General features: G+C 54.9%; 2 long non-coding RNA genes across 4 annotated transcripts; both read left to right on the forward strand.

The window, feature by feature from the left end:
* Positions 1-35,727: 35,727 nt before the first annotated feature.
* LOC142051336 (uncharacterized) lies at positions 35,728-38,540 on the forward strand. 2 transcript variants are annotated; one of them, XR_012658421.1, is made up of 3 exons: positions 35,728-35,845; positions 36,118-36,501; positions 38,349-38,540. It is a non-coding gene; the product is annotated as an uncharacterized LOC142051336 (long non-coding RNA). The 2 variants fall into 2 exon arrangements; XR_012658420.1 differs by having other exon boundaries at positions 36,118-36,458; positions 38,349-38,538.
* Positions 38,541-41,757: 3,217 nt separating this feature from the next.
* On the forward strand, positions 41,758-47,177 carry LOC142051337 (uncharacterized). Of its 2 annotated transcripts, none has more exons than XR_012658422.1 (3): positions 41,758-41,823; positions 45,967-46,026; positions 46,812-47,177. It is a non-coding gene; the product is annotated as an uncharacterized LOC142051337 (long non-coding RNA). The 2 variants fall into 2 exon arrangements; XR_012658423.1 differs by having other exon boundaries at positions 47,023-47,177.
* Positions 47,178-55,000: the final 7,823 nt, after the last annotated feature.

Genomic DNA, 55,000 nt, shown 5'->3' on the forward strand with positions numbered 1-55,000 from the left:
TGTACTGGGCTGCACTGGTAGGGAACTGAGATGTACTGGGAGGAAACTGGAATGTCCCAGTTGACACCCACTTCCCTCCCAATGCCTCCCAGTATATCCCAGTTTCCTCCCAGTATATCCCAGTTTCCTCCCAGTACATCCCAGTAAATCCCAGCTCGCTGCCAGTACATGCCAATACATTGCTGTACATTCCAGTTCTGTTCCTGTACATCCCAATACATCCCCGTTCCATGCCAGTACATCCCAGTTTCCTACCAGTTCATCCCCGTACATCCCAATTCCCTCCCGGTTCACTACCACTTCTTTCCCAGTGCCTCCCAATACATCCCAGTTCCGTCCCATTACATCCCAGTACATCCCAGTTCCCTCCCAGTACGTCCCAGGTCCCTCCCAGTACATCCCAGGTCCCTCCCAGTACTGGGAGGGAACTGGGATGTACTGGGAGGCACTACAATGTGCGGGGATGCCCTGGGATGTACCGTGGAGGAACTAGGATGTACAGGCTTGTACTGGGTTGTACCGGGTGGAACTGGCAGGGATTTGAAATGTCCTAGGATCTACTAGGATGTACTGGGAGGGAACTGGGATGTACTGGGAGGGAACTGGGACGTACTGTGAGGACACTGGGATGTACTGGTATGTACTGGGAGGGAAGTGTTATATACTGAGGGGAACTGGGACGTACTGGGATGTACTGGGAGGGAACTGGGAGGGAACTGGTATGTAGTAGGATGTACTGGGTGGGAACTGGGATGTACCGGGAGGGAACTGGGATGTACTGGGAGGGAACTGGGACGTACTGTGAGGACACTGGGATGTACTGGTATGTACTGGGAGGGAAGTGTTATGTACTGAGGGGAACTGGGACGTACTGGGATGTACTGGGAGGGAACTGTGAAGTACTGGGATGTACTGGGAGTGAACTGGGAGGGAACTGGTATGTAGTAGGATGTACTGGGTGGGAACTGGGATGTACCAGGATGTACTGGGAGGGAACTGGGATTTACTGGGAGGGAACTGGGATGTACTGGGACATACTGGCAGGGAACTGGGATGTACTGGGAGGGGATTGGGACGGACTGGGAGGGAACTGGGATGTACTGGGAGGGATCTGGGATGTACTGGGCTGCACTGGTAGGGAACTGGGATGTACTGGGAGGAAACTGGAATGTCCCAGTTGACACCCACTTCCCTCCCAGTGCCTCCCAGTATATCCCAGTTTCCTCCCAGTACATCCCAGTAAATCCCAGTTTGCTCCCAGTACATCCCAGTACATCGCAGTACATTCCAGTTCCGTTCCTGTACATCCCAATACATCCCCATTCCATGCCAGTACATCCCAGTTCCCTACCAGTTCATCCCCGTACATCCCAATTCCCTCCCGGTTCACTACCACTTCTTTCCCAGTTCCGTCCCATTACATCCCAGTTCCGTCCCATTACATCCCAGTACATCCCAGTTCCCTCCCAGTACATCCCAGGTCCCTCCCAGTACATCCCAGTTCCCTCCCAGTACTGGGAGGGAACTGAGAAGTACTGGGAGGCACTACAATGTGCGGGGATGCCCTGGGATGTACTGTGGAGGAACTAGGATGTACAGGCTTGTACTGGGTTGTACCGGTCGGAACTGGCAGGGATTTGGGATGTACCAGGATCTACTGGGATGTACTGGGAGGTAACTGTTATGTACTGGGAAGGAACAGGGAGGGAACTGGGATGTACTGGTAGGGAACTGGGATGTACTGTGAGGGAACTGGGACGTACTGTGAGGACACTGGGATGTACTGGTATGTACTGGGAGGGAAGTGTTATGTACTGAGGGGAACTGGGACGTACTGGGATGTACTGGGAGGGAACTGTGAAGTACTGGGATGTACTGGGAGTGAACTGGGAGGGAACTGGTATGTAGTAGGATGTACTGGGTGGGAACTGGGATGTACCAGGATGTACTGGGATGTACTGGGAGGTACTGGTATGTACTGGGAGGGAACTGGGATGTACTGGGATGTAGTGGGAGGGAACTGGGAGGGAACTGGGATGTACTGGGAGGGAACTGGTATGTACTGGGAGGGAACTGGGATGTACTGGGACATACTGGCAGGGAACTGGGATGTACTGGGAGGGGATTGGGACGGACTGGGAGGGAACTGGGATGTACTGGGCTGCACTGGTAGGGAACTGAGATGTACTGGGAGGAAACTGGAATGTCCCAGTTGACACCCACTTCCCTCCCAATGCCTCCCAGTATATCCCAGTTTCCTCCCAGTATATCCCAGTTTCCTCCCAGTACATCCCAGTAAATCCCAGCTCGCTGCCAGTACATGCCAATACATTGCTGTACATTCCAGTTCTGTTCCTGTACATCCCAATACATCCCCGTTCCATGCCAGTACATCCCAGTTCCCTACCACTTCATCCCCGTACATCCCAATTCCCTCCCGGTTCACTACCACTTCTTTCCCTGTTCGGTCCATTACATCCCAGTTCCGTCCCATTACATCCCAGTACATCCCAGTTCCCTCCCAGTACATCCCAGGTCCCTCCCAGTACATCCCAGGTCCCTCCCAGTACTGGGAGGGAACTGGGATGTACTGGGAGGCACTACAATGTGCGGGGATGCCCTGGGATGTACTGTGGAGGAACTAGGATGTACAGGCTTGTACTGGGTTGTACCGGGTGGAACTGGCAGGGATTTGGGATGTACCAGGATCTACTGGGATGTACTGGGAGGTAACTGTTATGTACTGGGAAGGAACAGGGAGGTAACTGGGAGGGAACTGGGATGTACTGGGAGGGAACTGGGACGTACTGTGAGGACACTGGGATGTACTGGTATGTACTGGGAGGGAAGTGTTATGTACTGAGGGGAACTGGGACGTACTGGGATGTACTGGGAGGGAACTGTGAAGTACTGGGATGTACTGGGAGTGAACTGGGAGGGAACTGGTATGTAGTAGGATGTACTGGGTGGGAACTGGGATGTACTGGGAGGGAACTGGGATGTACTGGGACATACTGGCAGGGAACTGGGATGTACTGGGAGGGGATTGGGACGGACTGGGAGGGAACTGGGATGTACTGGGCTGCACTGGTAGGGAACTGGGATGTACTGGGAGGAAACTGGAATGTCCCAGTTGACACCCACTTCCCTCCCAATGCCTCCCAGTATATCCCAGTTTCCTCCCAGTATATCCCAGTTTCCTCCCAGTACATCCCAGTAAATCCCAGTTTGCTCCCAGTACATCGCAGTACATTCCAGTTCCGTTCCTGTACATCCCAATACATCCCCGTTCCATGCCAGTACATCCCAGTTCCCTACCACTTCATCCCCGTACATCCCAATTCCCTCCCGGTTCACTACCACTTCTTTCCCAGTTCGGTCCATTACATCCCAGTTCCGTCCCATTACATCCCAGTACATCCCAGTTCCCTCCCAGTACATCCCAGGTCCCTCCCAGTACATCCCAGGTCCCTCCCAGTACTGGGAGGGAACTGGGATGTACTGGGAGGCACTACAATGTGCGGGGATGCCCTGGGATGTACTGTGGAGGAACTAGGATGTACAGGCTTGTACTGGGTTGTACCGGGTGGAACTGGCAGGGATTTGGGATGTACCAGGATCTACTGGGATGTACTGGGAGGTAACTGTTATGTACTGGGAGTGAACTGGGAGGGAACTGGGACGTACTGGGAGGGAACTGGGATGTACTGTGAGGGAACTGGGACGTACTGTGAGGACACTGGGATGTACTGGTATGTACTGGGAGGGAAGTGTTATGTACTGAGGGGAACTGGTGCGTACTGGGATGTACTGGGATGGAACTGTGAAGTACTGGGATGTACTGGGAGTGAACTGGGAGGGAACTGGTATGTAGTAGGATGTACTGGGTGGGAACTGGGATGTACCAGGATGTACTGGGATGTACTGGGAGGGAACTGGTATGTACTGGGAGGGAACTGGGATGTAGTGGGAGGGAACTGGGAGGGAACTGGGATGTACTGGGAGGGAACTGGTATGTACTGGGAGGGAACTGGGATGTACTGGGACATACTGGCAGGGAACTGGGATGTACTGGGAGGGGATTGGGATGTACTGGGAGGGAACTTGGATGTATTGGGAGGGAAGTGTTACGTACCAAGGGGGAACTGGGACGTACTGGGATGTAGTGGGAGTGAACTGTGAAGTGCTGGGATGTACTGGGAGGGAACTGGGATGTACTGGGAGGGAACTTTAAAGTACTGGGATGTACTTAGAGGAAACTGGGAGGCAACTGGCATGTACTGGGATGTACTGGAATAGAACTGGGAGTGAACTGTGTGTGAACTGGGAGGGAACTGGGATGTACTGTGAGGGAACTGGGATGTACTGGGATGTACTGGGAGGGACTGGGAGGGATCTGGGATGTACTGGGCTGCACTGGTAGGGAACTGGGATGTACTGGGAGGAAACTGGAATGTCCCAGTTGACACCCACTTCCCTCCCAGGTTCCTCCCAGTATATCCCAGTTTCCTCCCAGTATATCCCAGTTTCCTCCCAGTACATCCCAGTAAATCCCAGTTCGCTCCCAGTACATCCCAGTACATCACAGTACATTCCAGTTCCGTTCCTGTACATCCCAATACATCCCCATTCCATGCCAGTACATCCCAGTTCCCTACCAGTTCATCCCCGTACATCCCAATTCCCTCCCGGTTCACTACCACTTCTTTCCCAGTTCCGTCCCATTACATCCCAGTTCCGTCCCAGTACATCCCAGTTCCCTCCCAGTACATCCCAGGTCCCTCCCAGTTCACACCAGTACTGGGAGGGACCTGGGATGTACTGGGAGGCACTACAGTGTGTGGGGATGCCCTGGGATGTACTGTGGAGGAACTAGGATGTACAGGCTTGTACTGGGTTGTACCGGGTGGAACTGGCAGGGATTTGGGATGTACCAGGATCTACTGGGATGTACTGGGATGTACTGGGAGGTAACTGTTGTGTACTGGGAGTGAACTGGGAGAGAACTGGGATGTACTGGGAGGGAACTGGGATGTACTGTGAGGACACTGGGATGTACTGGTATGTACTGGGAGGGAAGTGTTATGTACTGAGGGGAACTGGGACGTACTGGGACGTGCTGGGAGGGAACTATGAAGTATTGGGATGTACTTAGAGGGAACTGGGATGTACTGGGTGGGAACTGGGAGTGAACTGGGAGGGAACTGTGAAGTACTGGGATGTACTTAGAGGGAACTGGGATGTACTGGGAGGGAACTGGGATGTACTGGGTGGAAAGTGTTGGGAATTGGGATTTACTGGGAGGGAACTGGGATGGACTGGGAGGGAACTGGGATGTAGTGGGACATACTGGGAGGGAACTGGGATGTACTGGGGTGTACTGGGAGGGAACTGTTATGTACCGAGGGGGAACTGGGATGTACTGGGAGTGAACTGTGAAGTACTGGGATGTACTTAGAGGGAAGTGGGAGGGAACTTGGATGTAGTGGGAGGGAACTGGGATTTACTTGGAGGAAAGTGGCATGTACTGGGATGTACTGGAATGGAACTGGGAGTGAACTGTGTGTGAACTGTGAGGGAACTGGGATGTACTGTGAGGGAACTGGGATGTACTGGGATGTACTGGGACGGACTGGGAGGGAACTGGGATGTACTGGGAGGGATCTGGGATGTACTGGGCTGCACTGGTAGGGAACTGGGATGTACTGGGAGGAAACTGGAATGTCCCAGTTGACACCCACTTCCCTCCCAGTGCCTCCCAGTATATCCCAGTTTCCTCCCAGTACATCCCAGTAAATCCCAGCTCGCTGCCAGTACATCCCAGTACATCGCAGTACATTCCAGTTCCGTTCCTGTACATCCCAATACATCCCCGTTCCATGCCAGTACATCCCAGTTCCCTACCAGTTCATCCCCGTACATCCCAATTCCCTCCCGGTTCACTACCACTTCTTTCCCAGTGCCTCCCAATACATCCCAGTTCCGTCCCATTACATCCCAGTACATCCCAGTTCCCTCCCAGTACATCCCAGTTCCCTCCCAGTACGTCCCAGTTCCCTCCCACTACTGGGAGGGAACTGGGATGTACTGGGAGGCACTACAATGTGCGGGGATGCCCTGGGATGTACCGTGGAGGAACTAGGATGTACAGGCTTGTACTGGGTTGTACCGGGTGGAACTGGCAGGGATTTGAAATGTCCTAGGATCTACTAGGATGTACTGGGATGTACTGGGAGGTAACTGTTGTGTACTGGGAGTGAACTGGGAGGTAACTGGGATGTACTGGGAGGGAACTGGGATGTACTGTGAGGACACTGGGATGTACTGGTATGTACTGGGAGGGAAGTGTTATGTACTGAGGGGAACTGGGACGTACTGGGACGTGCTGGGAGGGAACTATGAAGTATTGGGATGTACTTAGAGGGAACTGGGATGTACTGGGAGGGAACTGGGAGGGAACTGGGAGGGAACTGTGAAGTACTGGGATGTACTGGGAGGGAACTGGTATGTACTGGGTGGGAACTGGGATGTACTGGGTGGAAAGTGTTGGGAATTGGGATTTACTGGGAGGGAACTGGGATGGACTGGGAGGGAACTGGGATGTAGTGGGACATACTGGGAGGGAACTGGGATGTACTGGGGTGTACTGGGAGGGAACTGTTATGTACCGAGGGGGAACTGGGATGTACTGGGAGTGAACTGTGAAGTACTGGGATGTACTTAGAGGGAAGTGGGAGGGAACTTGGATGTAGTGGGAGGGAACTGGGGTTTACTTGGAGGAAAGTGGCATGTACTGGGCTGTACTGGAATGGAACTGGGAGTGAACTGTGTGTGAACTGTGTGTGAACTGGGATGTACTGTGAGGGAACTGGGATGTACTGGGATGTACTGGGACGGACTGGGAGGGAACTGGGATGTACTGGGAGGGATCTGGGATGTACTGGGCTGCACTGGTAGGGAGCTGGGATGTACTGGGAGGAAACTGGAATGTCCCAGTTGACACCCACTTCCCTCCCAGTGCCTCCCAGTATATCCCAGTTTCCTCCCAGTACATCCCAGTAAATCCCAGTTTGCTCCCAGTACATCCCAGTACATCGCAGTACATTCCAGTTCCGTTCCTGTACATCCCAATACATCCCCGTTCCATGCCAGTACATCCCAGTTCCCTACCAGTTCATCCCCGTACATCCCAATTCCCTCCCAGTTCACTACCACTTCTTTCCCAGTTCCGTCCCATTACATCCCAGTTCCGTCCCATTACATCCCAGCACATCCCAGTTCCCTCCCAGTACATCCCAGGTCCCTCCCAGTACATCCCAGGTCCCTCCCAGTACTGGGAGGGAACTGGGATGTACTGGGAGGAACTACAATGTGCGGGGATGCCCTGGGATGTACTGTGGAGGAACTAGGATGTACAGGCTTGTACTGGGTTGTACCGGGTGGAACTGGCAGGGATTTGGGATGTACCAGGATCTACTGGGATGTACTGGGAGGTAACTGTTATGTACTGGGAAGGAACAGGGAGGGAACTGGGATGTACTGGTAGGGAACTGGGATGTACTGGGAGGGAACTGGGACGTACTGTGAGGACACCGGGATGTACTGGTATGTACTGGGAGGGAAGTGTTATGTACTGAGGGGAACTGGGACGTACTGGGATGTACTGGGAGGGAACTGTGAAGTACTGGGATGTACTGGGAGTGAACTGGGAGGGAACTGGTATGTAGTAGGATGTACTGGGTGGGAACTGGGATGTACCGGGAGGGAACTGGTATGTACTGGGAGGGAACTGGTATGTACTGGGAGGGAACTGGGATGTACTGGGATGTAGTGGGAGGGAACTGGGAGGGAACTGGGATGTACTGGGAGGGAACTAGTATGTACTGGGAGGGAACTGGGATGTACTGGGAGGCACTACAATGTGCGGGGATGCCCTGGGATGTACTGTGGAGGAACTAGGATGTACAGGCTTGTACTGGGTTGTACCGGGTGGAACTGGCAGGGATTTGGGATGTACCAGGATCTACTAGGATGTACTGGGAGGTAACTGTTATGTACTGGGAAGGAACAGGGAGGGAACTGCGATGTACTGGGAGGGAACTGGGACGTACTGTGAGGACACTGGGATGTACTGGTATGTACTGGGAGGGAAGTGTTATGTACTGAGGGGAACTGGGACGTACTGGGATGTACTGGGAGGGAACTGTGAAGTACTGGGATGTACTGGGAGTGAACTGGGAGGGAACTGGTATGTAGTAGGATGTACTGGGTGGGAACTGGGATGTACCAGGATGTACTGGGAGGGAACTGGGATTTACTGGGAGGGAACTGGGATGTACTGGGACATACTGGCAGGGAACTGGGATGTACTGGGAGGGGATTGGGACGGACTGGGAGGGAACTGGGATGTACTGGGCTGCACTGGTAGGGAACTGGGATGTACTGGGAGGAAACTGGAATGTCCCAGTTGACACCCACTTCCCTCCCAATGCCTCCCAGTATATCCCAGTTTCCTCCCAGTATATCCCAGTTTCCTCCCAGTACATCCCAGTAAATCCCAGCTCGCTGCCAGTACATGCCAATACATTGCTGTACATTCCAGTTCTGTTCCTGTACATCCCAATACATCCCCGTTCCATGCCAGTACATCCCAGTTCCCTACCACTTCATCCCCGTACATCCCAATTCCCTCCCGGTTCACTACCACTTCTTTCCCTGTTCGGTCCATTACATCCCAGTTCCGTCCCATTACATCCCAGTACATCCCAGTTCCCTCCCAGTACATCCCAGGTCCCTCCCAGTACATCCCAGGTCCCTCCCAGTACTGGGAGGGAACTGGGATGTACTGGGAGGCACTACAATGTGCGGGGATGCCCTGGGATGTACTGTGGAGGAACTAGGATGTACAGGCTTGTACTGGGTTGTACCGGGTGGAACTGGCAGGGATTTGGGATGTACCAGGATCTACTGGGATGTACTGGGAGGTAACTGTTATGTACTGGGAGTGAACTGGGAGGGAACTGGGACGTACTGGTAGGGAACTGGGATGTACTGTGAGGGAACTGGGACGTACTGTGAGGACACTGGGATGTACTGTTATGTACTGGGAGGGAAGTGTTATGTACTGAGGGGAACTGGTGCGTACTGGGATGTACTGGGATGGAACTGTGAAGTACTGGGATGTACTGGGAGTGAACTGGGAGGGAACTGGTATGTAGTAGGATGTACTGGGTGGGAACTGGGATGTACCAGGATGTACTGGGATGTACTGGGAGGGAACTGGTATGTACTGGGAGGGAACTGGGATGTAGTGGGAGGGAACTGGGAGGGAACTGGGATGTACTGGGAGGGAACTGGTATGTACTGGGAGGGAACTGGGATGTACTGGGATGTAATGGGACGGAACTGGGATGTAATGGGACGGAACTGGGAAAGAAGTGGTAGTGAACCGGGAGGGAATTGGGATGTACGGGGATGAACTGGTAGGGAACTGGGATGTACTGGCATGGAATGGGGATGTATTGGGATGTACAGGAACAGAACTGGAATGTATAGCAATGTATTGGGATGTACTGGCAGCGAGCTGGGATTTACTGGGATGTACTGGGAGGGAACTGTGAAGTACTGGGATGTACTGGGAGTGAACTGGGAGGGAACTGGTATGTAGTAGGATGTACTGGGTGGGAACTGGGATGTACCGGGAGGGAACTGGGATGTACTGGGAGGGAACTGGTATGTACTGGGAGGGAACTGGGATGTACTGGGATGTAGTGGGAGGGAACTGGGAGGAAACTGGGATGTACTGGGAGGGAACTGGTATGTACTGGGAGGGAACTGGGATGTACTGGGACATACTGGCAGGGAACTGGGATGTACTGGGAGGGGATTGGGACGGACTGGGAGGGAACTGGGATGTACTGGGCTGCACTGGTAGGGAACTGGGATGTACTGGGAGGAAACTGGAATGTCCCAGTTGACACCCACTTCCCTCCCAATGCCTCCCAGTATATCCCAGTTTCCTCCCAGTATATCCCAGTTTCCTCCCAGTACATCCCAGTAAATCCCAGCTCGCTGCCAGTACATGCCAATACATTGCTGTACATTCCAGTTCTGTTCCTGTACATCCCAATACATCCCCGTTCCATGCCAGTACATCCCAGTTTCCTACCAGTTCATCCCCGTACATCCCAATTCCCTCCCGGTTCACTACCACTTCTTTCCCAGTGCCTCCCAATACATCCCAGTTCCGTCCCATTACATCCCAGTACATCCCAGTTCCCTCCCAGTACGTCCCAGGTCCCTCCCAGTACATCCCAGGTCCCTCCCAGTACTGGGAGGGAACTGGGATGTACTGGGAGGCACTACAATGTGCGGGGATGCCCTGGGATGTACCGTGGAGGAACTAGGATGTACAGGCTTGTACTGGGTTGTACCGGGTGGAACTGGCAGGGATTTGAAATGTCCTAGGATCTACTAGGATGTACTGGGAGGTAACTGTTATGTACTGGGAAGGAACAGGGAGGGAACTGGGATGTACTGGGAGGGAACTGGGATGTACTGGGAGGGAACTGGGACGTACTGTGAGGACACTGGGATGTACTGTTATGTACTGGGAGGGAAGTGTTATATACTGAGGGGAACTGGGACGTACTGGGATGTACTGGGAGGGAACTGTGAAGTACTGGGATGTACTGGGAGTGAACTGGGAGGGAACTGGTATGTAGTAGGATGTACTGGGTGGGAACTGGGATGTACCGGGAGGGAACTGGGATGTACTGGGAGGGAACTGGGACGTACTGTGAGGACACTGGGATGTACTGGTATGTACTGGGAGGGAAGTGTTATGTACTGAGGGGAACTGGGACGTACTGGGATGTACTGGGAGGGAACTGTGAAGTACTGGGATGTACTGGGAGTGAACTGGGAGGGAACTGGTATGTAGTAGGATGTACTGGGTGGGAACTGGGATGTACCAGGATGTACTGGGAGGGAACTGGTATGTACTGGGAGGGAACTGGGATGTACTGGGACATACTGGCAGGGAACTGGGATGTACTGGGAGGGGATTGGGACGGACTGGGAGGGAACTGGGATGTACTGGGAGGGATCTGGGATGTACTGGGCTGCACTGGTAGGGAACTGGGATGTATTGGGAGGAAACTGGAATGTCCCAGTTGACACCCACTTCCCTCCCAGTGCCTCCCAGTATATCCCAGTTTCCTCCCAGTACATCCCAGTAAATCCCAGTTTGCTCCCAGTACATCCCAGTACATCGCAGTACATTCCAGTTCCGTTCCTGTACATCCCAATACATCCCCATTCCATGCCAGTACATCCCAGTTCCCTACCAGTTCATCCCCGTACATCCCAATTCCCTCCCGGTTCACTACCACTTCTTTCCCAGTTCCGTCCCATTACATCCCAGTTCCGTCCCATTACATCCCAGTACATCCCAGTTCCCTCCCAGTACATCCCAGGTCCCTCCCAGTACATCCCAGTTCCCTCCCAGTACTGGGAGGGAACTGAGAAGTACTGGGAGGCACTACAATGTGCGGGGATGCCCTGGGATGTACTGTGGAGGAACTAGGATGTACAGGCTTGTACTGGGTTGTACCGGTCGGAACTGGCAGGGATTTGGGATGTACCAGGATCTACTGGGATGTACTGGGAGGTAACTGTTATGTACTGGGAAGGAACAGGGAGGGAACTGGGATGTACTGGTAGGGAACTGGGATGTACTGTGAGGGAACTGGGACGTACTGTGAGGACACTGGGATGTACTGGTATGTACTGGGAGGGAAGTGTTATGTACTGAGGGGAACTGGGACGTACTGGGATGTACTGGGAGGGAACTGTGAAGTACTGGGATGTACTGGGAGTGAACTGGGAGTGAACTGGTATGTAGTAGGATGTACTGGGTGGGAACTGGGATGTACCAGGATGTACTGGGATGTACTGGGAGGGAACTGGTATGTACTGGGAGGGAACTGGGATGTACTGGGATGTAGTGGGAGGGAACTGGGAGGGAACTGGTATGTACTGGGAGGGAACTGGTATGTACTGGGAGGGAACTGGGATGTACTGGGACATACTGGCAGGGAACTGGGATGTACTGGGAGGGGATTGGGACGGACTGGGAGGGAACTGGGATGTACTGGGCTGCACTGGTAGGGAACTGGGATGTACTGGGAGGAAACTGGAATGTCCCAGTTGACACCCACTTCCCTCCCAATGCCTCCCAGTATATCCCAGTTTCCTCCCAGTATATCCCAGTTTCCTCCCAGTACATCCCAGTAAATCCCAGCTCGCTGCCAGTACATGCCAATACATTGCTGTACATTCCAGTTCTGTTCCTGTACATCCCAATACATCCCCGTTCCATGCCAGTACATCCCAGTTCCCTACCACTTCATCCCCGTACATCCCAATTCCCTCCCGGTTCACTACCACTTCTTTCCCTGTTCGGTCCATTACATCCCAGTTCCGTCCCATTACATCCCAGTACATCCCAGTTCCCTCCCAGTACATCCCAGGTCCCTCCCAGTACATCCCAGGTCCCTCCCAGTACTGGGAGGCACTACAATGTGCGGGGATGCCCTGGGATGTACTGTGGAGGAACTAGGATGTACAGGCTTGTACTGGGTTGTACCGGGTGGAACTGGCAGGGATTTGGGATGTACCAGGATCTACTGGGATGTACTGGGAGGTAACTGTTATGTACTGGGAAGGAACAGGGAGGTAACTGGGATGTACTGGGAGGGAACTGGGATGTACTGGGAGGGAACTGGGACGTACTGTGAGGACACTGGGATGTACTGGTATGTACTGGGAGGGAAGTGTTATGTACTGAGGGGAACTGGGACGTACTGGGATGTACTGGGAGGGAACTGTGAAGTACTGGGATGTACTGGGAGTGAACTGGGAGGGAACTGGTATGTAGTAGGATGTACTGGGTGGGAACTGGGATGTACTGGGAGGGAACTGGGATGTACTGGGAGGGAACTGGGATGTACTGGGACATACTGGCAGGGAACTGGGATGTACTGGGAGGGGATTGGGACGGACTGGGAGGGAACTGGGATGTACTGGGCTGCACTGGTAGGGAACTGGGATGTACTGGGAGGAAACTGGAATGTCCCAGTTGACACCCACTTCCCTCCCAATGCCTCCCAGTATATCCCAGTTTCCTCCCAGTATATCCCAGTTTCCTCCCAGTACATCCCAGTAAATCCCAGTTCGCTCCCAGTACATCGCAGTACATTCCAGTTCCGTTCCTGTACATCCCAATACATCCCCGTTCCATGCCAGTACATCCCAGTTTCCTACCAGTTCATCCCCGTACATCCCAATTCCCTCCCGGTTCACTACCACTTCTTTCCCAGTGCCTCCCAATACATCCCAGTTCCGTCCCATTACATCCTAGTACATCCCAGTTCCCTCCCAGTACATCCCAGGTCCCTCCCAGTACATCCCAGGTCCCTCCCAGTAGGAGGGAGCTGGGATGTACTGGGAGGCACTACAATGTGCGGGGATGCCCTGGGATGTACTGTGGAGGAACTAGGATGTACAGGCTTGTACTGGGTTGTACCGGGTGGAACTGGCATGGATTTGGGATGTACCAGGATCTACTGGGATGTACTGGGAGGTAACTGTTATGTACTGGGAGTGAACTGGGAGGGAACTGGGACGTACTGGTAGGGAACTGGGATGTACTGTGAGGGAACTGGGACGTACTGTGAGGACACTGGAATGTACTGTTATGTACTGGGAGGGAAGTGTTATGTACTGAGGGGAACTGGTGCGTACTGGGATGTACTGGGATGGAACTGTGAAGTACTGGGATGTACTGGGAGTGAACTGGGAGGGAACTGGTATGTAGTAGGATGTACTGGGTGGGAACTGGGATGTACCAGGATGTACTGGGATGTACTGGGAGGGAACTGGGATGTAGTGGGAGGGAACTGGGAGGGAACTGGGAGGGAACTGGGAGGGAACTGGTATGTACTGGGAGGGAACTGGTATGTACTGGGAGGGAACTGGGATGTACTGGGATGTAATGGGACGGAACTGGGATGTAATGGGACGGAACTGGGAAAGAAGTGGTAGTGAACCGGGAGGGAATTGGGATGTACGGGAATGAACTGGTAGGGAACTGGGATGTACTGGCATGGAATGGGGATGTATTGGGATGTACAGGAACGGAACTGGAATGTACTGCGATGTACTGGGATGTACTGGGAGCGAACTGGGATTTACTGGGATGTACTGGGAGGGAACTGTGAAGTACTGGGATGTACTGGGAGTGAACTGGGAGGGAACTGGTATGTAGTAGGATGTACTGGGTGGGAACTGGGATGTACCGGGAGGGAACTGGGATGTACTGGGAGGGAACTGGGATGTACTGGGAGGGAACTGGGATGTACTGGGATGTAGTGGGAGGGAACTGGGAGGAAACTGGGATGTACTGGGAGGGAACTGGTATGTACTGGGAGGGAACTGGGATGTACTGGGACATACTGGCAGGGAACTGGGATGTACTGGGAGGGGATTGGGACGGACTGGGAGGGAACTGGGATGTACTGGGCTGCACTGGTAGGGAACTGGGATGTACTGGGAGGAAACTGGGATGTACTGGGAGGTAACTGTTGTGTACTGGGAGTGAACTGGGAGAGAACTGGGATGTACTGGGAGGGAACTGGGATGTACTGTGAGGACACTGGGATGTACTGGTATGTACTGGGAGGGAAGTGTTATGTACTGAGGGGAACTGGGACGTACTGGGACGTGCTGGGAGGGAACTATGAAGTATTGGGATGTACTTAGAGGGAACTGGGATGTACTGGGAGGGAACTGGGAGGGAACTGGGAGGGAACTGTGAAGTACTGGGATGTACTGGGAGGGAACTGGTATGTACTGGGAGGGAACTGGGATGTACTGGGTGGAAAGTGTTGGGAATTGGGATTTACTGGGAGGGAACTGGGATGGACTGGGAGGGAACTGGGATGTAGTGGGACATACTGGGAGGGAACTGGGATGTACTGGGGTGTACTGGGAGGGAACTGTTATGTACCGAGGGGGAACTGGGATGTACTGGGAGTGAACTGTGAAGTACTGGGATGTACTTAGAGGGAAGTGGGAGGGAACTTGGATGTAGTGGGAGGGAGCTGGGGTTTACTTGGAGGAAAGTGGCATGTACTGGGATGTACTGGAATGGAACTGGGAGTGAACTGTGTGTGAACTGTGAGGGAACTGGGATGTACTGTGAGGGAACTGGGATGTACTGGGATGTACTGGGACGGACTGGGAGGGAACTGGGAGGGACTGGGAGGGATCTGGGATGTACTGGGCTGCACTGGTAGGGAACTGGGATGTACTGGGAGGAAACTGGAATGTCCCAGTTGACACCCACTTCCCTCCCAGTGCCTCCCAGTATATCCCAGTTTCCTCCCAGTACATCCCAGTAAATCCCAGCTCGCTGCCAGTACATCCCAGTACATCGCAGTACATTCCAGTTCCGTTCCTGTACATCCCAATACATCCCCGTTCCATGCCAGTACATCCCAGTTCCCTACCAGTTCATCCCCGTACATCCCAATTCCCTCCCGGTTCACTACCACTTCTTTCCCAGTTCCGTCCCATTACATCCCAGTTCCGTCCCATTACATCCCAGCACATCCCAGTTCCCTCCCAGTACATCCCAGGTCCCTCCCAGTACTGGGAGGGAACTGGGATGTACTGGGAGGCACTACAATGTGCGGGGATGCCCTGGGATGTACTGTGGAGGAACTAGGATGTACAGGCTTGTACTGGGTTGTACCGGGTGGAACTGGCAGGGATTTGGGATGTACCAGGATCTACTGGGATGTACTGGGAGGTAACTGTTATGTACTGGGAAGGAACAGGGAGGGAACTGGGATGTACTGGTAGGGAACTGGGATGTACTGGGAGGGAACTGGGACGTACTGTGAGGACACTGGGATGTACTGGTATGTACTGGGAGGGAAGTGTTATGTACTGAGGGGAACTGGGACGTACTGGGATGTACAGGGAGGGAACTGTGAAGTACTGGGATGTACTGGGAGTGAACTGGGAGGGAACTGGTATGTAGTAGGATGTACTGGGTGGGAACTGGGATGTACTGGGAGGGGATTGGGACGGACTGGGAGGGAACTGGGATGTACTGGGCTGCACTGGTAGGGAACTGGGATGTACTGGGAGGAAACTGGAATGTCCCAGTTGACACCCACTTCCCTCCCAATGCCTCCCAGTATATCCCAGTTTCCTCCCAGTATATCCCAGTTTCCTCCCAGTACATCCCAGTAAATCCCAGCTCGCTGCCAGTACATGCCAATACATCGCTGTACATTCCAGTTCTGTTCCTGTACATCCCAATACATCCCCGTTCCATGCCAGTACATCCCAGTTTCCTACCAGTTCATCCCCGTACATCCCAATTCCCTCCCGGTTCACTACCACTTCTTTCCCAGTGCCTCCCAATACATCCCAGTTCCGTCCCATTACATCCCAGTACATCCCAGTTCCCTCCCAGTACGTCCCAGGTCCCTCCCAGTACATCCCAGGTCCCTCCCAGTACTGGGAGGGAACTGAGATGTACTGGGAGGCACTACAATGTGCGGGGATGCCCTGGGATGTACTGTGGAGGAACTAGGATGTACAGGCTTGTACTGGGTTGTACCGGGTGGAACTGGCAGGGATTTGGGATGTACCAGGATCTACTGGGATGTACTGGGAGGTAACTGTTATGTACTGGGAGTGAACTGGGAGGGAACTGGGACGTACTGGTAGGGAACTGGGATGTACTGTGAGGGAACTGGGACGTACTGTGAGGACACTGGAATGTACTGTTATGTACTGGGAGGGAAGTGTTATGTACTGAGGGGAACTGGTGCGTACTGGGATGTACTGGGATGGAACTGTGAAGTACTGGGATGTACTGGGAGTGAACTGGGAGGGAACTGGTATGTAGTAGGATGTACTGGGTGGGAACTGGGATGTACCAGGATGTACTGGGATGTACTGGGAGGGAACTGGGATGTAGTGGGAGGGAACTGGGAGGGAACTGGGAGGGAACTGGGAGGGAACTGGTATGTACTGGGAGGGAACTGGGATGTACTGGGAGGGAACTGGGATGTACTGGGATGTAATGGGACGGAACTGGGATGTAATGGGACGGAACTGGGAAAGAAGTGGTAGTGAACCGGGAGGGAATTGGGATGTACGGGAATGAACTGGTAGGGAACTGGGATGTACTGGCATGGAATGGGGATGTATTGGGATGTACAGGAACGGAACTGGAATGTACTGCGATGTACTGGGATGTACTGGGAGCGAACTGGGATTTACTGGGATGTACTGGGAGGGAACTGTGAAGTACTGGGATGTACTGGGAGTGAACTGGGAGGGAACTGGTATGTAGTAGGATGTACTGGGTGGGAACTGGGATGTACCGGGAGGGAACAGGGATGTACTGGGAGGGAACTGGTATGTACTGGGAGGGAACTGGGATGTACTGGGATGTAGTGGGAGGGAACTGGGAGGAAACTGGGATGTACTGGGAGGGAACTGGTATGTACTGGGAGGGAACTGGGATGTACTGGGACATACTGGCAGGGAACTGGGATGTACTGGGAGGGGATTGGGACGGACTGGGAGGGAACTGGGATGTACTGGGCTGCACTGGTAGGGAACTGGGATGTACTGGGAGGAAACTGGGATGTACTGGGAGGTAACTGTTGTGTACTGGGAGTGAACTGGGAGAGAACTGGGATGTACTGGGAGGGAACTGGGATGTACTGTGAGGACACTGGGATGTACTGGTATGTACTGGGAGGGAAGTGTTATGTACTGAGGGGAACTGGGACGTACTGGGACGTGCTGGGAGGGAACTATGAAGTATTGGGATGTACTTAGAGGGAACTGGGATGTACTGGGAGGGAACTGGGAGGGAACTGGGAGGGAACTGTGAAGTACTGGGATGTACTGGGAGGGAACTGGTATGTACTGGGAGGGAACTGGGATGTACTGGGTGGAAAGTGTTGGGAATTGGGATTTACTGGGAGGGAACTGGGATGGACTGGGAGGGAACTGGGATGTAGTGGGACATACTGGGAGGGAACTGGGATGTACTGGGGTGTACTGGGAGGGAACTGTTATGTACCGAGGGGGAACTGGGATGTACTGGGAGTGAACTGTGAAGTACTGGGATGTACTTAGAGGGAAGTGGGAGGGAACTTGGATGTAGTGGGAGGGAGCTGGGGTTTACTTGGAGGAAAGTGGCATGTACTGGGATGTACTGGAATGGAACTGGGAGTGAACTGTGTGTGAACTGTGAGGGAACTGGGATGTACTGTGAGGGAACTGGGATGTACTGGGATGTACTGGGACGGACTGGGAGGGAACTGGGAGGGACTGGGAGGGATCTGGGATGTACTGGGCTGCACTGGTAGGGAACTGGGATGTACTGGGAGGAAACTGGAATGTCCCAGTTGACACCCACTTCCCTCCCAGTGCCTCCCAGTATATCCCAGTTTCCTCCCAGTACATCCCAGTAAATCCCAGCTCGCTGCCAGTACATCCCAGTACATCGCAGTACATTCCAGTTCCGTTCCTGTACATCCCAATACATCCCCGTTCCATGCCAGTACATCCCAGTTCCCTACCAGTTCATCCCCGTACATCCCAATTCCCTCCCGGTTCACTACCACTTCTTTCCCAGTTCCGTCCCATTACATCCCAGTTCCGTCCCATTACATCCCAGCACATCCCAGTTCCCTCCCAGTACATCCCAGGTCCCTCCCAGTACATCCCAGGTCCCTCCCAGTACTGGGAGGGAACTGGGATGTACTGGGAGGCACTACAATGTGCGGGGATGCCCTGGGATGTACTGTGGAGGAACTAGGATGTACAGGCTTGTACTGGGTTGTACCGGGTGGAACTGGCATGGATTTGGGATGTACCAGGATCTACTGGGATGTACTGGGAGGTAACTGTTATGTACTGGGAAGGAACAGGGAGGGAACTGGGATGTACTGGTAGGGAACTGGGATGTACTGTGAGGGAACTGGGACGTACTGTGAGGACACTGGGATGTACTGGTATGTACTGGGAGGGAAGTGTTATGTACTGAGGGGAACTGGGACGTACTGGGATGTACAGGGAGGGAACTGTGAAGTACTGGGATGTACTGGGAGTGAACTGGGAGGGAACTGGTATGTAGTAGGATGTACTGGGTGGGAACTGGGATGTACTGGGAGGGGATTGGGACGGACTGGGAGGGAACTGGGATGTACTGGGAGGAAACTGGAATGTCCCAGTTGACACCCACTTCCCTCCCAATGCCTCCCAGTATATCCCAGTTTCCTCCCAGTATATCCCAGTTTCCTCCCAGTACATCCCAGTAAATCCCAGCTCGCTGCCAGTACATGCCAATACATCGCTGTACATTCCAGTTCTGTTCCTGTACATCCCAATACATCCCCGTTCCATGCCAGTACATCCCAGTTTCCTACCAGTTCATCCCCGTACATCCCAATTCCCTCCCGGTTCACTACCACTTCTTTCCCAGTGCCTCCCAATACATCCCAGTTCCGTCCCATTACATCCCAGTACATCCCAGTTCCCTCCCAGTACGTCCCAGGTCCCTCCCAGTACATCCCAGGTCCCTCCCAGTACTGGGAGGGAACTGGGATGTACTGGGAGGCACTACAATGTGCGGGGATGCCCTGGGATGTACCGTGGAGGAACTAGGATGTACAGGCTTGTACTGGGTTGTACCGGGTGGAACTGGCAGGGATTTGAAATGTCCTAGGATCTACTAGGATGTACTGGGAGGTAACTGTTATGTAGTGGGAGTGAACTGGGAGGGAACTGGGATGTACTGGGAGGGAACTGGGACGTACCGTGAGGACACTGGGATGTACTGGTATGTACTGGGAGGGAAGTGTTATGTACTGAGGGGAACTGGGACGTACTGGGATGTACTGGGAGGGAACTGTGAAGTACTGGGATGTACTGGGAGTGAACTGGGAGGGAACTGGTATGTAGTAGGATGTACTGGGTGGGAACTGGGATGTACCAGGATGTACTGGGATGTACTGGGAGGGAACTGGTATGTACTGGGAGGGAACTGGGATGTACTGGGATGTAGTGGGAGGGAACTGGGAGGGAACTGGGATGTAGTGGGAGGGAACTGGTATGTACTGGGAGGGAACTGGGATGTACTGGGACATACTGGCAGGGAACTGGGATGTACTGGGAGGGGATTGGGACGGACTGGGAGGGAACTGGGATGTACTGGGCTGCACTGGTAGGGAACTGGGATGTACTGGGAGGAAACTGGAATGTCCCAGTTGACACCCACTTCCCTCCCAATGCCTCCCAGTATATCCCAGTTTCCTCCCAGTATATCCCAGTTTCCTCCCAGTACATCCCAGTAAATCCCAGCTCGCTGCCAGTACATGCCAATACATCGCTGTACATTCCAGTTCTGTTCCTGTACATCCCAATACATCCCCGTTCCATGCCAGTACATCCCAGTTCCCTACCAGTTCATCCCCGTACATCCCAATTCCCTCCCGGTTCACTACCACTTCTTTCCCAGTGCCTCCCAATACATCCCAGTTCCGTCCCATTACATCCCAGTTCCGTCCCATTACATCCCAGTACATCCCAGTTCCCTCCCAGTACATCCCAGTTCCCTCCCAGTACTGGGAGGGAACTGGGATGTACTGGGAGGCACTACAATGTGCGGGGATGCCCTGGGATGTACTGTGGAGGAACTAGGATGTACAGGCTTGTACTGGGTTGTACCGGGTGGAACTGGCAGGGATTTGGGATGTACCAGGATCTACTGGGATGTTCTGGGATGTACTGGGAGGTAACTGTTATGTACTGGGAGTGAACTGGGAGGGAACTGGGACGTACTGTGAGGGAACTGGGATGTACTGTGAGGGAACTGGGACGTACTGTGAGGACACTGGGATGTACTGTTATGTACTGGGAGGGAAGTGTTATGTACTGAGGGGAACTGGTGCGTACTGGGATGTACTGGGATGGAACTGTGAAGTACTGGGATGTACTGGGAGTGAACTGGGAGGGAACTGGTATGTAGTAGGATGTACTGGGTGGGAACTGGGATGTACCAGGATGTACTGGTATGTACTGGGAGGGAACTGGTATGTACTGGGAGGGAACTGGGATGTAGTGGGAGGGAACTGGGAGGGAACTGGGATGTACTGGGAGGGAACTGGTATGTACTGGGAGGGAACTGGGATGTACTGGGACATACTGGCAGGGAACTGGGATGTACTGGGAGGGGATTGGGATTTACTGGGAGGGAACTTGGATGTATTGGGAGGGAAGTGTTATGTACCAAGGGGGAACTGGGACGTACTGGGATGTAGTGGGAGTGAACTGTGAAGTACTGGGATGTACTGTGAGGGAACTGGGATGTACTGGGAGGGAACTTTAAAGTACTGGGATGTACTTAGAGGAAACTGGGAGGCAACTGGCATGTACTGGGATGTACTGGAATGGAACTGGGAGTGAACTGTGTGTGAACTGGGAGGGAACTGGGATGTACTGTGAGGGAACTGGGATGTACTGGGATGTACTGGGAGGGACTGGGAGGGATCTGGGATGTACTGGGCTGCACTGGTAGGGAACTGGGATGTACTGGGAGGAAACTGGAATGTCCCAGTTGACACCCACTTCCCTCCCAGTGCCTCCCAGTATATCCCAGTTTCCTCCCAGTACATCCCAGTAAATCCCAGTTTGCTCCCAGTACATCCCAGTACATCGCAGTACATTCCAGTTCCGTTCCTGTACATCCCAATACATCCCCATTCCATGCCAGTACATCCCAGTTCCCTACCAGTTCATCCCCGTACATCCCAATTCCCACCCGGTTCACTACCACTTCTTTCCCAGTGCCTCCCAATACATCCCAGTTCCGTCCCATTACATCCCAGCACATCCCAGTTCCCTCCCAGTACATCCCAGGTCCCTCCCAGTACATCCCAGGTCCCTCCCAGTACTGGGAGGGAACTGAGATGTACTGGGAGGCACTACAATGTGCGGGGATGCCCTGGGATGTACTGTGGAGGAACTAGGATGTACAGGCTTGTACTGGGTTGTACCAGGTGGAACTGGCAGGGATTTGGGATGTACCAGGATCTACTGGGATGTACTGGGAGGTAACTGTTATGTACTGGGAAGGAACAGGGAGGGAACTGGGATGTACTGGTAGGGAACTGGGATGTACTGTGAGGGAACTGGGACGTACTGTGAGGACACTGGGATGTACTGGTATGTACTGGGAGGGAAGTGTTATGTACTGAGGGGAACTGGGACGTACTGGGATGTACTGGGAGGGAACTATGAAGTACTGGGATGTACTGGGAGTGAACTGGGAGGGAACTGGTATGTAGTAGGATGTACTGGGTGGGAACTGGGATGTACCGGGAGGGAACTGGTATGTACTGGGAGGGAACTGGTATGTACTGGGAGGGAACTGGGATGTACTGGGATGTAGTGGGAGGGAACTGGGAGGAAACTGGGATGTACTGGGAGGGAACTGGTATGTACTGGGAGGGAACTGGGATGTACTGGGACATACTGGCAGGGAACTGGGATGTACTGGGAGGGGATTGGGACGGACTGGGAGGGAACTGGGATGTACTGGGCTGCACTGGTAGGGAACTGGGATGTACTGGGAGGAAACTGGAATGTCCCAGTTGACACCCACTTCCCTCCCAATGCCTCCCAGTATATCCCAGTTTCCTCCCAGTATATCCCAGTTTCCTCCCAGTACATCCCAGTAAATCCCAGCTCGCTGCCAGTACATGCCAATACATCGCTGTACATTCCAGTTCTGTTCCTGTACATCCCAATACATCCCCGTTCCATGCCAGTACATCCCAGTTTCCTACCAGTTCATCCCCGTACATCCCAATTCCCTCCCGGTTCACTACCACTTCTTTCCCAGTGCCTCCCAATACATCCCAGTTCCGTCCCATTACATCCCAGTACATCCCAGTTCCCTCCCAGTACATCTCAGGTCCCTCCCAGTACATCCCAGTTCCCTCCCAGTACTGGGAGGGAACTGGGATGTACTGGGAGGCACTACAATGTGCGGGGATGCCCTGGGATGTACCGTGGAGGAACTAGGATGTACAGGCTTGTACTGGGTTGTACCGGGTGGAACTGGCAGGGATTTGAAATGTCCTAGGATCTACTAGGATGTACTGGGATGTACTGGGAGGTAACTGTTGTGTACTGGGAGTGAACTGGGAGAGAACTGGGATGTACTGGGAGGGAACTGGGATGTACTGTGAGGACACTGGGATGTACTGGTATGTACTGGGAGGGAAGTGTTATGTACTGAGGGGAACTGGGACGTACTGGGACGTGCTGGGAGGGAAGTATGAAGTATTGGGATGTACTTAGAGGGAACTGGGATGTACTGGGAGGGAACTATGAAGTATTGGGATGTACTTAGAGGGAACTGGGATGTACTGGGAGGGAACTGGGAGGGAACTGGGAGGGAACTGTGAAGTACTGGGATGTACTGGGAGGGAACTGGTATGTACTGGGAGGGAACTGGGATGTACTGGGTGGAAAGTGTTGGGAATTGGGATTTACTGGGAGGGAACTGGGATGGACTGGGAGGGAACTGGGATGTAGTGGGACATACTGGGAGGGAACTGGGATGTACTGGGGTGTACTGGGAGGGAACTGTTATGTACCGAGGGGGAACTGGGATGTACTGGGAGTGAACTGTGAAGTACTGGGATGTACTTAGAGGGAAGTGGGAGGGAACTTGGATGTAGTGGGAGGGAACTGGGGTTTACTTGGAGGAAAGTGGCATGTACTGGGATGTACTGGAATGGAACTGGGAGTGAACTGTGTGTGAACTGTGAGGGAACTGGGATGTACTGTGAGGGAACTGGGAGGGAACTGGGATGTACTGGGACGGACTGGGAGGGAACTGGGATGTACTGGGAGGGATCTGGGATGTACTGGGCTGCACTGGTAGGGAGCTGGGATGTACTGGGAGGAAACTGGAATGTCCCAGTTGACACCCACTTCCCTCCCAGTGCCTCCCAGTATATCCCAGTTTCCTCCCAGTACATCCCAGTAAATCCCAGTTTGCTCCCAGTACATCCCAGTACATCGCAGTACATTCCAGTTCCGTTCCTGTACATCCCAATACATCCCCGTTCCATGCCAGTACATCCCAGTTCCCTACCAGTTCATCCCCGTACATCCCAATTCCCTCCCGGTTCACTACCACTTCTTTCCCAGTTCCGTCCCATTACATCCCAGTTCCGTCCCATTACATCCCAGCACATCCCAGTTCCCTCCCAGTACATCCCAGGTCCCTCCCAGTACATCCCAGGTCCCTCCCAGTACTGGGAGGGAACTGGGATGTACTGGGAGGCACTACAATGTGCGGGGATGCCCTGGGATGTACCGTGGAGGAACTAGGATGTACAGGCTTGTACTGGGTTGTACCGGGTGGAACTGGCAGGGATTTGGGATGTACCAGGATCTACTGGGATGTACTGGGAGGTAACTGTTATGTACTGGGAAGGAACAGGGAGGGAACTGGGATGTACTGGGAGGGAACTGGGACGTACTGTGAGGACACTGGGATGTACTGGTATGTACTGGGAGGGAAGTGTTATGTACTGAGGGGAACTGGGACGTACTGCGATGTACTGGGAGGGAACTGTGAAGTACTGGGATGTACTGGGAGTGAACTGGGAGGGAACTGGTATGTAGTAGGATGTACTGGGTGGGAACTGGGATGTACCGGGAGGGAACTGGTATGTACTTGGAGGGAACTGGTATGTACTGGGAGGGAACTGGGATGTACTGGGATGTAGTGGGAGGGAACTGGGAGGGAACTGGGATGTACTGGGAGGGAACTAGTATGTACTGGGAGGGAACTGGGATGTACTGGGAGGGGATTGGGACGGACTGGGAGGGAACTGGGATGTACTGGGCTGCACTGGTAGGGAACTGGGATGTACTGGGAGGAAACTGGAATGTCCCAGTTGACACCCACTTCCCTCCCAATGCCTCCCAGTATATCCCAGTTTCCTCCCAGTATATCCCAGTTTCCTCCCAGTACATCCCAGTAAATCCCAGCTCGCTGCCAGTACATCCCAGTACATTGCTGTACATTCCAGTTCTGTTCCTGTACATCCCAATACATCCCCGTTCCATGCCAGTACATCCCAGTTTCCTACCAGTTCATCCCCGTACATCCCAATTCCCTCCCGGTTCACTACCACTTCTTTCCCAGTGCCTCCCAATACATCCCAGTTCCGTCCCATTACATCCCAGTACATCCCAGTTCCCTCCCAGTACGTCCCAGGTCCCTCCCAGTACATCCCAGGTCCCTCCCAGTACTGGGAGGGAACTGGGATGTACTGGGAGGCACTACAATGTGCGGGGATGCCCTGGGATGTACCGTGGAGGAACTAGGATGTACAGGCTTGTACTGGGTTGTACCGGGTGGAACTGGCAGGGATTTGGGATGTACCAGGATCTACTGGGATGTACTGGGAGGTACTGGGAGGTAACTGTTGTGTACTGGGAGTGAACTGGGAGGGACATGGGATGTACTGGAAGGCACTACAATGTGCGGGGATGCACAGGGATGTACTGTGGAGGAACTAGGATGTACAGGCTTGTACTGGGTTGTACCGGGTGGAACTGGCAGGGATTTGAAATGTCCTAGTATCTACTAGGATGTACTGGGAGGTAACTGTTATGTACTGGGAAGGAACAGGGAGGGAACTGGGATGTACTGGTAGGGAACTGGGATGTACTGGGAGGGTACTGGGACGTACTGTGAGGACACTGGGATGTACTGGTATGTACTGGGAGGGAAGTGTTATGTACTGAGGGGAACTGGGACGTACTGGGATGTACTGGGAGGGAACTGTGAAGTACTGGGATGTACTGGGAGTGAACTGGGAGGGAACTGGTATGTAGTAGGATGTACTGGGTGGGAACTGGGATGTACCAGGATGTACTGGGAGGGAACTGGTATGTACTGGGAGGGAACTGGGATGTACTGGGACATACTGGCAGGGAACTGGGATGTACTGGGAGGGGATTGGGACGGACTGGGAGGGAACTGGGATGTACTGGGAGGGATCTGGGATGTACTGGGCTGCACTGGTAGGGAACTGGGATGTACTGGGAGGAAACTGGAATGTCCCAGTTGACACCCACTTCCCTCCCAGTGCCTCCCAGTATATCCCAGTTTCCTCCCAGTACATCCCAGTAAATCCCAGTTTGCTCCCAGTACATCCCAGTACATCGCAGTACATTCCAGTTCCGTTCCTGTACATCCCAATACATCCCCATTCCATGCCAGTACATCTCAGTTCCCTACCAGTTCATCCCCGTACATCCCAATTCCCTCCCGGTTCACTACCACTTCTTTCCCAGTTCCGTCCCATTACATCCCAGTTCCGTCCCATTACATCCCAGTACATCCCAGTTCCCTCCCAGTACATCCCAGGTCCCTCCCAGTACATCCCAGGTCCCTCCCAGTACTGGGAGGGAACTGAGATGTACTGGGAGGCACTACAATGTGCGGGGATGCCCTGGGATGTACTGTGGAGGAACTAGGAAGTACAGGCTTGTACTCGGTTGTACCGGGTGGAACTGGCAGGGATTTGGGATGTACCAGGATCTACTGGGATGTACTGGGAGGTAACTGTTATGTACTGGGAAGGAACAGGGAGGGAACTGGGATGTACTGGTAGGGAACTGGGATGTACTGTGAGGGAACTGGGACGTACTGTGAGGACACTGGGATGTACTGGTATGTACTGGGAGGGAAGTGTTATGTACTGAGGGGAACTGGGACGTACTGGGATGTACTGGGAGGGAACTGTGAAGTACTGGGATGTACTGGGAGTGAACTGGGAGGGAACTGGTATGTAGTAGGATGTACTGGGTGGGAACTGGGATGTACCGGGAGGGAACTGGGATGTACTGGGAGGGAACTGGGATGTACTGGGAGGCACTACAATGTGCGGGGATGTCCTGGGATGTACCGTGGAGGAACTAGGATGTACAGGCTTGTACTGGGTTGTACCGGGTGGAACTGGCAGGGATTTGGGATGTACCAGGATCTACTGGGATGTACTGGGATGTACTGGGAGGTAACTGTTGTGTACTGGGAGTGAACTGGGAGGGACCTGGGATGTACTGGAAGGCACTACAATGTGCGGGGATGCACAGGGATGTACTGTGGAGGAACTAGGATGTACAGGCTTGTACTGGGTTGTACCGGGTGGAACTGGCAGGGATTTGGGATGTACCAGGATCTACTGGGATGTACTGGGATGTACTGGGAGGTAACTGTTATGTACTGGGAAGGAACAGGGAGGGAACTGGGATGTACTGGGAGGAAACTGGGATGTACTGTGAGGGAACTGGGACGTACTGTGAGGACACTGGGATGTACTGTTATGTACTGGGAGGGAAGTGTTATGTACTGAGGGGAACTGGGACGTACTGGGATGTACTGGGAGGGAACTGTGAAGTACTGGGATGTACTGGGAGTGAACTGGGAGGGAACTGGTATGTAGTAGGATGTACTGGGTGGGAACTGGGATGTACTGGGATGTACTGGGAGGGAACTGGTATGTACTGGGAGGGAACTGGGATTTACTGGGAGGGAACTGGGATGTACTGGGACATACTGGCAGGGAACTGGGATGTACTGGGAGGGGATTGGGACGGACTGGGAGGGAACTGGGATGTACTGGGCTGCACTGGTAGGGAACTGGGATGTACTGGTAGGGAACTGGAATGTCCCAGTTGACACCCACTTCCCTCCCAATGCCTCCCAGTATATCCCAGTTTCCTCCCAGTATATCCCAGTTTCCTCCCAGTACATCCCAGTAAATCCCAGCTCGCTGCCAGTACATGCCAATACATCGCTGTACATTCCAGTTCTGTTCCTGTACATCCCAATACATCCCCGTTCCATGCCAGTACATCCCAGTTCCCTACCAGTTCATCCCCGTACATCCCAATTCCCTCCCGGTTCACTACCACTTCTTTCCCAGTGCCTCCCAATACATCCCAGTTCCGTCCCATTACATCCCAGTTCTGTCCCATTACATCCCAGTACATCCCAGTTCCCTCCCAGTACATCCCAGGTCCCTCCCAGTACATCCCAGTTCCCTCCCAGTACTGGGAGGGAACTGGGATGTACTGGGAGGCACTACAATGTGCGGGGATGCCCTGGGATGTACTGTGGAGGAACTAGGATGTACAGGCTTGTACTGGGTTGTACCGGGTGGAACTGGCAGGGATTTGGGATGTACCAGGATCTACTGGGATGTACTGGGATGTACTGGGAGGTAACTGTTATGTACTGGGAGTGAACTGGGAGGGAACTGGGACGTACTGGTAGGGAACTGGGATGTACTGTGAGGGAACTGGGACGTACTGTGAGGACACTGGGATGTACTGTTATGTACTGGGAGGGAAGTGTTATGTACTGAGGGGAACTGGTGCGTACTGGGATGTACTGGGATGGAACTGTGAAGTACTGGGATGTACTGGGAGTGAACTGGGAGGGAACTGGTATGTAGTAGGATGTACTGGGTGGGAACTGGGATGTACCAGGATGTACTGGGATGTACTGGGAGGGAACTGGTATGTACTGGGAGGGAACTGGGATGTAGTGGGAGGGAACTGGGAGGGAACTGGGATGTACTGGGAGGGAACTGGTATGTACTGGGAGGGAACTGGGACGTACTGTGAGGACACTGGGATGTACTGTTATGTACTGGGAGGGAAGTGTTATGTACTGAGGGGAACTGGTGCGTACTGGGATGTACTGGGATGGAACTGTGAAGTACTGGGATGTACTGGGAGTGAACTGGTAGGGAACTGGTATGTAGTAGGATGTACTGGGTGGGAACTGGGATGTACCAGGATGTACTGGTATGTACTGGGAGGGAACTGGTATGTACTGGGAGGGAACTGAGATGTAGTGGGAGGGAACTGGGAGGGAACTGGGATGTACTGGGAGGGAACTGGTATGTACTGGGAGGGAACTGGGATGTACTGGGACATACTGGCAGGGAACTGGGATGTACTGGGAGGGGATTGGGATGTACTGGGAGGGAACTTGGATGTATTGGGAGGGAAGTGTTATGTACCAAGGGGGAACTGGGACGTACTGGGATGTAGTGGGAGTGAACTGTGAAGTACTGGGATGTACTGTGAGGGAACTGGGATGTACTGGGAGGGAACTTTAAAGTACTGGGATGTACTTAGAGGAAACTGGGAGGCAACTGGCATGTACTGGGATGTACTGGAATGGAACTGGGAGTGAACTGTGTGTGAACTGGGAGGGAACTGGGATGTACTGTGAGGGAACTGGGATGTACTGGGATGTACCGGGAGGGACTGGGAGGGATCTGGGATGTACTGGGTTGCACTGGTAGGGAACTGGGATGTACTGGGATGTAGTGGGAGGGAACTGGGAGGGAACTGGGATGTACTGGGAGCGAACTGGTATGTACTGGGAGGGAACTGGGATGTACTGGGACATACTGGCAGGGAACTGGGATGTACTGGGAGGGGATTGGGACGGACTGGGAGGGAACTGGGATGTACTGGGCTGCACTGGTAGGGAACTGGGATGTACTGGGAGGAAACTGGAATGTCCCAGTTGACACCCACTTCCCTCCCAATGCCTCCCAGTATATCCCAGTTTCCTCCCAGTATATCCCAGTTTCCTCCCAGTACATCCCAGTAAATCCCAGCTCGCTGCCAGTACATGCCAATACATCGCTGTACATTCCAGTTCTGTTCCTGTACATCCCAATACATCCCCGTTCCATGCCAGTACATCCCAGTTTCCTACCAGTTCATCCCCGTACATCCCAGTTCCCTCCCGGTTCACTACCACTTCTTTCCCAGTGCCTCCCAATACATCCCAGTTCCGTCCCATTACATCCCAGTACATCCCAGTTCCCTCCCAGTACGTCCCAGTTCCCTCCCAGTACATCCCAGGTCCCTCCCAGTACTGGGAGGGAACTGGGATGTACTGGGAGGCACTACAATGTGCGGGGATGCCCTGGGATGTACTGTGGAGGAACTAGGATGTACAGGCTTGTACCGGGTTGTACCGGGTGGAACTGGCAGGGATTTGGGATGTACTGGGATGTACTGGGAAGTATCTGTTATGTACTGGGAGTGAACTGGGAGGGAACTGGGATGTACTGGGACGGACTGGGATGGAACTGGGACGGACTGGGATGCACTGGTAGGGAACTGGGATGTACTGGGAGGAAACTGGAATGTCCCAGTTGACACCCACTTTCCTCCCAGTTTCCTCCCAGTATATCCCAGTTTCCTCCCAGTACATCCCAGTAAATCCCAGTTTGCTCCCAGTACATCGCAGTACATTCCAGTTCCGTTCCTGTACATCCCAATACATCCCCGTTCCATGCCAGTACATCCCCGTTTCCTACCAGTTCATCCCCGTACATCCCAATTCCCTCCCGGTTCGCTACCACTTCTTTCCCAGTGCCTCCCAATACATCCCAGTTCCGTCCCATTACATCCCAGTACATCCCAGGTCCCTCCCAGTACGTCCCAGTTCCCTCCCAGTACATCCCAGGTCCCTCCCAGTACTGGGAGGGACCTGGGATGTACTGGGAGGCACTACAGTGTGCGGGGATGCCCTGGGATGTACCGTGGAGGAACTAGGATGTACAGGCTTGTACTGGGTTGTACCGTGTGGAACTGGCAGGGATTTGGGATGTACCAGGATCTACTGGGATGTACTGGGAGGTAACTGTTATGTACTGGGAAGGAACAGGGAGGGAACTGGGATGTACTGGTAGGGAACTGGGATGTACTGGGAGGGAACTGGGACGTACTGTGAGGACACTGGGATGTACTGGTATGTACTGGGAGGGAAGTGTTATGTACTGAGGGGAACTGGGACGTACTGGGATGTACTGGGAGGGAACTGTGAAGTACTGGGATGTACTGGGAGTGAACTGTGAGGGAACTGGTATGTAGTAGGATGTACTGGGTGGGAACTGGGATGTACCAGGATGTACCGGGATGTACTGGGAGGGAACTGGTATGTACTGGGAGGGAACTGGGATGTACTGGGATGTAGTGGGAGGGAACTGGGAGGGAACTGGGATGTACTGGGAGGGAACTGGTATGTACTGGGAGGGAACTGGGATGTACTGGGACATACTGGCAGGGAACTGGGATGTACTGGGAGGGGATTGGGACGGACTGGGAGGGAAGTGGGATGTTCTGGGCTGCACTGGTAGGCAACTGGGATGTACTGGGAGGAAACTGGAATGTCCCAGTTGACACCCACTTCCCTCCCAATGCCTCCCAGTATATCCCAGTTTCCTCCCAGTATATCCCAGTTTCCTCCCAGTACATCCCAGTAAATCCCAGTTCGCTCCCAGTACATCCCAGTACATCGCAGTACATTCCAGTTCCGTTCCTGTACATCCCAATACATCCCCGTTCCATGCCAGTACATCCCAGTTTCCTACCAGTTCATCCCCGTACATCCCAATTCCCTCCCGGTTCACTACCACTTCTTTCCCAGTGCCTCCCAATACATCCCAGTTCCGTCCCATTACATCCCAGTACATCCCAGTTCCCTCCCAGTACGTCCCAGTTCCCTCCCAGTACTGGGAGGGAGCTGGGATGTATTGGGAGGCACTACAATGTGCGGGGATGTCCTGGGATGTACCGTGGAGGAACTAGGATGTACAGGCTTGTACTGGGTTGTACCGGGTGGAACTGGCAGGGATTTGGGATGTACCAGGATCTACTGGGATGTACTGGGATGTACTGGGAGGTAACTGTTGTGTACTGGGAGTGAACTGGGAGGGACCTGGGATGTACTGGAAGGCACTACAATGTGCGGGGATGCACAGGGATGTACCGTGGAGGAACTAGGATGTACAGGCTTGTACTGGGTTGTACCGGGTGGAACTGGCAGGGATTTGAAATGTCCTAGTATCTACTAGGATGTACTGGGATGTACTGGGAGGTAACTGGGAATGAACTGGGAGGGAACTGTGAAGTACTGGGATGTACTTAGAGGGAACTGGGATGTACTGGGAGGGAACTGGGATGTACTGGGAGGCACTACAATGTGCGGGGATGCCCTGGGATGTACTGTGGAGGAACTAGGATGTACAGGCTTGTACTGGGTTGTACCGGGTGGAACTGGCATGGATTTGGGATGTACCAGGATCTACTGGGATGTACTGGGAGGTAACTGTTATGTACTGGGAGTGAACTGGGAGGGAACTGGGATGTACTGGGACGGACTGGGAGGGAACTGGGACGTACTGGTAGGGAACTGAGATGTACTGGGAGGGAACTGGGACGTACTGTGAGGACACTGGGATGTACTGTTATGTACTGGGAGGGAAGTGTTATGTACAGAGGGGAACCGGTGCGTACTGGGATGTACTGGGAGGGAACTGTGAAGTACTGGGATGTACTGGGAGTGAACTGGGAGGGAACTGGTATGTAGTAGGATGTACTGGGTGGGAACTGGGATGTACCAGGATGTACTGGGATGTACTGGGAGGGAACTGGTATGTACTGGGAGGGAACTGGGATGTCCTGGGATGTAGTGGGAGGGAACTGGGAGGGAACTGGGATGTACTGGGAGGGAACTGGTATGTACTGGGAGGGAACTGGGATGTACTGGGACATACTGGCAGGGAACTGGGATGTACTGGGAGGGGATTGGGACGGACTGTGAGGGAACTGGGATTTACTGGGAGGGAACTGGTATGTACTGGGAGGGAACTGGGATGTACTGGGACATACTGGCAGGGAACTGGGACGTACTGGGAGGGGATTGGGACGGACTGGGAGGGAACTGTTATGTACTGGGAGGGAACTGGGACGTACTGTGAGGACACTGGGATGTACTGGTATGTACTGGGAGGGAAGTGTTATATACTGAGGGGAACTGGGACGTACTGGGATGTGCTGGGAGGGAACTGTGAAGTCCTGGGATGTACTTAGCAGCAACTGGGAGGGAACTGGGATGTAGTGTGATGTACTGGGAGGGAACTGGCATGTACTGGGATGTACTGGAATGGAACTGGGAGTGAACTGTGTGTGAACTGGGAGTGAACTGTGTGTGAACTGTGAGGGAACTGGGATGTACTGGGAGGGAAATGGGAGAGAACTGAGATGTACTGGAGGGAACTGGGATGTAGTGGGATATACTGGAGGGAACTGGAATGGACTAAGAGGGAACTGGGACGTACTGGGAGGGAACTAGGACGCACTGGTAGGGAACTGGGACGGAACTGGGATGTACTGGGACGTACTGGGAGGGAACTGGGACGTACTGGGAGGTAACTGTTGTGTACTGGGAGTGAACTGGGAGGGAACTGGTATGTAGTAGGATGTACTGGGAGGGAACTGGGATGTACTGGGACGGACTGGGAGGGAACTGGGACGGACTGGTAGGGAACTGGGACGGACTGGGATGCACTGGTAGGGAACTGGGATGTACTGGGAGGAAACTGGAATGTCCCAGTTGACACCCACTTCCCTCCCAGTTTCCTCCCAGTATATCCCAGTTTCCTCCCAGTACATCCCAGTAAATCCCAGTTCGCTCCCAGTACATCGCAGTACATTCCAGTTCCGTTCCTGTACATCCCAATACATCCCAGTTCCATGCCAGTACATCCCAGTTCCCTACCAGTTCATCCCCGTACATCCCAATTCCCTCCCGGTTCGCTACCACTTCTTTCCCAGTGCCTCCCAATACATCCCAGTTCTGTCCCATTACATCCCAGTACATCCCAGGTCCCTCCCAGTACATCCCAGTTCCCTCCCAGTACATCCCAGGTCCCTCCCAGTACGTCCCAGTTCCCTCCCAGTACATCCCAGGTCCCTCCCAGTACTGGGAGGGATCTGGGATGTACTGGGAGGCACTACAATGTGCGGGGATGCCCTGGGATGTACCGTGGAGGAACTAGGATGTACAGGCTTGTACTGGGTTGTACCGGGTGGAACTGGCAGGGATTTGGGATGTACCAGGATCTACTGGGATGTACTGGGATGTACTGGGAGGTAACTGTTATGTACTGGGAAGGAACTGGGAGGGAACTGGGATGTACTGGTAGGGAACTGGGATGTACTGGGAGGGAACTGGGATGTAGTGTGAGGACACTGGGATGTACTGTTATGTACTGGGAGGGAAGTGTTATGTACTGAGGGGAACTGGGACGTACTGGGATGTGCTGGGAGGGAACTGTGAAGTACTGGGATGTACTTAGAGGGAACTGGGATGTACTGGGAGGGAACTGTGAAGTACTGGGATGTACTGGGATGGAACTGGGATGGAACTGGGATGGAACTGGGAGGGAACTGGTATGTAGTAGGATGTACTGGGTGGGAACTGGGATGTACCAGGATGTACTGGGATGTACTGGGAGGGAACTGGTATGTAGTGGGAGGGAACTGGGATGTACTGGGATGTACTGGGAGGGAACTGGGATGTACTGTGAGGGAACTGGGATGTACTGGGACATACTGGCAGGGAACTGGGATGTACTGGGAGGGAATCGGGATGTAATGGGAGGGAACTGGGATGTATTGGGAGGGAAGTGTTATGTACCAAGGGGGAACTGGGATGTACTGGGATGTAGTGGGAGTGAACTGTGAAGTACTGGGATGTACTGTGAGGGAACTGGGATGTACTGGGAGGGAACTTTGAAGTACTGGGATGTACTTAGAGGAAACTGGGAGGCAACTGGCATGTACTGGGATGTACTGGAATGGAACTGGGAGTGAACTGTGTGTGAACTGGTAGGGAACTGGGATGTACTGTGAGGGAACCGGGATGTACTGGGACGGACTTGGAAGGAACTGGGACGGACTGGGAGGGATCTGGGATGTACTGGGCTGCACTGGTAGTCAACTGGGATGTACTGGGAGGGAACTGGGATGTACTGGGCGTCGCTGGGAGGGAGCTGGGATGTACTGGGATCCATACTGTGTGGCATGTTGGTCATTACTGGGACGCACTGGTCTATACGCGCGGGCTGATATCTGACCCCTCTGGCCCCACCCACCTTTGCGACAGGCCCCGCCCCCTGGCGAGGGCCTGGTGGGGTGGGGCCGTGCTCGTGTGCTCCCCAGCATCCCCAGTTAGCAACAGGTCCCACCCCCTGGTGACAGCCTGGGGGTGTTGCTGGTGCTGCCTGGCCCCACCCTCCATAGCAACAGGCCCTGCCCTTGGTGATGGCTCCAGGGGCATTGCCAGCGTCCCTTTGGACACACCCCCTTAGTGACAGGCCCCACCCCCCGGCAACGGCCCGGGGGGCGGTGCCGGCTCTCTCCCCTTAGCGACAGGCCCCACCCCCCGGCAACGGCCCGGGGGGCGGTGCCGGCTCTCTCCCCTTAGCGACAGGCCCCGCCCCCCGGCAACAGCCCGAGCCTGTGTTTGCTCCGCTCGGGGGGCTCGGTTTGGGTGTTTTCTCTCCCCCCTCCCTCCCGTGCCGGGAACTCCAGGCGGCTCTCGTACGGCTCCCGGGGCCTTCACCCCCCGGGGGGCTCGGCCCGCCCCTTTCGCGGGGCGCTGTGGGAAGGGCGGGGGCGGGGCCCGGGGGTGGAAGAGCCCCGGCTCTGGCCCTGGGCTTCTCTGGCGTCGGTGCTCCCGTGTTCCCTCGGGCGGTCGCAGCTTTGGGGCTGTCTCAGCCCCCCGGGCAGGCGTGCTCTGGCGTTTAGAGAAGCGGAGGCGTTGCCTGAGGTAAGGATTCCAGAGCTTGGCACTCTTTGGCGGCATCTGTACTAGAAAGGTCCCTTGTGGCCTGCTTTGCTTTTTTTCTCCCAGGATGCTGTTTTGGGCGCTGAGGGGGCGGTGAGACGGGTTAGTGGTATGGTGTTCTGTTTGGGGTTTGGTTTTTGCTTTGCTGTTTTTTTTCCCCTCGTGAGATCATTTTATTGTGCTGCTGCAATTCCTGTCTTTACTGAACCCGGAACCTTGGGGGTTTTCACTAGTTGTGCCGTTCACTGTTTCAGGTGTTGCCTTGGCCTCTCAACAGCCGTGGCACAACCTACAGCGATGCTGCCTCTCCAGGCCCCCGCAGGCCCCGCTTTCTTGTCCAGCCAGGCGGGAAAGCGTGGTTGTTGCAGAAACAGCTACGCCCTGCGACTCCTCCTCAGGTTGTTGGCTCGGCCCCAACAGCGTACAGGCTGCTGAGGTCACCGCCTCCGCGCGGGACGCAGGCGGCCCGGAGAGCTTTACCCCGCGCCATTTCCGTCCCCTCTGGGCAGCAGCGGAGCTGCCGCCGCTTCAGGCGGCCGCTTTCTCGAGGGCGAGGAGCTGGGATGACAACGGGCCGCTGCAGACTCTGGTCAGGGTAAGAGGCTGTTCCCTGGGGAGCCGGCGCAGGGGGAGCGGAGGTACGCACGGGCACTTGTCGGTGCCCCTGACCAGTAAAGGGAAGGTTAAATTGTTAGAGTGCAAATAAATACATATTATTTAGGGAGGAGTCGTGACTAAATTTAATCACACCTATTACTGAACAAACCAGGCAGTCATTATTCCTAATCTGTAGTTAAAAAAAATAAAGGCAGTCCTTTTTTATGCCATAAATAGAGTTGCGAGTCATTAATAGCTCAATCTAAATACAGCCGTTACTAAATCAACTGCAGGCATTAATGACTCCTGATCAGAAACAAAATAAGGAAATTTTCGAATCTAGAATGAAAATCGACCCGGAAAGCTAAATTGGGAGCGGGTAGTACTGAAATTGTAACAGGGCTGTTAGAAAGTTCAGAGGCAGCGACAGCTCCTGCTTCCAACCCAAGCAGTAAACGAAGCTTTAGGTTCTTAAATGAAGAGAAATAAAGGTGAGCTGTTAAACAGTGGCTGGGGTCAAGCGTAGCTATTAAGAAAATTTGCAGGTACGGGTGATTCCTGAGCAGAACTAACAATTCCAGAAGATTTAGATTTAAAAACTACAGAGCTAATGGAGTGCCACAACCGCCCGGATGTAACTGCAGCCGCTTTGGGGGAATGCCCCAGCCCCCCCAGCCACCGCTATTAATTACTGCCAAGGAGAGCGAAAGTGAAAGTAGAAGCAGTGCAGGTGAAGTGTGAGCAGTACGCTTTTTCCTAAGTCATCTCTTCGTGTCAGGAGAGGAAAGAAAATGGAAAGAAGATGTTTGCAGGGGGTCTGTGCTGGGTTACCTGCGCGTCTCTTCCGTGCGTCCTTGAGGAGACATTTAGCTCCTGTTGGGCGCTCGCAGGTGGAGACAGGGCGAGCTGGAGGCAGGATCGGTGCCGGCACTGATAAAGGGATGGGCAACGAGCGGAGAGAAGAGGGGGCAAGGGCTGAAAAAGGGTCACCGGTTCTGCAGGGAAGGCAGCGGGATGTGACTCGGCAACCGCTCTGACGAGCGCAGGGTCATTCGCTGCGATGAAGTCAGGGTCTGCGGCTGGCCCGGAGAGGCAGCAGAAATCCCAAACTCTTTGCAGGGGTACCGGCCAGATTAGGGCAACACCTGAACAGTAAAACCATTTAGGGGAAGCAGAGCTGGGCTGCACCGCGTGGCCAACCTCCCTCTTCTCCGTGAGTCCCAAAGGGGCAGCTCCAAGAACGTGCTGAGAATTCATCCCTTGCGCTAAAAATGAGACGCAAGTAGCACCCACCCGTGAATTTTATTTTCTCTCTCGCTCTGCGGCTCCTGCCTGCTTGTCTCTCCTCAGTGCTCACCTGCACCTGTGCTCGGATGGGGCAGCTGAGGGAAGGTGCTGCCATCTCCCCAGCCCCGGCGGACCGCCCCTCAGCTGTGTCCTCTGTCAGGGAGCGTCGTCATCTCTCCTGCCTCCCAGAGCGTGTCCTGTAGTGGCAGACGCGCGGGCTTTTCCCTGCACGCGCATACGGGAAGGGAAGGGAAGGGAAGGGAAGCACAGTGAGAGCTGGGCTTGTCAAAGAGTAATGGGGGTGGTGGGAAGCGTAGCTAGAACCGGAGAGCTACAGCGCAAAAGCGAAGCGGACGGGACACAAAAGTAAAATGGTGCACAGGAATGCTGAGGAGAGAACTCCCGCAGCACACAGGAAATCAGTGTCAGAATCTATTGTCTTCTGACTGCCAAATTAAAAATAATGGCACGCTTTGCAACGCTAAGCTCGCTCTAATCGTCTGAACTGTTTCTTTCCAACCCCCACCGCCCCCAGCACACCGCTCAGCCTCCTCAGCCTGAAATGCCTTGTTTTCCTTCTTTTTTTTTTTTTTTATGACAGGGCAACTTCTGTTCCCGAGGTGGTGCCTACGGTACAGCTATCTCTTCGAAGACAGTTTGGTTTAGGTCAGAGAATGTTGAGCCTGGACTGAATCAGCCTCTGTTTCTATTTCTGGAAATCGTCGGTCCTGTGCATCAAGCCCGGAAAAAAGGAAATATGAACCAAAGGACGTGGGGCCTGCAAGGCTAGGAAATTATTTGAGAAGAGGTTCAGTGGGGAAATGACTCTTTGTCTGTGGGGCGTCCAGGCAAGCAACCCAGCTGCTAGAAAGCGGCGCTGTCCCCAGGATGGCCTCGGCGGTCCCGTTGGAGTCGGGGCAACAAGGACAAGGCAGGGTGAAGCATCTGGCCTGCCGTGTGGAACGTGACTGTACAAAGCACGTGTGATGCACTGCAAGTTTACTTGTTTAAACTGTGAGTTAAAGAAGGTGTGCGGTTGCTTTGTAAACAGCCGACGCTCTAAAGCTACACCCATCTAATTGCTAGCTGTATTAAATCTATCGTATTGCTGTTTCTGCATTAAAAAATAAAAAAGAAAAAAACCAACACACCTATGTAAGCACTTCTAAGTACAACGGAAAACCACTGTTTAACGCGTGGCATGTGTGGGTTGTTTTTTTGGGGTGGGAGGGTGGGGTGTATGACAAAAACCTGCGAGAGACACACGCACATATGCACATGTCATGTTTAGCGCTCACCTAAACCCAAAAAAGAAAATCCACTCTTTATTTTGCAGCATTAGCATTAGCTTCCAGCGCACAGCCTGAGCGCACACCTCTGCTCTCACCGTCTGCTCCCTCTTCAACCGTGTGTGGCTGTCATCAGCTTGCACAGGCTTTGCTCGTGCAAGTTTCCGCGACAGCTTACGAGAAGGCAGGGAAACGAACCCAGCAAGACACGTAGTGCCTTCCTCTATGGGCTCCGTCCAGCCTTTGTTAAAATGAGCAGAAAAGAAATCTGCTGCTGCCTTTACCCTGACTGACTCTTACAGAGAGCATCTGACTTGACCCGCAGCAAAGCGATGCCCCAGGCAGCAGCACGTATTGGCGCGGACCGCGGTTTCACCCACCTGTTTTACTGCGCCGGTCCTTTCCCACGGCCGATGCCGCAGATGTGGCGCGCCCCACCCCCAAACCTCTTTACGAGGGTTCCCTGGGCTCTGCAAGTCGCCTGCTGGACGTGTTGCTGATTCAGGCACGGGCAAAGTCAGCTTCTTCGCTGGCCTCGGGCTAGGGCAGCCCCGTACTTGAGGGAAACTCAGAATATCTCCAGCGAGATCTCACCGGGAGGCTGGGACCTCGTCAGTAGGGGAGAAAGCCAAGCGACTGACACTGAAAGGGAGCTCTTTGCTAGGCTGTAGATCGTAAAGTTAACAAAGAAAACAAACCTGCCTTTTTAAAAATGCCCTCTTTTGAGTCTGCCACATTTGATACGGATTTTTTAAATTGCAGGGTATATCTCCTACAGGCCTCATGCAAAGGGAAGTGAGTACCTCTGGCTCTCAGGACAAGGGGGTCCCTCAGGAGCCCAGGTGCTCACGCCAGCCGGCATCTGGCACAGCACAGGGCAGGAGCTTTGGCAGTAGTACGTGAGCTGAGAATGAGAGTTAGGCAGCACTGCGCGCTTCTCCTGTGAGCCGCCGAGGCTCGCGCACTGTACCTTCCACAAATAAAAGGCCAGAAGAGTCAGCATTTCTGCTAGTTCCAGCCTCATCCGTACCCTCGTCGGCGTAGCTGTAAGCAAGCGTCCCGTAGCGACTGGGAGCGTGGCAGCTGGGCTTCCTGCGCTGCCTTAGGTTGTGCCCTTGGGGAGACCCTTCTCCGAGCCCCGTGAGCCCCGGGGTGGGTGGGCTGAGGTGCCGTTCAACGCTGAATAGGCACGAAGGCCTGTAAACAAAATGTATTTATATCGCACCCATACCCGGCAGCCAACCGCCGCTTTATTTACGTATTCTGCACCTCCTGCCGACGCTTTTAAACTTAGCCGATATTGCCGCAGTTTTCACTGACGGGGCAGGGGACTGCCACGCTGCTAGGGGGAGTTTCTGGGTGTCTCCCATGGACACAGACGTCTTCAGCTGGGTAGGGACAGGGTGAGAGCTGGAACAACTCTGCTGACATGTAAGGGCCGTCCCAGGGCAAGGCTCCTCGGTCTGGGGGCTGAAAGGCGAGCCACGCTGGGTGGTTGGTGTGGGAGTTGTGGAGCAAGTAGGGGGAAAAAAAATCAACAAGAAAAAACCATCCAAATGTTTCACAGCAGGTAGAAAGCTAGGCAGAAAGCAAACTGAATGCTGTAAAGACAAAAGCCGAAAGCCGGCTATGGACTGTACAAAAAGAGTCAGTGCCACGGAAGGAGGTTATTTCTTCAACTGACCATAGGAGGCTTTTTGTGAGAAAACACAACACCTTTCTGCTACGGCACGGTACCGCAGCAGTAATGGGCCAGAGCGTGCGAGCGCCTTTGGCAGGATCGGTAACGGCCGGGGCACGGCCGAACGGCCAGCCCACCTTCCGCACAAGGAAAACACCATTCTCCTGGAACGCCACGCAGACCCAGGACAGGTAAGGCGGAGGCCGAGCCCAGGCGCCCCCATTGCCAAGGACCACCTTGGCCTTGCAGCGTCTCACGCTTCGGGGTGTTTTGCAGGCCGTGGCTAAGCTCAGGCCCCCTGCTCGTGGCGGCCCCCGGTCCCCCGGCGCCGGTCGGGCCCCAGCCCCCAGCCCCCAGCGCGGTGCGGCGCAGGGCAGTGACCCAGCAGGGCGGCCCCCCGGGCCCCAGCCCCCCCCCCCCCGCCTGGGGCCAGGGCCCCGCGGCCGCCGGCCCCTTCCTCCTCTGCCCGCTCCCGTCGCAGACGGCTCGGTATGTGTCACGAGCGGCAGCCGCGTTCAGCAGCTCTCGGAGGGCGCGCGGCTCTGCCCGGCCGTGACCGGGGCCCGCAGGGGTTTCCCGCTCGCCCCGAGAAGGCGCTGGCCCCGAGCCGGCGCGTCCCGCCCCGCCCGGCCCTCGGCGCCCTCGCGAGCTGAGCGCGGCCCGGCCAGCAGGGGGCGCTGGCGCTCACCGGCTGGGCGCGGGGGCGGTCCGGCGCGGTGGCGGGGCCGGTGGGGGCCGTTCCTTCCGGCCGCCCTTTAAGGGCCGCCCCGCGGGGCTCGGGCTTCCGGTGGCGCGTGCGCGGAGCGGCGGAGCGGGAGCGGTGCGTGTGGCGGCCGAAGGGCCGGTGCGTGTGGCGGCCGGGTCGCGAGGCGTCCCTGTGCGGTGCCGGGGCCCCTCTGCGGCCTGGCGTGGGAAGCCCGCGGCCGGCGGAGCCTGCTCGGAGCTGGGCGGGGAGCGCCGCGGCGGTCCGGCCGCCGGCAGCCATCCCCTGCGGTGGCCGGCAGCCCCTCGGGACGGCTGGAGGCCTGGCGGTGCCCGAGCCTCGCCTGCGGCAGCCGCCTGAGAGAGCAGCGCGGCCGTGTCCGGGGGCCGGAGAGCGCTGGTGGGTGAGTTCGGGCAGCGGGTGGGTCTCCGTGTGAGGTGAGGCCTGGCGCGGGCCGGGGGGTATCTCCGTGCGGGTCGGGCCGGGGGCCGGGGCGGGTGCCGGGGCGGGTGCCGGGGCGGGGGCCGGGCCCCGCAGAGAAGCCCCGGCCGGGCATCGTTCGCTTTTCCACAATGTAGGGCTCTCCCCGGTTATTTTTTGTGTACTGTGTTTTGGGTCACCTGAAAGCCTTTGGCCGGTTACGTTTGGTGCGGGGAGATGGCAGGTGTGGACCCTGAAAGATCTCCGGTGGGGGGGTGGGGGAGGTATTTCTTGCCTTAAAACTCTGAGCCCACCTCGTGTGTCATGTCGTGTTATCATGTCGTGAGTCTCGTGACTGTGGCAAATGGCTGAGTCGGGCGTTTTCTGATAAAAAATTTCTGAGCGTGTGCGTGTGTAGGCACGGGGAGATTTGTGCAGTGTGACGGAGCCCCTTGTGCTTCTGTGCTAATGTTTACCTGTTCTAGACCTCCAGAGTTGGAAAGCCTTTGTTTAGTGCCTAGTTGTGGCTGCGTAACAAATGTTTTAGCTGCTGATGGGTTATACCTCTGCTGCGAACTTCTTGCTGGGTGGCTTGATTGTTTCTGGTTGTCCGTGTAAATCTAGGCAGCTATTTTCTGCCCGGTGGTGAAGCCTATCGCTTTGGATAACAAAGGGCAGGAGTGCAATAAAGAAAAAGGTGATTCGTCTGCTGCAGCTCCTTGGAAACAATTCGTTCCTTATTTTCTGCCCTTGGGCAGGCGTTGTGCTTTCCAGATAATGCAGCCTCTCCTGTGCCTGTCCACGCCGTGCATTTTGTCCTGCCCTTGCTTGAAAAGGCTCTCCTTGCCTTCCTCCTCTCTGCTGCAGTTGCCTTAATCTCTCGCTGCTGCTGCTGCTGCTGCTGGAAGAGGGATAAAGGGAGTGTTGTCGATCGGGTTGTTAAAAGCTTTTTCGCGGGCTGTAACGCGCGGGAAAGGGGGGCCGGGGGGGGCGCAACTCAGTACGGGGTGGGGGGGAGGATCAGTTTGCGGGGAAAATGGGAAACCAACATCACCTTCCCCTCCTACGGCGCAGCCCGGCCGCACGGCTCCCCGGGGATGCCCCTGCCCGCGGGTGTACCGTGTGTGCGCCCCCCGCGTGGGGCGGGGGACGACGACACCCCCCCACACACCGTCGGCGGCACTGGGGCAACCCCTGCCCCAGGGCTCCGCGCTCGTACCCGGCTCTCCCCGCTCCGGCACGGCACGGGGCTGGACGCACCGAGGAGACCCCGGGGCGGCTTCTCGCGTCCGGGCGAGAACAGGGCCTGGCCCCGAGCGGCAGAGCGGGCACCGCCGGTAGCTCGGAGGAGCGGGGCCGGCTCGGCTCGAGGCGTCAGAGCGAAAAGGGATGAGAACCGTCCCGGAGCGTCCGGGGGTTGGGGGGGTCGGCGGATGGTCCGGTGTCCGGGTTCGGCTCCGTGCCGGGCCGTGGGGCAGCCGGAGCCGCGCCAGAGCAGGTGAGGAGCCGCATGGCCGGGCGCGCTGTGGGTCGGCGGGTTTCGGCTGTGTGGTCTCCCGGTCCGCGGAGCCCCCGGGGGGGCGGCGGGGTGCGGGCAGCAGCGGCCCCGGGCCGAGCGCTGTCGTGGGTCGGTGGTTGGGTTTTGGGGCCGAGCCCGTGCCCGTCCCCGGGGAGTAGGGGCAGCCCCACCCGGCTCTCGGCTGCTCCTCGTCGGGGTCGGGCGGCGGCGGCGGCGACCCCGGCGGGGGCTCCTGCGGTGCCGGGCGGGTCCCCCCTTGCCCGCGAGGCAGGCAGGGACGCCGGCTGCTGCCGCCGCGGTTTGCTGGAGGCGGGCTGGGCCCGGCCCCCTGTGGGGTTGGGGTGCGGGCCCGGCGGTGCCGGGGAAACGAGGCCTGCGAGAGCAGGAAGAAAGCGCTGCCGGGCCGGTGCTGGGCTGCCCCGCCGGGGTGCGGGGCCGGGCCCACGCAGTTCAGTTCCCAAGGCCTCCCCGACAGTGCGCGCGTGGGCCGTGGGGGTGCAGGGCTGCGGGGTGGCTGCGCTCTCCGCGGCCCTGAGCGTTGCCCGTGGGGACTGCGGAGGGGGCCGGGACGCAGCCAGGCTCAGCTGGTTTGGTCCCTGAGCGTGGAGAGCACAGCTCTTCTGTTCCTGGGCCTTGAGAGCAGGCTCCTGTGGCTGACGCCGGGGCCCTGAAACAGATCGAGTCGTGCGTTTTGAGGGCCTGAGCGAGGGGACTAAGTGGTGTGGTTTTGGGCTGAGGAGCAGAGGTCAAGTGCTGCGCCTTTGGGACTTGAGAACAGGCTCAGCAGCTGGGCTTTTTGGCTCAGAACTGGTCCCAAAGTGAGCTGGTTTGGGGGCCAAAAGCAGAAGCCGGTTTGGCTGCTTGTGGGGGTGGCGTGGGGGCATCGGGGGCTGCAGGGGAAAGCAAGGGTTGGGCAGGGTACGAGGACCCTCCCCGGAGGTGGGGGTCCGGTCACATCGGACCCCGAAGTTCGGGAGGCCGGCATGCACCAGAGCGAACTCGCCACCTGAGGCGGGTCTCTGGAGGAAGGGTGCTTTTTGGATCCAGCGCAGCGCACCCTCTTTGGGTCCAGCTCTTCTTTCTGCGCTGCTTAGAAGAGTTATTAACCAATTAATTAAACATACAAACTAAGTCACAACAGCTCTATCGGCTCCATCGTGGTTTGGAGCTCTGAATCGGTTTCATTTGGTGTCTAACACGTTTTTTCCCCGAGGAGAGGCTAGGTTTCAAGTTAATTAGTTTTCTCACAAGTGTGTCAGTCGATAAAATTGAGTTACGATTATTAAAACCACAAAGGTGACAGGAGTCTCACGGATCGGGTCTATTTCTGAAAATGTATTCATCCCATGCAAATGGCATCGGGATACAGATCATCTGCACTTCATGCTCTGACAAGACAAGATGCTGAGACAGGGATGAGCTCCAAAAGGACTACTGAAAAGAAAAAAAAAAAACGCACTTCATGAAGTCATGGGGGGTTTTTTTGTTTGCATTTGGGGGGGCGGGGTGGCTTTAACAAAAGAGTGCAGTGTTGGCTGGCAGCAGCCTGCAGAGCATTTTTGCTGCCTGATCTCTCCTGTTCTTCTCTTCCACTCCTCTTTCAGGGCTGTAATTGTCATTTGGATAGTTTTAGAAGAGCAGTTAAGTTCCTCGCCTGTGTCTCAATGTGCTGGTAATACCAGGAAGGTGAATGCTTGAACCGGTCGGGCGGGTGGGAATAACTTGGCTGCAGGTAGAACTTCTGAGGGAAGACCAGCAAAACCAGGAAGCAAATAGCAAGTTCCCAAAAAATGTGCGGGTGTCAAACACATAAAAGTTTTATTGCCGAATGTTTTGTTTCTGGCAATATGTTCCAAATGCCTATTTTTGGTAAACATAAATTTTCAGGAGATTCAGGGTTGTGTGTGGCAAAACATGTCCCTCTGTTTTTGTGCCCTGCCACACAAACGGCCGGCGGCAGGGCTCTCGGTTCCCCGCTCTCGCTATTGCCACAGCAGGGCTGCGATATTTAGACCTAAGGGATGGGTTTAGGAATGGAAGGAGAGAGAACGCCTGTGTTCTGTAAGGGCTATGAATGCTGACCCTTTGCCTCCGTCTGCCGCTTTTCCTGTGCGGGTGATGAAGCCGTTTTACTTTCCTCTGTTGTTCCTGGTCTAAGTAGTTGCAAGGCTGTCGCCGCTGTGGGTGTGCAATTTGTGTTGCTGTGTTTCTGTGGAGTCCTAGCTACGGCTCGCTTCTAGTGTGGCCAAGCGTCAAGGTAGGGCTTTCAGCTTAAAGCTTCAGAAGCGCTGCGCGCCGAGATGGGTGTAGGTGAAACTGCTGTTGGCGCCTGCAGCTGTGCTCGCAGGGATGCTGGGTGGCTCCGCATCAAACCGGCAAGGTGCGCGTGGACCTCCGTCGGGCTGCGCCCTGGGTGCGCGAGCGTGCCGTGTTTTTGCTGTTCCGGCTTGTATGTGCGAGGGCTTAACGTTTGATTTAATGCATTTCCTTTAACGGCAGGCTGTAGTTGGGCTCTAGATGGTATTCCTACGTGGGCGCAGGAGCTGTGGAATGGTTAAGCTGTTGCTGTGCCTCCAGGTGACTTGTTCAGTAACACTGTTTTTCCAGGTGCAGATGGATGAGTCGTGCAGGGCAACGGAGGAGAGCCCAGGGGAGCGCTGTAAGAAGGTGAGTCTGTGTGTAGTACTGGAGGGAAGATGTGACTGATGGCTATAGGGCTCCATTACGGGTTTTACTCTTTTTTTTTTTTTTTGTGATCTGAGGGTGCTAAGCGATGAGCCGAGCGTGATGTGGGCCCTGGAGGTGAGTCAGGCAAGGTGACCGGTGCTTGGTGGGCTGGAGTAGGTGTTCTTTTTCAGGTTATTCAGGGTTTTTTCTCCTTCTCTTCACTTTCCCAACCCAATTTGGGGCCGATTCCCTCAAACAGGGACTTCCCCCTGTGGGGCTGCTTATGCAGCCTGGGAGCTGCTGCCTGGGCACAAAAATACCTCAAACCCCTTGACTCTGGGCCTGCAATGAGGGGTGAAAATACAGGAAGAATTCTGGTGGAAAGAAAACAACTTGGGGCTTCTGGGAAAGCCAACTCCAGCTGGATTTGTGCGGCTGGAAAGGAAAAAAAAAGGGGGTGGGGGGAAGGAACAACAACCTAAAAGCACCCGCCAACCATTCTCATGCACAAAACCGAAAGTGAAAATGACCATTTTTTGTAGGGCAAAAGCACAAAAAATCCCCACAGAACTCAGTAGTTTGGAAAAGCAACCCCAATTATTACATGATGTAAAGAAGGCGGGGGAAAAAAAAAGAAAACCAAACCAAAACCCAATCACAACCCTGATGCCACATGCCTACAAGCAGTTCCTGGGGCTTATTCTGCGGGGGTGGGAACCCAACCTTGTTCCCCAGGTTTGCTGTGCTGCTTCTCCTCCCTCGAGACACTTTGCTGTTTGGTGCAGAGGCAATGAACGGCGCTGCTGGGGCTGCGAGGGGGAAAGGTGCAGAGGAATAGAAGCTCTGTGGATGCAGCCAAGTTACGGTTTCTGGATGGTATTAATCGAGAAGAGTAATTCAGATAATGCTGCTGCCCAGCGACCAGAATTGGGTACTGAGCCCGGGAGCCGCGCATGCGCGGTGGCGTCCCTGTGATCCCCATTGCTCTCTCCGCAGGTAACAGCCCTGCGATGCTGCGGTGCCTGCGAGGTGATGCCGCCGTGCTCGTTGCTGCTTCCTGGTAAGGAAAGGCCTCCTCCGCTCTTGCTGCAGCGTGGTGGTGTGTCGGACACGATTCCCTGTGTCGGGTGAGGCCTAGGGCTGCCGGCGAGGTGAGCGAGCCCCTTTGGTGGGTGCAGGGGTGTCTCCTTGTGTGCCTGTACTACTGGGGCTGGTGGGATGGGAAGCTTCAAATGACCCGCCGAGGCAGGCTTCTGGTATGCTAAAGGCGAGCGGGTGAGGGCAGCCCTAGGAGTTACCCGGGAGCTGATAGAAGGGAAGAGGGAAAGGAGGAGGAGGATGATGACCTTTTCCCCCTGCACCTTCTGGGTGCAGAAGATGGCCGACTCCCCAGCTCACCAGAGCTCCCCCTCAGCTTCCCCTGGCCCCCCTTGCCCCGTGCGCCTGCCCCCAGCTCCAGCACGGGCGAGCTAGGCTACGTGCCTAGGAAGCCTCATCTGGTAAGAGCTGTAAGACACCCACGTATTCTCTTCAGGTGGAGGACGGCCTAGAGTCTGGAGCTGCAGAAGAAGCAGGGAGGAGAGGAGGGGAAAGAAGCATCTGAACGGCTAAATTGTGCCAGCAGCGCTGAGAGCGAGAGTTGCGGTGAGTCCTGGGCCACTGGGGCCCCGTTGCCTCTCTTGTGCGTCCTGGGCCCTCCCTGTCTCTCCCCCGGCCCCCTCTCTTTCCTTACCTGCTGCAAAATTTACTTTTTTTTTTGGCGCCCCCCCCCCGCACCTTCTTTCTCCATCTCGCTCTGAGTGTCTCCCTGCCTCCCCGTCTTTTCAGTCCTCCCTCTCTCTGTCCTGTAGCCTGTGGCTCCTTTTTCTTTCTCCGCCTCTCTCTGCCTGGCTCTGGCTCCGTTTTTTTTTTTTTTATTCCTCCTGCTCTGTCCTGTAGCCTGTCGGTGTTTTGTTGTTCTCTGGCTCTCTTGATCTGACTGCCTGTGTTACCGAAAAACGCGTTAAAATCGGAAACGACTCCTCAACACCAATTTAGTATTAAAGAGCAGGCATTCTTTATTCGCGGCGCCGGATGCACGGGGGATCGCTCCTCCTGGCGTGCGTACCTCACGCACCTTTCCCGTACAATTTGTAGATCAATGTTTTACGTATTCATACATATTCATTATTGTCCTGTCTGCTGATGGGTACAAACTTGCTCGTTCCGTATGTAAATCGCTGCGCAGGCTCGGTTGTCCTCTTCCGTTGTTCTCTTCTGTTACTTGGGTCGGTGGTGGTCTGTGAGTCGGTGGTCGCGATCTCCCCCTGCCGGAATTACCTTTTAGCTTCTCGGCTCTTACTCTTGGCAGTCTTGGCTAGTTTTCTCAGTCCGCTAAGCGAAACCGCGTTTTGTCATCCTTTTCTGACAGAAGCATGTTGTCTGTTGTTCTGCTGACATTAACGATCGCCTAGGGACTAAAATGCAGATCGACAGGTGCGCTGATTGGTACGCTCCATGTTCCCGTAATGGAACACCGTCTCTGGTTGGTTGATTTCATCGCTTTGGTTACACCTGTTCCTGTTGTTCAGTTTCTTCTTTTTTGGCTTTGTGTGATTCTCTCTGTGATTCTGTTTTTCTCTGCCTCGCTTTTCCCAGCTCCCCGTCCCTCACTTTTAATGCCCGTTATCCTTCACCAGCACACTCTCCCTTGGTTCCCATCCTCGTTTCTGAATTCCTCCTGCTTTGCCACGTAGCCCGTGACTTTTTTCTTAATCTCTCTCTGTCTGCCTCAACGCTCCCCCCGTGCTTTTTAATTCGTCTTCTCTGCTCTGTACCCTGCTACTGTTCTTGCCTTTCTGAGTTCTTCTCTGTCCAGCTCCCTTTCCCTATTCATGAATTCCTGTTCTTCCTGCAGCCACCGCTGTTCCCTGTGACCTCCATCTCTCTCTGTCCAGCTCCCTGTCCCTAGGTTTTAATTCCTGCCTCTGCCCGCTGTAGCCTGTCTAGATGTTTCTCTCGGCCTCTCTCTCTGTCCGGCTCCCTCTCTCTGTGTTCTAATTCCACGTTCTCTGTCACGTGGACCCGTGCTACTTGTTTGTCCTCATCTCTCTCTGTCCAGCTCCTTGCTGCGATGTTTTATTTCCTCATTTCCTCCCTCTCTGTCTTTGTAGCCCATTGCTGTTGGTTTGTTTTTTTTTTTTTCACTTGTTTCTTCATGTGTCTCTGTCTGCCTCCCAGTCCCTGATCTTTAATTCCTCCTTCCCTGTAGGCCGCTGTTCCTTTTTTCCATTCTACATTGTGTTCTCTTTGGTCTCGTGTTCTTATTCATTGATTCCCTCCTCGCTGCCCTGTGGCTTGTCCCCATTTTATTGTTGCTTCTCTCTCCCTCTCTCTGGCTTCTTGCCCCTGTTTTTAAAATTCCTCCCTCTCTTCTCTCTTCCCTGTAGGCCGTGTGATCTTTAGCCTTTCTCCATGTCTTTCTGCCCATCTCTCTGTGTCTATTCATTAATTCTTCCCTCTCTGCCCTGTAGCCTGTAGCTTCTGTCCTTTCTCCATCTTGCTGTCCCTGGCTCCCCCGTGACCCTATGCTAGAATTGTTTCTCTCTCCTCTCCGTACGCATTGCGATTCCTTTTGCTCTCTGTCTCCCTTTGTTTTTTTTCTTTTTTTTTTCTGGCTCCCTGTCCCTAATTCTTAATTCTCTGCCTTCTCGTGCCCCATGGTTTGTTCTGTGGGGTTCTCTTGCGGTTCCCTCGCAGTTCCCTCCAGTCCATACTGGGCTATATTGGTCTAGTCCATACTGGGCTATATTGGTCTGTCCCGGCTTCCTCCCACTTCTTTCCCAGTGCCTCACAGTAGGTCCCGGTTCCGTCCCTGGGATGAACTGTGAGGGAACTGTGAGGGAACTGTGAGGGAACTGTGAGGGAACTGTGAGGGAACTGTGAGGGAACTGTGAGTAGGGGGGCGGCCCCCCGGGCCCCAGCCGGCCCCTTCCTCCTCTGCCCGCTCCCGTCGCAGACGGCTCGGTATGTGTCACGAGCGGCAGCCCCGTTCAGCAGCTCTCGGAGGGCGCGCGGCTCTGCCCGGCCGTGACCGGGGCCCGCAGGGGTTTCCCGCTCGCCCCGAGAAGGCGCTGGCCCCGAGCCGGCGCGTCCCGCCCCGCCCGGCCCTCGGCGCCCTCGCGAGCTGAGCGCGGCCCGGCCAGCAGGGGACGCTGGCGCTCACCGGCTGGGCGCGGTGGCGGGGCCGGTGGGGGCCGTTCCTTCCGGCCGCCCTTTAAGGGCCGCCCCGCGGGGCTCGGGCTTCCGGTGGCGCGTGCGCGGCGCGTCGGAGCGGGGGCGGGAGCGGTGCGTGTGGAGGCCGAAGGGCCGGTGCGTGTGGCGGCCGGGTCGCGAGGCGTCCCTGTGCGGTGCCGGGGCCCCTCTGCGGCCCGGCGTGGGAAGCCCGCGGCCGGCGGAGCCTGATCGGAGCTGGGCGGGGAGCGCCGCGGCGGTCCGGCCGCCGGCAGCCATCCCCTGCGGTGGCCGGCAGCCCCTCGGGACGGCTGGAGGCCTGGCGGTGCCCGAGCCTCGCCTGCGGCAGCCGCCTGAGAGAGCAGCGCGGCCGTGTCCGGGGGCCGGAGAGCGCTGGTGGGTGAGTTCGGGCAGCGGGGGGCGGGTGTGTGTCTCCGGGCGGGGCCGGGGGGCTCCGTGCCCCGCAGAGGAGCCCCGGTCGGGCATCGTTCGCTTCCGAACAATGCAGGTCTGTCCGTGGTTATTTTCTGTGTACAGTGTTTCGGGCCACCTGAAAGCCTTTGGCCGGGTAGGTTTGGTGCGGGGCGATGGCAGGTGTGGACCCTGAAAGATCTCGGGTGGGGGGCGTGGGAGGTATTTCTTGCCTTAAAACTCTGAGCCCACCTCGTGTGTCATGTCATGTTATCATGTCGTGAGTCTCGTGACTGTGGCAAATGGCTGAGTCGGGCGTTTTCTGATAACTAACTTCTGAACGTGTGCGTGTGTAGGCACGGGGAGATTTGTGCAGGGTGACAGAGCCCCTTGTGCTTCTGTGCTAATGTCTACCTGTTCTAGACCTCCAGTGTTGGAAAGCCTTTGTTTAGTGCCTAGTTGTGCCGGCGTAACTGCTGTTGCGCCTGCAGCTGTGCTCGCAGGGATGCTGGGTGGCTCTGCATCAAACCGGCCGCCGGCCGGCTGGGTTGTGCCGCAGAGCATGCCGGGAGCTGTAGTCCTTGTGGCGCGCGGCTGCCGGGCGGCCGGGTTGTGCCGCAGAGCATGCCGGGAGCTGTAGTCCTTGCGGCTGCCGGGCGGCCGGGTTGTGCCGCAGAGCATGCCGGGAGCTGTATTCCTGGTGCAGTGGCTGCCGGCCCTGTCACGTGGTTCGCCGGGCGTGGCGGGAGGCGTGGTCTTCCGTCGCTCGGGTGCCGGGCGGCCGTGGCGCGTATGGTACGCGAGGTGTATTTTTGGGGTTGGATTCGTGTTGATTACTGGGGGCTTGCAGGTGCGGCCGCTTCCCGAGAAGCGGTGAGTTCCCCGGGAGCTGACAGAAGGGAAGAGGGAAAGGAGGAGGACGATGACCTTTTCCCCGTGCCCAGGGCGCAGATGATGGCCACCTCCCCGGCCCACCGGAGGTCCCGCTCAGCCTCCCCTGGCCCCCCTTGCCCCGTGCGCCTGCCCCCAGCTCCGGCACCTCCCCATAAGCGTGCTGCATAGCCTTAGGCCGCCCCCAGGCCCTGTCGTGAAGGCAGCAAGCCGTCCCTCAAGCGCACTGGATTCCCCCTTGGCGCAGGGGCCCTTAGCAGTAGCGTGGGGAGGGAGCGGTGTGTCCAGAAGCCCCTGCGGAAGGAGAGGCTTTGGCCAGGGTCGATCGACGGTAATGACGGTCGCTGTTTCTTCTTTCCCTCTCCCAGAGACCGTGCTGAGGACGTGGTTGCCTGTCCTTCCCCCGGGGATGCCGTTGCCTGCGGCCGTCTCAGGCTCGCGTGGCTTCTCTCTGCCCGTCCTCGCAGTGCAGGGCCGAAAAGGGATAGACAAAGCCCTTCCCGGCTGCGGACAGGAGCTGCCTCGGCTGAAGCTGGAGACGCCAACGAAAGGTAAAGAAGAAGAAACTGAAGGTGCTCTGGCTGCCAGCTGCCTTCCTGCCGCAGGCAAGAGAGAGCCTGTCCATGCAGGTGGGGGAGGAAGGATCCCCCTTCATAGCCCGCAGCGGGCCAGGCCACCAACGTGCACCGTAGGGTCTGTACGCGTAACCCGGAGTTGGGTACGGGCGTGTAGTGCACGAGCGAGCTAGGCTACGTGCCTAGGAAGCCTCATCTGGTAAGAGCTGTAAGACACCCACGTATTCTCTTCAGGTGGAGGACGGCCTAGAGTGTGGAGCTGCAGAAGAGGCAGGGAGGAGAGGAGGGGAAAGAAGCATCTGAACGGCTAAATTGTGCCAGCAGCGCTGAGAGCGAGAGTCGCGGTGAGTCCTGGGCCACTGGGGCCCCGTTGCCTCTCTTGTGCGTCCTGGGCCCTCCCTGTCTCTCCCCCGGCCCCCTCTCTTTCCTTACCTGCTGCAAAATTTACTTTTTTTGTTTTGCGCCCCCCCGCACCTTCTTTCTCCATCTCGCTCTGAGTGGCTCCCTGCTTCCCCGTCTTTTCAGTCCTCCCTCTCTCTGTCCTGTAGCCTGTGGCTCCTTTTTCTTTCTCTGCCTCTCTCTGCCTGGCTCTGGCTCCGTTTTTTTTTTTTTTTTTATTCCTTCTGCTCTGTCCTGTAGCCTGTCGGTGTTTTGTCTTTCTCTGGCTCTCTTGATCTGACTCCCTGTGTTACCGAAAAACGCGTTAAAATCGGAAACGACTCCTCAACACCAATTTAGTATTAAAGAGCAGGCATTCTTTATTCGCGGCGCCGGATGCACGGGGGATCGCTCCTCCTGGCGTGCGTACCTCACGCACCTTTCCCGTACAATTTGTAGATCAATGTTTTACGTATTCATACATATTCGTTATTGTCCTGTCTGCTGATGGGTACAAACTTGCTCGTTCCGTATGTAAATCGCTGCGCAGGCTCGGTTGTCCTCTTCCGTTGTTCTCTTCTGTTACTTGGGTCGGTGGTGGTCTGTGAGTCGGTGGTCGCGATCTCCCCCGCCGGAATTACCTTTTCCCTTCTCGGCTCTTACTCTTGGCAGTCTTGGCTAGTTTTCTCAGTCCGCTAAGCGAAACCGCGTTTTGTCATCCTTTTCTGACAGAAGCACGTTGTCTGTTGTTCTGTTCGCATTAACGATCGCCTAGGGACTAAAATGCAGATCGACAGGTGCGCTGATTGGTACGCTCCATGTTCCCGTAATGGAACACCGTCTCTGGTTGGTTGATTTCATCACTTTGGTTACATTTCCCCTGTTTGGAAGTTCTGAAATAATAACTTTCTCAATACTTCCATCCTAGATCAATAATATTCCACTATGTCAGTTTAGTGTTTGCTTCATGTTCTGAAATTTTTCACTTGATTGTGGTCTCCAGGGTGTATGCAGGTCTCATTTTCTACCCAAAATTTTATTAATTTGTTGAAGTACCTCTGCAAAAAAATGTGGTGCTCTATCAGAGGACATTCCCGTTGGCACTCTAAATCTTGGTATTATTTCCTTCAGCAACGTTTTAACTACTACTCTAGCTTTGTCGGTGCAGCACGAGGAAGCTTCTGGCCATCTAGAAAATTTGTCAATCAGCACTGACAAATACTGCTCTATCTATTTTGTCTGGGTAACTCAGAGAACTTAATTTGCTGATAATTTCCGGGAGCATTTTTTGTTTTGTTACTCCTAAAGGTTGTTTCCTTTGGTTCAGGGGATTATTTCTAGGACAGATTGGACACTTAGCTACTATGGGTTTAACTATTCTTGTCACGCCTACACACGCTACAGATGTTTTTAAACTCAAAACCGTAGCGCCTACACCCTAATGTGTTTGCTCATGGTTTTCTTTTGCAAGTTCTGTCATAACTTGTGGGGTTGTTGTTGTTATTACTTGTTTTTCTGGTGTTACCTACCATCTCTCTGTGTTTTGTGATGCTTCCAATTGTTCTGCTAATTGCTCATCCAATTTATTATATCTCGGTTTCAACTTTGGAATTCTGATCTGTTTTACTGGTACTAGTGCAAGGATACCTTGCTCTGCAGTCCTCTTTGCAGCTTTGTCGGTCAGTCGTTTGCTTATGTTTACAGCCGTCTGGCCAAATTGATGACCTTTGCAACGCTTTACCGCCACTTCTTTTGGTTTCTGCACGTCTTCCGGAAGTTGGAGAATTTCTTCTTTATGCTGTATTGATGATTCTTGGGCTGATGGCAGTCCTTTCTCCTTCCCAATAGCTCCATGATCGTGGATCACACCAAATGCACGTTTGGAATCAGTCTAGATATTTATCCTTTGTCCTTCTGCCATTCGCAGAGCTCGCTTCAATGCTACCAATGCTGCTTTCTGTGCTGAGGTGTTTGCAGGCAGCACCCCTGACTCCATTCCCTCGGCGGCGATAACGGCAGCATATCCGGCCATTCGCTTCTCTTCTCGCCCAGAGCTTCTTCCATCTGTAAACAACTCCAGATCAGGATTTTCCCAGAGGTTTGTGTCTCAGGTCTGGTCTGCTGGAATAGACTTGTTCAATAGTTAGCAAGCGATCGTGTTCTAAATTGTCCGTAAGGTTTTCTGTTGTTAAAAACATAGCAGGATTCAGTATAGCAGTAGTCTTCGATTCCACATCGTCTTGTTCTAACAGAACAACTTGATATTTCAACATTCTGCTAAGGGATAGCCAACGACCCCCCTTTTGTTCTAAAACAGTCACCGCTATGTGCGGGACATATACTGTCATCTTCTGTCCCATTGTTAACTTTGGGGCTTCCCGGATCGGCAGCGCTGTTGTTGCTACTGCCCGTAAACACCTAGGCCATCTTTTACTCGCGTGGTCAAGTTGTTTGGAGAAGTAGCCCACAGGTCTCTTCCAGGTTCCCAGTCGCTGCGTCAGCACTCC

This window comes from Phalacrocorax aristotelis, unplaced genomic scaffold (genome assembly GCF_949628215.1).
Source record: "Phalacrocorax aristotelis unplaced genomic scaffold, bGulAri2.1 scaffold_249, whole genome shotgun sequence".
Lineage (NCBI taxonomy): Eukaryota > Metazoa > Chordata > Aves > Suliformes > Phalacrocoracidae > Phalacrocorax > Phalacrocorax aristotelis.